This window comes from Rhodamnia argentea, chromosome 6 (assembly GCF_020921035.1).
Source record: "Rhodamnia argentea isolate NSW1041297 chromosome 6, ASM2092103v1, whole genome shotgun sequence".
Taxonomy (NCBI): domain Eukaryota; kingdom Viridiplantae; phylum Streptophyta; class Magnoliopsida; order Myrtales; family Myrtaceae; genus Rhodamnia; species Rhodamnia argentea.
The window spans coordinates 3,789,005-3,839,492 of NC_063155.1; the positions used below are offsets into that span (position 1 = coordinate 3,789,005).

General features: G+C 40.3%; 4 protein-coding genes and 2 long non-coding RNA genes across 9 annotated transcripts; 4 read left to right on the forward strand and 2 right to left on the reverse strand.

Moving 5' to 3' along the window:
• Window positions 1-7,893: 7,893 nt before the first annotated feature.
• LOC115729272 (dual specificity protein phosphatase 1-like) lies at window positions 7,894-11,674 on the reverse strand. Of its 3 annotated transcripts, none has more exons than XM_048281149.1 (6): window positions 11,604-11,674; window positions 10,826-11,012; window positions 10,544-10,679; window positions 10,058-10,178; window positions 8,845-8,990; window positions 7,894-8,188 (listed from the first exon to the last, which is right to left on the reverse strand). In XM_048281149.1, the coding sequence occupies exons 2-6, from the start codon at window positions 10,931-10,933 to the stop codon at window positions 8,181-8,183; spliced, it is 519 nt and encodes a 172-aa protein (XP_048137106.1). In that variant the 5' UTR covers window positions 10,934-11,012; window positions 11,604-11,674; the 3' UTR covers window positions 7,894-8,180. The 3 variants fall into 3 exon arrangements, with proteins under 3 accessions (XP_048137106.1, XP_030515623.1, XP_030515622.1); XM_030659763.2 differs by having other exon boundaries at window positions 10,826-11,032; window positions 11,604-11,671; XM_030659762.2 differs by having other exon boundaries at window positions 10,826-11,032; window positions 11,470-11,605.
• A 3,537-nt stretch (window positions 11,675-15,211) lies between these two features.
• On the forward strand, window positions 15,212-16,229 carry LOC115729266 (probable glucan endo-1,3-beta-glucosidase BG4). Its single transcript, XM_030680234.1, has 2 exons — window positions 15,212-15,526; window positions 15,627-16,229. The coding sequence occupies exons 1-2, from the start codon at window positions 15,212-15,214 to the stop codon at window positions 16,227-16,229; spliced, it is 918 nt and encodes a 305-aa protein (XP_030536094.1).
• Window positions 16,230-31,119: 14,890 nt separating this feature from the next.
• On the reverse strand, window positions 31,120-31,884 carry LOC115744903. The gene is made up of 3 exons (XR_004015872.2): window positions 31,780-31,884; window positions 31,625-31,678; window positions 31,120-31,192 (listed from the first exon to the last, which is right to left on the reverse strand). It is a non-coding gene; the product is annotated as an uncharacterized LOC115744903 (long non-coding RNA).
• Window positions 31,885-34,417: 2,533 nt separating this feature from the next.
• LOC115729268 (methylsterol monooxygenase 1-1-like) lies at window positions 34,418-39,110 on the forward strand. 2 transcript variants are annotated; one of them, XM_030659761.2, is made up of 5 exons: window positions 34,418-34,820; window positions 35,736-36,058; window positions 38,364-38,511; window positions 38,597-38,629; window positions 38,972-39,110. In XM_030659761.2, exons 1-5 carry the CDS (start codon window positions 34,491-34,493, stop codon window positions 39,038-39,040), a joined length of 903 nt encoding a protein of 300 aa, XP_030515621.2. In that variant the 5' UTR covers window positions 34,418-34,490; the 3' UTR covers window positions 39,041-39,110. The 2 variants fall into 2 exon arrangements, with proteins under 2 accessions (XP_030515621.2, XP_048136816.1); XM_048280859.1 differs by having other exon boundaries at window positions 38,597-38,635; window positions 38,996-39,090.
• Window positions 39,111-39,908: 798 nt separating this feature from the next.
• Window positions 39,909-40,825, forward strand: LOC115729269. The gene is made up of 3 exons (XR_004013930.2): window positions 39,909-40,217; window positions 40,601-40,629; window positions 40,756-40,825. It is a non-coding gene; the product is annotated as an uncharacterized LOC115729269 (long non-coding RNA).
• Window positions 40,826-43,516: 2,691 nt separating this feature from the next.
• LOC115729273 (probable aspartic proteinase GIP2) lies at window positions 43,517-45,153 on the forward strand. The gene is made up of 2 exons (XM_030659765.2): window positions 43,517-44,243; window positions 44,346-45,153. The coding sequence occupies exons 1-2, from the start codon at window positions 43,704-43,706 to the stop codon at window positions 45,045-45,047; spliced, it is 1,242 nt and encodes a 413-aa protein (XP_030515625.1). The 5' UTR covers window positions 43,517-43,703; the 3' UTR covers window positions 45,048-45,153.
• Window positions 45,154-50,488: the final 5,335 nt, after the last annotated feature.

Below are 50,488 nucleotides of genomic sequence, written 5' to 3' on the forward strand. Positions count from 1 at the left end.
AGCCTATACGGAAGAGTTTCTCCGACTTTCCGCCCGCAATAACCTAGCTGAATCGGACGCGCAACAAACTGCTAGGTACATAAACGGCTTGCGATTGAATATTCAAGATCGTGTTTCTTTGCATCGTGTATTTTCTGTTGAAGATGCCTAGGAGATGGCGCAAAAAATTGAGATGCAATTGGAGAGGACTAGCCCTAGTATTCGTGGAAGCAATTATTCTGGTCGTGGATCTTTCGGAAAAGGGAAACAGATCGATACTTCAGGTTCCTCAACTCAGCAAACCGGTGATACGAACCGAGCGCTGGGAGGTGTTGCTGGAATACCTAAGGAACCAATCGCGGCAAGTAACCGTGCTCCAAACGTCCAGAATCCTTATGCCAAGCCGCAACCGATCAGGTGCTATAAGTGTAACGAATTGGGCCATCGTTCGAGCGATTGTCCCCGTCGGAGAATGGCCAATATCGTTGAGCATGAAGAGGAGGAGTATGAGGAAGAATGGGTGGACGAAGAAGAAGTGGAAGATGAGGTGGGCGAGCAAGTGAATTGTGTTGTTCGTCGTTTATTACTTGCTCCACGGATAGAAGACACCCGGAGAAATCAGCTTTTCCGCGCTCGTTGTACCGTAAACGGTAAGGTATGCGATGTTATAATTGACAATGGGAGTTGCGAGAATATAGTGTGAAAGGCTTTAGTGGACCACTTACAGTTGAAGACGGAGCTACATTCCGCGCCTTATACAATCGGGTGGATTCGCAAAGGACCCGAGCTTAAGGTAACACATGTATGTCGTTTACCTATTTCTATTGGAAAGTCGTATCATGATACTATTATGTGCGATGTTGTGGAAATGGATGCATGTCATGTGTTATTAGGGCGACCATGGCGGTATGATGTGGATATTACACATCGAGCTAGGGAGAACACGTATTCTTTTGTATGGAATAAAATCAGAATCACGTTGAAGCCGAGGGGTGATACTCCCCAGGCCCCAAAGAAACAGGGTTACGGTTCTGGTTCTGGTGTTATGCAACGTGCGGGGGTTATGTTGAATATTCGTAAACGTGAAGGGATGTACATGCTGGTAGAGAAGGGTGACAAACGGACCATCGCTCGTATTCCGTAAGCCCTTAAGCCTTTGCTAAAGGCATTCTATGATGTAATGCCGGATGATTTACCCGACGGATTACCTCCTCCGAGGGATATCCAGCATGAGATTGACTTTCTACCAGGTGCCGGTCTCCCTAATCCGCCGCATTACCGGATGAATCCAAAGGAGAACCGGAATTTACAAGAGCAGGTGGGAGAGCTTCTCCGCAAAGGTTTCTTGCGCGAGAGCAAAAGTCCTTGTGCCGTACCCGCACTTCTCACGCCGAAGAAAGATGGCAGTATGCGTATGTGCGTTGATAGCCGTGCCATTAATCGGATAACTATCAAGTACTGATTTCCAATTCCCCGGCTTGATGATATGCTGGATAGACTTGCTGGATCACGGGTCTTTACGAATATCGACCTTTGAAGCGGTTACCACCAAGTTCGCATTCGTCCCGGCGACGAGTGGAAAACAGCCTTTAAGACGAGTGCAGGTTTGTATGAATGGCTTGTCATGCCGTTTGGACTCGCTAACGCGCCTAGTACTTTTATGCGTTTGATGACTCGGGTACTCAAACTTTTTATTGGCAAGTTCGTGGTTGTTTTCTTCGATGATATTCTCATTTATAGTCCGGACGAACGACATCACTTAGAGCACTTGAGGGATGTTCTGCTGACCTTGCGGAAAAATCAGTTATTTATTAATTTGAAGAAGTGCGGCTTCATGACCGAGCGACTTCTTTTCTTGGGTTTTATTGTTGGAGCGGATGGTCTCCATGTTGATGCAGAAAAGGTGGCGGTGATTCGTGATTGGCCAATTCCACGTAATGTTGGCGAGGCTCGAAGTTTCCATGGACTTGCGACGTTCTACCGACGTTTTATTAGAAATTTCAGTACAATCATGGCCCCGATCACCGATTGCTTAAAGAAAGGCAAATTCCATTGGGGTGATGAAGCTTCGGCCGGTTTTCAGCTTATCAAAGAAAAGCTCTCAACAGCCCCGGTATTGATGCTTCCAGATTTTGAGAAAGTGTTCGAGCTGGATTGCGATGCTTCGGGTGTGGGAATCTACGCTGTTCTTTCCCAAGAAGGTAAGCCTATTGCTTTTTTTAGTGAGAAGCTTAATGAAGTTCGTCGGCGTTGGTCTACATATGAGCAAGAATATTATGCTGTAGTGCGCGCTATAAAGCATTGGCAGCCCTATCTTTACCAGCAAGAGTTTGTTCTTAATACCGATCATCAAGCTCTTAAATACATTAAGAGTCAAAAGCATTTGAATAGGATGCATGCACGATGGGTTTCCTTTCGGGAGCAGTTTAATTTTGTACTTCGTCATAAGGAAGGCCGCTTAAATAAAGTGGCGGATGCACTCGGTCGACGTGCTGCGACACTCGTAACTATGCGCACCGATGTGGTTGGTTTTGATCAACTCTGTTCTCTTTATTCCGAGGATGATGATTTTAATGTTATATGGGAGAAGTGTTCTGAAGCAGGTTCCCATGGCGATATGATAATTCGGGACAGGTTCTTATTTTTCGGCAATAGATTATGTATTCCTCGAAGTTCTTTGCGAGAACAACTTATTCGAGAGCTTCATGGCAGTACTCTTAGCGGACATTTGGGCCGTGATAAGACCGTAGCCTTAGTGGAGGAACGGTACTATTGGCCACAACCGAAGCGTGACGTGGGGCGATTTGTTGCCAAGTGTTATATTTGCCGGACGGCTAAGGGCCATTCTCGTAACACCGGCCTCTATACCCCCTTGCCGATTCCTTCCGGTCCGTGGGTTGATATCTCAATGGATTTCGTGTTGGGACTTCCTCGCACCCAGCGAGGTGCGGATTCTGTATTCGTGGTGGTTGACCGGTTCTCCAAGATGGCGCACTTTATCCCTTGCAAAAAGACTTCGGATGCTTCACATGTGGCAAGTTTGTTTTTTCGTGAGATAGTCCGTCCGCATGGGGTTCCAAAGACCATCACTTCTGATCGTGACACGAAATTCCTAAGCCATTTTTGGCGTACTTTATGGCGTTTGTTTGGGACAAATTTACAATATAGCAGCTCTTTTCATCCCCAAACGGACGGTCAGACCGAAGTTGTGAACCGTATTATGGCGAATATCATTCGATGCCTCTGTAGTGATGTGCCCAAGCAGTGGGATAGGTATTTGGCTCCCGCCGAGTTCGCCTTCAACAACTGCGTTAACCGTTCCACTGGAAAATCTCCTTTTGAGATCATCTATGGGCGTACTCCACAAGATACTTTGGATTTAGTTCCTTTGCCCAAGATTCCAGGCTATAGTGTCGCGGCAGAGCATTTGGCGACCAAAATTCAGGAAGTCCAAGCGGATGTTACTCGCCAATTAGCTGCTTCAAATTCAAAGTATAAAGAAGATCTTGATAAACGGCGTCGTGTAAAGATTTTTGAAGTAGGCGATGAGGTCATGGTTTTTCTACGAAAAGAGCGTTTCCCTGTTGGTGCTTATAATAAATTGAAGCACAAGAAGGTTGGTCCTTGCCGAATATTGAAGAAGATCAACGACAATGCTTATGTGGTTGACTTCCCCGATGATCTCGCCATTTCTCCTACGTTTAATGTGGCTGACTTATTTGAGTATCATTCTCCCGATACTCCCCTCTATCCCGATCATAACTCGAGGGCGAGTTCTTCCGCAGAGGGAGGGAATGATGTAGAACAGTTGGCGTGCGATTATTTAGAATTACGTGATCGTCGGAATCGCCGGAAATAATCTCGGCATTTCGAAATTCGTTTGGATAAGTTTTCTAGCGGTTTTCTGTTTTAGGAAATTCCTAATTATCTTTAATTTTAAATATTCTGTTTGATTAGATTATATTCAGTTTATTTGATGTTATCTTTACTTATTCGGTTTCCAATAGGAGTCCTATCACTATATAGGACGTCTGTCTCTGTAATTGATGGCATCGGAGTATCATTGAATAAGAATTTCGAGTTTTGGAATCGTTTGTTCCAAGCTTTTGCTTTCTTGCTGCGTCACTTTTAGTCTTTCTTTAGTTGTATGGCTATGCTAATCGTTTAGTTATCAATATTGGTAGAATTTATTGATATATCTTAGTTTATAAGAACAGTAGTTTGGTTCGGTACTTACTGAATTGACATTGAAGCTTTTGAATCGCGAAAAAAGAATTTTCCGAAATCTCTTATTTTGATGTGAATGACAAGATTGTAATTGGTAATACCATGGTAACCTTTTGAAAAGATCGCTGGAGTTTTTAGCATAGTGTAAATTGCACATTCAGTTTTAATCATTTTACTTCCGCTCCAGCGAAAAAAGGGGATGGATGGCCTGATGGACCTATCTTATCTATTGTTGAAATGTTGGTTTAAGAAGCTCATGAAATATCAACTACTTATTTGGTAAGTTGGTCTTAGCAACCTGTCCAAGTACAATTTGGGAAGAACATGATCGGCGATACACATAAACCACTGACTAAAATTTCCTAAAATTAACATTAGATTGATGAATCAAATCGGTGACTTTCGGCTTGCAAACCAAGTATCGCAAATTATTGCATGCGAGTCATTAACTAATTCAAAATAATGAGATGAAGTTGTGATTCCTTGCAATAATAAAGAGAAGTCACTCTTTTGACTTTTAAGAAGTCTCACAAATACAACCTAAATTTTGGGGTTCGTAAGATTTCATAACAAATTTTTTGTATTAATTTTAAAGTTTGACAAGAAAGTAAAAATATAAACATTTTCTTTACCTGCGCTAATCCTAAACAAATAGCCCTAAGAATAAAGGGAGATTTCATATTCCGTCAGGCGATTGATCCATCCCTCTATAATCATTGCATCAATGTATATTACATCATAATCTCTAATATAATACGTTGTGCTTCATAAATTTTGAAAAGATTTTCAACAAAAGAACGAGATTTGTTCTCCTGTAATTCAATGATCATCGTGTTTCCGAGGATCACGAGAGCAATAAACAAGAAGCACACCAAGAAATTATCAGGCATGAAAAGGTAGGCCCGACTCATCGTACAAAGCAGCCGTCGGCATACAGAAGCAATTATTGCGAAATTGAAACGTTTCTGCTGAACATAATGATGACAATTTGGGAGCACAAAGCCTCAAAAAGTGGAATTCCCGTACCATTGAACGGCGGAAAGTCGTTCATTTCCTGGCTTCCCAGGCATACGGTGAAAGACAAAGCTAACCTTCTTTCCAAGAGAGTGAATCATTTCTTAAAAAATCAAAGTGAAAAATTGGGCAAGCCATTCATGTTTCCTTCTATGTTTTTTCAATCCAGGTTGATGGAGGTACCGATCTAGTTTCCGGTTCTACCGCGGAGTAAATGACCGAAAATGTTCGGGTTGAAATATGACTTTCAAATTAAGTCTCAAATAAGTGGATAGCACCAAATGAGAGTTCAGGCAAGGAAGCAAGCTATCGACAATCCGTTTTTCGAATTTTCAAAATTTTACAAAAATTAAATTATTTACTATTCAATTACATAAGGGGTTCGATCCCCTTAACCCTATCACCACTAACCCGAATCGATCAACTCTATGATAAACCGGCTCTTGACCACAAGGGTCATCAAAGAAAAGTCCAACAATGGTCCGACTTCTGATTTAAATGGTTGAACCAGGCGGTTCGATTTTGGTTCAAAAAATGTGGTTTTTGTCTTATATTTGTGTCAATAAATATGTTTCTAAGTGATTACCAAATATTTACATTAAAAACGGATGAAAATGTGCCACTTGTGTTAGCTTCATGTTAAGCCGTGTCTAATTTCATTTTCTCTCAATTAATTCATAGTGCTTTCTTTTAGTGTGCCGGGAATAGCCATCTCTAACACCAGTAATTAGGGATATGCACTAGGCATGATTTTACATCCATTTTTATTTTGAAAATAAGCCCTAAATCGCGACTCACAGCATCTCCTGAGCGCCTAGCCAGAATCCATGGTCCGCCCTGGTCAAGCATGGCGGGATGCTCGGCAAGCTTTTGGCCTGGCCTGGGCTGGCCTCTCAACTGCCCGACCCTTCGTGCCTTGGTTCTAGGCTCGCCTCGGACCTCAAATCGAGCATGTCCTCTTACCTATCAATTTTTTTCATCCTTGCTCGAGTCATTGGCTAAATCTCAACCGATACTCCACCCCAATTGCATGGAAAAACACGTAGAGCCGACAAATTTGAACGGAGATGAACAAGATTATGCGCGAAATAAGAATCACACTTTTGATTCTATGTCGAAAAGTCCACATGAAAAATCTAAACTATCGCAAATGTAGAAAAAAGATGACCTTATAAATATAATGCTCGTCATAATTCTGTATTTAAATCATGCGAGATCTACTATAACAAGTTTATGTCTGAATCGAACTGCTTGTCTTTTGCTTTTTTCAAATGTCTCTTTTGAAACCCAACTCTGGTTCTCACGAGAAATGCAAATCTGATGCGTTGTTGGTTTGGTTCTTTTCACAATTTGTCTCTTCTTCCTTTTTTTTTTTGTTTGGCTTCACGAGATGACGAAAGCTTGTACGTGATTTGCTGCGAAGGTTCTCTCTTTACTTCCCCCTTTATTTCTCGAAATGCTCAATGCCCTTTTTCCTATTTTGCCAACTCTAGAAGAAACTACGTTCGAAAAGAGAAACACCGACTGGACAGAGTCCATTGCCTAGTTGAGTGTTCGCACTCTAAAGTCAAAGATTCGACAACGCATTGAAAGTAGAGGGAAGATCTTTGCGGTGATCCGTAGTAGAATTAGCAATTATCCCAAGAAAGTGAAGTTATTGAAAACTTTCAAATAGACATGTCAAAATAAATCATAAACCTAGACCAAGTTGTTAAATAAGTTAATTATATTCAGTAAATGATTATAAACGAGTTTCCAATGATAAAACGAAAAATACTTTGTATCAAATAGATTCGCAACTCACTTAAACCCACCACAGCTATACAACTATCTTTTCATTCTCTATTGACCCTCGGTCGATCTTTTGCGCTCGTTCTTTCTATGCTCTTGCATCAATTTGGATATGTATTTTCTTAGCTTTAATTAAATATAAAAGTATTTTAGCAATATAATTCAAATCGAGTATGAATTGAATATGAGTTGAGTCGAGTATGACATCCTATATTTGCATTTCATGAAAATTAATAAAGACTGATTAAACGGATCAATTTAGATTTGACAATTTTCAATCCAACTCAAACCTTACCCGAACCATCCTCTTTGATGGGGCTACTTTCAAGGTAATGTATGAAGTACGAGCACAATGTTGCAGTATAGAAATGTTCAATTTTCGTCAAATGATAGGAAAATAGGCATAGGTTTCTCATGTCTATTACATGTCGGGTCACTTATCAATTTGCCAGTTATCAAAGGCAAACTGAAGAGACCATTACACGAAATCGATGCAATATATCAGATTTACAGATCAATTTGATTTTACAACAGTCTATTAAACCACACAAGATTGAAGATGTTTTAGGTTTAGACAATAAGTTACGGCTTATGCTATAACTTCTCACAGTGTAAGGATATGAGAAACCTGGAATTCTCCAGCTAAAACATCATTTAAGACCCACAGGAACTGCAAGCTCTTCCACTGGCAAATTTCTCAACGCACCAACACTATATTAAAGACGTGCATCGATTATCGATCGATCCTCCAAATTTACAGTCTCATTTCAGGCTAGAGACTATCAAGAATATAGCTTAACTATTTCGCGAATACCTTGTCCTTGGCAAATTGTCAAAATAGAAAAAAGTAACCTACAAGTTGGATCGTGCAGAAATCGACTATCAGAAGAAAGTTTCTTTTCAAGTGTTCACCTGCATTACACCTAAAAGCACAAAAAAGTTGATCTTTCTAGCCCCCTTTTCTTCGTTGTTGTCATAAACCTAGATTAACTCCTTTACCGATATCTTTAATATTCACACCAATGTGATTTGCATATCAAATTCTTTATTTACAAGATGGTTATTTACCATAAAGTTCGATACCAAAACGAATGCCAGGATAGGGTTGGCAAGACTGCGGAGAAATGTCTCTGTATTCATCCCATTCACTTCTAGCCTCTATCTGCTACTCATACACCTGGGAAACCAAATTGTTAATACAGTAAAACAATTGAATCGTGGCCTAATAATCAAGCTTAAAGACCGACTTGGGCAGATGACATGTTCAGGTATTCAAACATGACAAAGTACTTTGTTTTAAAGAAATGACAGTATACTAGTAAGGAACTTAGATGCCTCGAACAATTGGGCTATGTGACGTGTGATAGGAATATTTTTTATTCAAATAACAACCGACATATTTTGACAAAGCCTTCTTGAAATTTTCCTTTTTCTTAGACTAGCGTTCCTTCTGTCTGCTTTCTTTTCCACTCTTTTGCCTTCCAGAATGAGAAACTGCAACGTTCATTCTACAAGATTCATGGAAACAAAAGAGAAAGTATATCTTGACATAACGCAGCGAGATGGCAATAAAAAGTTCGCTATTTTGAATGACATGATTCCTTTTTCTCATGAATTTGCTTATTAGTTTCAAGTAATTGCCAAAATAACGTGGACAAATTATACTCTGACAATAATAATTGTTAATACCCGATACATGGATGGAGTAAGAACACATAACCAGGTTCTGCGTTACCCAAAAGCGAACTACCGTCTCCCCTTTTCTTTCATGTCGTATAGATGCTTATCAATGCATGTAAATAAATGCAACTAGTATTGACAATGATTAAGCACCTCGCAGAAATTTCTCATAGTCCTGCAGTTGTGCAATGAAACCAGAATTAGGAGATGCTTGTGGCCGTCTGCTCTTCACATGTTCCAAAGCTTGAGAAAGGCTCATGCCATGCTTTTTCATGAGATAAGCGACGACGATTGTAACACTGCAAAATACACATCTTTAGTCCGATAAATCACAAATCTAATTAACGGTTAACATTGTAAAAAGGCATCATAGCTTTAGCAGGCAGTTAAAGTCAAAAGCCCAGCTTATACCAGAATAGGAAGTTCCAAGATATCCAGTAAGATTAAATAGCAACTGCATTCCATGTTTATCTGTAGTCCTGAGTACCATATATGGCCCTTGACCTTTCGGACATAAATGCTGATACGTAAATGGTATCCAGTATGTTTATTCTTCTAATCCATTCAGGTATTTAATAGAAAGGATGAATATATGTGCGTGCGCGTGTGTAATATGATGAATTTGTATCCAAAAATTTGATATTGGGAGCCTTTAGATGTGGTTTGATGTTCAACTTCTGATTTATGTACGTAAAGTAGCCAATTAGGTTTATGAGAAAACCTAGAAGGGGATCAATGATTGCATTATTGAGTACCTATACAAGATAGAAATAGAAAAATTCAGAGTGGTAGTTCCTCATATGAAACTATTGGCTCAATGGATATAGTGACGCTGACAAGGTCAAATTGTTTAAAGAATCTGAGAAACCTTAAAACATGTCCTTGCAAAGAGAGGCAGACATGGCATTCACATTTCATTTGATGGTGGGAGATGATTTGAGGGCAAAACATCGAAAGTTCAAAAGATTTATCTCCTACATAGTTCAAATATGTGTCGGCACATAGTCATCTTCACATTGACCGGTTCCCACCATCAACTTTATCAAAAAAATCCTGGTAAAGCAGTTCCCACATCATGAAAAAACAAAAAGTTGACCTAAGGAGACGTAGTAATTCGAAACATTCCCACGGAAAAAGATATATCTCCCACGATCACAATAGCCATAGTGGGAGACAGCATCAACGTAATTGTAAGTCATTTTCACATGGACTCAATCCCGATTGTTCATACATACTGAAATATCTCTGACCAAGAAAAATACATACTGGAAATGATGTAGCAAAGAAGATTTGTCTGAGTACACATTAACTATGCCCCAAAAATATTAATGGAAGATATCATCCCAAACGTAAATAGGAGAATCACCTTCTAGATTTCCCAACGAAGCAATGAACCAGCACACCTCCACCCAATCTCTTGGCTTCATCAATAAATTCAATGCACTCATCAAAGTATTCTCTTATGTTTGTGTCTTCTCTATCCGTGACTACCTCGATAAAAAAAAAAAATTGCATCAAAATAACCAGGTCATATATTTTAGTTCCAATGGTCAATGACATAGATGATCTATCCAAATAAGTATAACTTTGTTTTATGAAGATTAAAACGGAATATTTGCATCTAAGGTATACTACGTCATGCCACTAACAAAAAGCGAAAGCATCGTGTCTTGGTTGCACTATCTTACAGCTCATAATTCGAGTCTAATAATTATTTGCCTTTTCAAACACATTGGATTGCACCAAGCAATTTGTGGAATTTCAAATTGAAAGAAACCAAAATGTAGTGGACAAATGTTGCATGCTTGTTGCAACTACTAAGGGAAAATAGCCAATACAAGAGAATCAGTACCTGTAAGGACTTTATACACGAAATCATCTGGATATGCAGGCCTCAACGTGCTAGCCACAGTTAATATGTGCGTCACATTAAGGTGTTTAAGGGCACCTTTGTTATTTGCAGCACCGACGGAACCCAAGAACAGACCCTAACATCAATCATATGAAACAACATCAGCAGCAGCATCCATCAAACAGAAGTAGCAAAGGAACACAAAACGAACACGACAACCAATGTAATGCATGGGTAATAGATCGAGGGAAAGTGCGAAAAAAACCGCCGTCAATAGCACACCTCTTCGATTTTGCACGGCACCTTGTCTTCATTAACACATCGAGTCAGGCTCATAACCCGCAGAAGTGCTTGGATCTGACCCCTGATGGATTCGTCAAACTGAGCCATTGCCAGAATAAAGTACTCCAACTTCTCTTTTCGTTCGTGACCTCCACAGGAACCGCACGTTGCTCTCACACTAGCAAATCTTTTGTCAAATATCAGTATCTAGATGAGCACAGCATGGAGCGCCAAATCAGCACAGACGAAGAAGAAAATCTACTGATTCAAAACGATGATGAAGAATCAACCCCCATGCCTAAGCAGCAACCATCGACCACACCACATGAACGTTACTGGCCAAGCGAAAAACAGAATTCAACGATCATTCACGCCCATTGATCAACGCATAAACCCGATCGAGACTAACATTGCATCTTACACGAACTCGAGCCAATTGATCGACAGAGAAATCAAGAAAGATGTCGTGACAAAGCATGCAGAAAACAAGAGTCAAGAAGACAGGGTTCGAGACATGAACAAGCTCATCGAACGCCACCCAACACGAACATGGGAGGAAACCCAAAACTTCTACAGATGAAAATCGAACACCCAAGAAAAAATCCGGGTCGGCGACATCTACAAGATAGAAATCAAACCATCACCTGGGTGGGTCCTCTTGCTTCAAGTGAAAACGCGAATCGATAAGCGAAGGCAAGCAACTGGAGAATAAGATGAGCGATTGAATGCGGTCTATATAGTCGAAGACGAAGAAAGAATCAGCATGAGAGGAGCTTACCCTTAAAGAAGGTAGGAGTGATCGCGGGTGATCTTGACGACGACGCCCTCTACTTCTGCAGTTGAATGCGATCGATTCGAGTGGAGATTGTTCGTTGGCGTGATGGGCCCAAAGTATAGGCCCGACAACACGCCATCGGATCTGTGACGGAAACGGGCCGGGTCGGTTCGGTCCAGTCCGCTGGTCCCGATTGTTGTGTCTTGAATTTGTATTGCATTTTTCCATCAGCATGAAAATACATCAAACCATTTTTTATTTTTCCTTTTTGGGAATTTCGAAAACATCAGAAAACGGTGAAGAATTTCTCAAATTTTGTAATTGTAATTTTGGACTTACGCTTTTACTTGAGAGAGTGAAGGATTTTGGGATGGAAAATTTAGATACCGTGTATGAACTCGGCTCGACTTAAGCCCGCCCACTTAAAATGTTCGGGCTGATTTTTTGTGAGAAGAAAATTAGACCGAAATGTCATAGGCACCGATTTTGGAATTTTACAAACCTTCATTATTTTTGTTCCGATGATGGATTCAATGACTTGAAAGATAAAAGAGATGATAAAACCGGGTACGGCCGTAATCGAGATGTTTGACAATGCCACTAATGAATTTTCTAGATTTGCTTATTAGTTATTGCTTTGGTGTGCTTTTGATGTCATTGGAATTGAAAAAACTGAAAGGCGTAATTTGAGCTTGTGTTGTTATTTTTCAACTCATAAGGCTTATTTGTAGTGTCTGAAAAGATTTTTGTTCCATCTGTATATCACTTAAATAAGTAGCCCATTTTTAGACACAATAGATGTGTTTCAGTAGTCGGCCAAAAAGAGCCAATTGATTTTGTGTAATGAAAAACTTGAACTTTACGAATTGGTCATTGCTCAAAGCTATAATCAAACCTAAAAAATTCTTTCTTGTAACCCTTTGGAGCTGGCATAGTTGCTCATGACAATGAAGGATTTCGCATTTCAGGAATTAAAGGTCGTATGCTCGAATTCCATCACTATTTTGGGTCGAGACCACCTGCATGAGTCAAAGATTTGTTGGTTCATGAGATTTATAAGGTGTTCCATTCGACGAACTTTCGGGTACTTAGATTTCCACGCTAGTGGCTCTGGATTACAAGGAAAGAAAAAATGTCTCATATGCTTAGAGGCATAAGATTTCGAAAAGACAGCAAAAATGACAGTCCTTCTTCGCAGGGTATGCGCTTGCGTTGCGAGAGAGAGAGAGAGAGACAAAGAGGCAACCTTCTTATACTTCATCTAATTGAATTATGACAAGGCATTTGGTGGTTATTCTTAATTTCATCTAATTTTGGGCTAATTTATGAAACTAAGCAAGCTCCAAATGACACCGAATGTCCGGGAAAAGTACACTAGAAGTGCCATAACTTTTGTATGGCGTTCACTTGAGTGCTATAACTTTTAAAACATTCACTTTAGTGCCATAACTTTTAAAAATCATTCACTTGAGTGTCATGTTGACGTGGTAGTCGGAAAAGCTGATGTGGCAGTTGGAAAAGTTATCGTAGACGTCGGAAAAGTTACTATAGTATGCCGGAAAAGTTATCGTAGATGTCGGAAAGGCGACGTGGCACGCCGAAAAAGTTATTGTAGCACTCAAGTGAACGATGTTGTTTCGACGTAGCACTCAAATGAAAGATTTTTGAAAGTTATGGCACTTAAGTGAACGTTTTGAAAGTTATGGCACTCAAGTGAACGCCGTACACAAGTTATGGCACTTATAGTGTACTTTTCCCCCGAATGTCCTAATCTATGTGGTTGGTGCACCAAATATAGAGCAGCATAACCAGACAAAAGGCAAAAAAAAAAAAAAAAAAAAAAACACGAATCACAAATCACCTCCCTCAATTTAATCCGTCTTTGGTCTGTTATCTATGCCTGTAAATGATGCCACAAACTATAATTCTTACCAATTGAAGGAGAAGAGATGGTATGGTTGGGAGCGCTCGGGAAGATGACTTTTGCATCTAGGCGAAGCCCTTTGGCTCAAAGTGTATTTGATCAGAGCTACGAGTCGAGTGAGAAAGTCACTTACGACTCTGCATAAACCAATCGAATCCGACATTTTTTCTCGAGGAAAATCATGGGACTAAAAGAATTATAATAGTCGACCGCCTTATCAATTAATTCTCATGCAAGAAATAGCATTTTCGTTTTAAGAATATATAAAATTTTATACTGGAAGATTACTAAAAAAAAAATAAATTCTAAACCTATTGCATTTGTATCGGTTTAGTCCTCTTGGCCGGTTGATACTAATGTGGATACTTTATTTAAGAATGTTTTAATATTTTTCGATTTTTTATTTTTTATTTTTTTAAATTTTCTTTTCTCTCTCTTTCTTTTTGGATTTTTTCTTCCCCCACTAGCTTACGAGGGTCGCTAGAGATCGCCGACCACCAGGCAAGGTGACCTTTCTTGCAATTGGTGAGGCCATGGCTTACTTCGCCCGCGGCCGCCCCTTGTGATGGTGTCGGCTCACGAGGCTCGCCCGTGGCCACGAGTGCCTCACCCAGTGGTCGGCGAGCTTTGACGACCCTCTCCGACCCTTGCAGATCCTCGCTGGCCACAATGGGTAGCAAAAATAGTAAAGAAGGAATGAAAAGAAAAAAGAAAAGGAAAAAAATAAAAAATAAAAAAGCGAAAGGTATTAAAATATTATGAAAAATTATTTGTCCACTCAGCTCCCTATGGCCAAGAGGACTGTATTGACACAAATACAAAAATTTTAAGATTGAATTGGCAACAACAAAAAAAAGGTATAGGATTTTTTTTCCATTAAAATGTTATAAAAAAATTATCTATTCACGTCGGCTCCAACTGGCCAAAAGGACCGTATTAATACAAATGCAAAAATTTTAAAATTGAATTGACCAAAAAAAAAAGTCTTGGATTGAATTAACACAATTACATTAGGTTTAGGACTTTTTTGGTAAATTTTTCTTTTTTTATCCAATGAAAAAAATCAGGACTTTAAGCATTGTTATGTACTTAATTCAAGCTATTGCCCATTATAAATATTAGCCATTGCCCACAATGCAAATGTGAAAAACATTCACATTGTATCATACAGTTGTAAGATCCTAAATTTACAAATTATAATATCTTCCTTGATCTTTTTGGATATGGATATTATTCTGTGCTGCAAGTATACGGAATCTTTTTTATTTTTATTTTTTGGTACGGCATCCATGGAAATTTGTTGTTTTGCCAGAATCTTTTCTTACCTCAAACGAAGTCTGAGATACAATTATGATTGTCCTCAAATTTCCATGTGACGATGGATAATAATGTCCATTTTGATTTCCTCCAATTGAATTTCCACATATAATGGTCTTAACAATTAGCATATATAGTCACCAAGATGTCCCTTTCTTCTCATACACAAGAACAAGGTCCTAAGATTCACGCTGAGCAATAGAAGCAAGGTGGATAGTAGGTAAGCTTCCAGCTTTACCTGCGAGTTTTCATGTCATTGTCGGGAAAACATTAACATCGGATTAATGTTGCTATGTGTTTTTCAGGGTTTTGGATTACTGATTGATGATAATTTCCATGTGTTTGGAGTAAGGTAACAAGAATCCCAAAGATGGCGTTGCTCAATATCATTCTCATGCTACTAACATTCGCATTCCTTCACCACGAAATCACAATCACGGAGGCGCGGCTCGATCTCGGCGTGTGCTATGGAATGATGGGAGACAACCTCCCTTCTCCGGAGGAGGTGGTCCGGCTCTACCGGAGCTACAACATCGGCAAGATGCGGCTCCTCGATACCAACCCCAATGCACTCGCCGCGCTGAGGGACAGCGGGATAGAGGTCACGGTGGGCACCAGAAACCAGGATTTAGAGAGCATAGCGTCGAGCGGCAGCAAAGATGTGGTTCGACACCAACGTGCAACCGTACGTGAGCGGTGTCAAAATCACGCATGTTACGGCGGGTAACGAAGTGGTCCCCGGAGATTTAGGTCGGTTCGTACTACCCGCGATGCGGAATCTACAGAGCGTTGTTAACGAATATGGATACAGCGGAATGTGGATCACCACTGTGGTTCCGAACACTACCTTAGTTAGCTTTAACCCGCCGTCGAGCGCCACATTCTCTGATGCTGCTTGTGCTGACATGGTCGGAATCATAAACTTTCTGTCGAGCAATGGCTCGCCATTGATGATCAAGGCCTATCCGTACTTCGCGTTCGACATCTATCCGGTCAACGTGAGTTTGGATTACGTTCTAGCCACCGCGACTGACCCGGTGGTCCAAGACGGCTCCTTGAGTTACTCTAACATGCTTGACGCGATCGTGGACGGCTTCTATTGGGCGATGGAGAAGGAAGGCGTCACCGGTGTGGATGTGGTGGTTTCCGAGACTGGCTGGCCTTCGCAAGGACATAGTTACTTCACCGATCCAGAGCTTGCGCAAACTTACAACAAGAACCTTGTGAAGAGGTTTCTGGCCAAAACCGGGATGCCGAAGAGGCCGGACCGCAGCTTGGGAGGCTTCATCTACTCGATGTTCGACGAGAATGAGAAACCCGCCAGGGTCGATAAATATTTCGGGCTATTCTATCCCAGCGGGAAGCCGGTTTACCGCGTGTTTGATTAACGCATCCCTTTTAACGTCCGGCGAAGTGGTAATCTAGTCGAGAAACACATGTGTTTCTCTATCAATCCTAAGTTCCAAAATGTGTCTCACTAGATAGCAATGCTGATTGATGTTGCTATCATACTGTCTGATACATATGCTGTTTTACAAGTGTTGCTGTCGGGTTGTCTATTAGATGCATTCATCGAACGATACTTTACGGGCATATTCGCTTATGCTATTTCAAAGTTAAAGATAAATTTTTGCTATCCCACCAAAATTTTAGTTATCGGAAAGGAAAGATCATAAAAATTTTATACGTGAATCTACGTGCCAACAATAGTATATTGTGAGTTAGTCGCAATAAATTAAAGTAAGTAAAAAAACAAAAAGAAATTGTTGTTGCCAATTTACCTATGGTTGTTAAATGCAGGAGATGTTTTTGAGTTTGTCTGTAAGGTATGTAATTCTCCTCAACCCTTCTTGTCTTGTAAATTAGAGGTGGCAAAATGGGTCTACAATGCCTAAATTAACCCATATAGAATGGTGTGAATCGGGTTACATTAAGTTTTAAAAAAAATCTGAAATGGGTTAGAAATGGATACTTTACAAATTAATGGATCTTAAATGGTTCTTAAATGTGTCATATAACTATCTTAAGTGAGTCATAATAAACAAATCAATTTTTTTATTTATTTTCTTTTTTCTTTTTATCTTTCTCGCAAAATCTAGCGAGGGTCGCTAGCCGCTCGATAAGGGTCCGACCTTTGCCGGCCCCGGTATGTGGTTGGGGAGGGTTGGGCAGCCCTTGCCTATGATCGTCAAAGGTCAGTCGGTGATCCTTGTCGGATTACGCAGAAAAAATTTTAAAATACGAAAATTTTCTGCAATGTTCTAGCAATATAAATTTTTTTAAAAAAATTATAAGAAGCAAGATTTCTAGATTTGATTAAATTTGAAATTGTTTTAGCAAATATGGGTTGAGTCGGGAAAATTGCATTACATTAAATGAGTCATAAACGGGGGTTATATGGGGTCGGATCATTTATGAACCTATCCAAATCCCGATCTAACTTACCCGTTTGATAGGTTTACTTGTAATAAAAATATATGCATAAGAAAAGAATCGGATATTCCTTTTCTTTTTGGTCATTGTAATTTTCTTTTTCTGCGCTTAGCTTATTTTATTTTCCTTTTTCCCTCTAGACTTTCTACGCATGTCTTTGCACATTTAAGTAAACATATCCGGTGAATAAATCTTACCGCCTACCTATTTAATTTACTGAAAACTAAATTCTGAAAATTCAGGTAGTGAATTCTATGTGTTGAAAATGAAAATATGATTGTTTTTTTGATAATTGCTGAATATTGGGTATTGTAATATTGGCTTCTTACCAAATGTGGAATGATGATATATTATTGGTAGCATGTAGGCTTTTAGCAATGTAATAGGCAAGATAAAAATTCATTTGAAGATGTCTATTCTATTGAGTAAATTAAATAACCCCCAACCATAATTAACAAATTACGTAATTTTTAGCCGAATTGAATCATTGAAGTCAATAGTGATTAGGGTTATCCCACGTGCTTAATTTTATTAAGTGTGAATGCACAAATTTGCCCTACAAATCGAGTGAGGTAGGTCCCAAACCGTCTAAATCATTTTAGAGCGAAAAAGAAGCATAACTTTCTTGGGCATCTACCAGAATGTTCCCACATGTATGAGGCATGATTTGCCTTCCCTTTTGATATTACCATCTTTCTATCGATGCTTCTCTTTTCTTGTTCGTTGAAGGCTTTCTATATATTTACATATACGTTTATGTGAGAAGTAGATAGATCTAATTGACAAACACTTGAACAAATTATTATGGTTCCATGAACCTACTTTCTTTTTGCCCTAAATGCATGTCTAGGAGTTTGGGAAAATTATCAAAAAAGTCCTCAATCTATTGCAATTGTACCAATTCAGTCATAATTTTTTTAGCCAAATGAGTCATAAACATTTTGCGATTATGATGATTTAGTTCATTGAGCCGGTTGGCGTCGACATGATAAATTTTTAATATTTTTTATTTTTCAAATATTTTTTTTTGTCTTTTTTAGCGTTTGGGTCGGTGACCTCAAAAGAAGAAAATATAAAAAATAAATAATATTTTTAAAAAATAATTAAAAATTTTGTAAATATTAAAATACTATTAAAAAATTCTCATGTCAACGCTGGCCGACCAAATTGACTAAATTAACATAATTGTAAAAGGTTTAGAACTCAATTGGCCAAAAAAAAAAATGTTTAGGATTGAATTGGCAAAATTGCAATAGGTTTATAACTTTTTTGATAATTTCCCCCAAGAAGTATTGACATATTTTTCAGAGGTTCTGAAATTTACAGTAATGGCTCATTTGATAAAACTTAAAAAAATTAACGCTAAAAATATAAGGAATGAATTTTAAGTGTGGACAGTTTTAAGCATAAAAAATCAAAATAAAAAGTTGTTTAAAATTACTTAAAATTGATCAGTGAATATTATTAATTTCCAATGCAATTGATATAAATTACTTTTGTACTTGATGAATTACGTATCACCTTATTGACCCCTCTAGTAGATGTGTGGTTTGGGGACGAACCAGGCGCAAACTAGTTGGCTTGTAACGACCCGGTCTGACAATAAAGGGGAGTGATCGCCGGGGCTAGAGGGTTTGGATAAGGAGCATTTCCTAACAGGCTTCTAGGATGGCAAAGGAGAAAAAAAATGAATCGAATTATGTACCGAACAAGGGGAAGTGCGATTATGAAATATACGTGTAAATATTATAATTTTCATGGAGGCAACTTTTGATGTAACTGCAATGTTGGCTTTGAAACTCCAAAATTAAGTGTGTTCAAGTGGGAGCACTGTCGGGATGGGGACCTTTTGGAAAAGGTGCCTACTTGTACGCCAAAAGATAAAATCGTGAGGCTCAATATGGGACGGAATAAAACAAACAATAACTCAGTGAGTTAAATCAAGTATATCACAATATGGTATCAAAGCGGGACCCCCTCAATAAGTGTATGGTTCGGGGATGAACCAAGCGAAAGATGGTGGGCTTGTAACGACCCGGTTTGTTTGTGCTTGAAGGTCCGGATAAGGAGTGGCTCTTGGCAAGTTTCTAGTATGGCAAATGGGGTAGAATAAACCGAATTGTGCACAGAATAGGGGAAAAACGAATCTCTCTCTCTCTCTCTCTCTCTCTCTCTCTCTCGTGTGTGTGTGTGTGTGTGTGTGTGTGTGTGTGTGTGAAAACTAAAATTAAGGAGGCGCCTTTTGACGTAACGGCAATTCTTACTTTTAGAACTCAAAAATTAAGCATACTCAGGTGGGAGCACTCCCATGATAGGTGAGCTCCTAAGAATGTGTCCATTTGTGCGTCAAATGATAAAATTGTGAGGCTTGGTATGGGATCGGGCTAGGATGTCACACCATACACCTAATTTTTTCTCCAAAAGTATGTTTTCTCACATTTTCAAGAAGATTAAAATCTATTTTCCTTGAAAAAGCATCTAGTTAATATTTCATCTTTTGCATCACTTAGGTAATTAGTTAAGTTTTCAAAAGTTGGGATTAGTTTTGTTGATATTTATACCTTTCTTTAACAAGTCTTCGTGTCTCCGCATCAAGCTTGAAGACGAAGACCCACACATGTTGTTTTGATTTCTGTGTTCGAGCTCATTCGTTTTCAAGTCCAAATGAAGCCTCGAAAGATTTGACCTCAAGACCTCCTATCCTAATACCATGCGAGATTTTGTAGGGCCATCGCCAATTGTTCTAAAAGCTTAAACTATTTGATGAAAACCTGATTTGATATTTAATTACTCTAATAGATGTAACCTATTTTCAATGTAATTCACTAAGAAAGGATTAAGCCTCGGCTCGAGATGTTGGAGCACCGTCTGAAACAAGCGAGTTTCACCTTGTATGGGTCTATCCACCGCGATCGACCTGGTGGTTTAGGATGGCTCCTTAAGTTACTCCAACACACTCGATGAGATTGTGGACGCCTTCTATTGGGTGATGGAGAAGGAAGGCGTGATCGATGTGGATGTGATGGTTTTCGAGAGCGGCTGGCCTTCATCCGGAAATGGTTACTTCACTACTGTAGAGCTTGCACAAACTTACAACAAGAACCTTGTGAAGAGGTTTCTGGCCAAAGCCAAGATGCCTAAGAGGCCGAACCGTAGCTTGGGAGGCTTCCTCTTCTCGATGTTCAACGAGAATTGGACACGTGCTGGCGTCAAGCGAAATTTCCGGCTATTCTTGTCAAAGATGTGATGTCCCAAGGTCGCCACGTACACTATCGAACAATAATAATTAATTAAAATAAAACACAGTCGGATCATCAAAACACGACACTTATTTATTACGGGCCGATCAAGGACGGGTTTGTTTTACATACAACTTGGGAGACACATCGGGAGGCATCAAAAAGTAACATGTCGCCCTACCCGATATACAAAAAAAAAAAAAGAAAAGATAGCGACCAAAACAACTGTACCCAACAAAACTCTCACCTCACAAACCCATCGACCTGTCCATCTCAAACCTCGGCCTGCGCCATACAAACATCACCCAACTAGTCCACCCTAGTTACCGGGGCTTCCTTGGGTGAGCCATCTTCGGCCACATAGTCAAATGGTATGGGGCCCACAAACCCCAAGCCGTTCTCAAGGCGGCCGTATATGGCGACGAACTTGTGGGGGACTTCCCCCACATCCAGGCCCCCATAGACCCATAGCGTGACTCTAACTTTGACAAAGTTCAGCCCAGGCAGCCCTGGGACGGTGAACGAGGTTAGGCTCTAGTCCATCCAAAGCGATATCCCGTACGAAATAGATGGTAGACTAGCCATGGTTACCTAAAAAAATAAACAACGACGGGGTGAGATAAACTCAGTAAGTCGAATCCCTAACACACCGACTAATTCAATTAGTATGAGAGTTAGGCAACAGTATAATTGGTACAAAGCAAGATTTATACTACACTATCATTGGTACTATACCCAGGTAAAACACCAACAGCAATACATGAATTCGGTTATCAATGAATGCAATCGTGACCCCATATGTATATGCATCATGCCCAACATTACCGATCGTGTTCAACCATTAGAAATGGAAAAATATCGATTAATGTCTCATACCATCTCAGAAACCGGTCCATATCACACAGTAAGACCACTCGGATCACACAACAGAATTTTCCCATATACTTCATGAGGTATTAACTCGAGCATGAAGCTCTTAATTCACGAGTCTTACTCGGCCCAAGATTATAATATGATGACACATTTTTTACAATAATGCATGAGTTATGCCACACGTCACACTAATAGATTTGGTCAAGTAGAACGTCGTGAACTGTATGCGAGTCGCAAAGTCTATACCATAACTAAACCATCGCAGGACTATCCACTATTATTACTACTCCACTAGGAAAACATAGGGCCCTAAACCTTCATTACTTTGTTGCCCTTCCTCCATTTTGGTTCATACGGCCCAACATGATTTTCGGATACTAATTCGATTCACTTCACCATTCTTCGTTTCCTCATTAACCTCTCTCGGCCCCTCTTAGTCCACAGCCACTGCCGCGTTCCTACACACTCACCTCAGCCTTGCACTCACACGAACTCGTAGAACCAAAAAGTACAATCCCTTTGCACTACGTAGCTGGCACCACCCCTAAACTCTTGGCCCCTCTTCCCCCTTTCAAATTACAACTTGTCTCAATCTCAAAATGTGAAACCCAAAGCTACCGACCTCAACACAGAGGTTCGAAAATCTGCAGCGTAAGAGAACAAACTCGGCACCACCTCCTTTGTTTCACAATTCCACATACCCACACACACACCTCCACGACTTTTCCATGGGACACCCAAAATGTTACGTCCGTGACCCACACAAGATATGCACAAGCTCGGGCTTCGCTATCGACCACCAGCTACATTGAATCGAGACGGTCAAGCACCTACCCATGCACCACTCACCGCCTTGTCCCGCATTCAAAGAACTAGGTAGCGGGTTAGAGAGAACGACTCACCTCACGCTGGTGGAGTGTCCAAGTTCTCGTTGGTCGGTTATCGCTGGACTAAAGCGTCACGATGCACAAAACCAGCTAAGAGGAAGTCGAAATGTCGTGGTGGTGTCCGTTGGGCGAAGGAGATGAAGTGCAGTAGAGAAAAGATCCAAAATGGGTATGGTTTCATTTTTTTGCTGCCTAAAATTATGGGCTAGAAATCATCCCCAAAACAAGCCCATTCCGTTTAAAGAGATTGTGGGGGCTTCGGGCCTCCTTAACCGAGGCCCACGGCTAGGAAAAGAAGACTGGTGGGTTGGTGGATTGGGACTTGCGGCCCACAATTTCTCGTTGGAAAAAAAGACTGCCGCCCAATTAGGGCCGGGCTGGTGCCGAGCAACCCATGAAGCGGGCCGGGTCCACGGAGGGTTGGAAATAAGTCATGCGGCTCGAGGATTTGCACAATTGCTGCTGCCTCGTGTTCCAATCGAGCTGATATTCCAAATGGCCTCTCACGCGGCCGAGCTTAAAAAAGCCAAGATTCTCATAACGGGCACCGCCCAAAATTTCAACTGGATTAAAACTTAACGTTGGGCCGGATTCCAAAATCGGTCTCTTGGTCACCGCCCACTTCTCGGGCACGTTAATCCTTTTGGCAATTAAACCAAGAACATCCGCTACTTCCATCGGCATAAATCAGCTTTCCAATCTATTTCGTCCAATTTCTATTTATTTAGAACTATTTATGGGAGCGTTACAATTCTATACCAAAGGGTTATCGGTTTATTGTTTCTATTATTAATGCATCCATTCTAAGGTCCGATGAAGTTGTAACCTAGTTGAGAAACACATGTATATTCCTATCAACCGAGTTCCAAAATGTGTTTCACTAGATAGCAATGTTGATTGACATTGATATCAACCTGTCCGATACGTATGCTGTTTTATTAGTGTTGATGCAGCGTTGTTTATTTAAAAACCAAAATAAATTAAAATTAGATTTAAAAGTTTAATAAAAACTAAAATTTTTAAAATACAAATTTTATTTAAATTATATTTAAAAAATATGCTTAAAAATTTAACATAAAAAAGATAAAAAAAATTGTAATAAGGGGTACGGAGTGAGGAAGAACCAGGCGGCAATTTTTTTTTTTAATTTTTCATCTTTTTAAATTTTTTAAAAACGTTTTTTAAAAATTTAACATCTTTTAAAGTTTTTTTTTAAAAAATTTTAATCCCCCTTTTTGATTTTTTAATTTTTTTAAATTTTAATATTTTTTTGTTTTTTAATTTTTTAATTCCCCTCTTTTTAATTTTTTTTAGCTTTATTTGTTAAATTTTTAAGCTTATTTTTATTTAATATTAAAAAAATTTGTATTTTAAAAATGCAATTTTTAGCAAATTTTTAAATCTAATTTATTTTTTATTTTTTTTATTAAAGTTGAGAAGTCCACGTGGACTTATTTTTTTAAAATAATGCCACTTTATATTAAAAAATCAATTATAAATGTCATATACTAATTTTGGCCGGAATATCTCGACGGAGGTACTAAAGTGATTGTTTTTTCTCCGATTTGACAATTAAGTGATCCGGCAGAAACTTTTGACATTAAAGTGAACGCCGTACATAACTTTGAGCATTTCTCGTGTTCTACTTCCGAATTTTAAGTGTTGACAATTTTAAGTACTGAATATTGAAATAAAAAGTTGTTTAAAATTACATAAAATTGAGCACTGAATATTATTGATTTCCCATCACAAAGGCAATTGAAATCAGGTTTTAACAATATGATTGGTAATATTCCATTTGATATCAGTTACTTTTATACTTAATGAATTAAATAATACCTTGGGATCTTCATTTAGTTGACAGTGAATCTCTCTGCATGCTGCCCTCCCTTTTATCGTTCCCCCGGGGTTAGCGCCGCCGCCTGTATTTTCCGAGGGAGAGAGCTCCCTCCCTCCCCCAAACCTCTTAATGAGAGTGTGCTTTTAGCTGCGGAATTTGCTTTCTGGGTTTCTTTTACTGTCTTTTGAGAGTTTGAAAGCATTTTATGTAACTCTCTCGACTATTAATGAATAGAAATTTTCTTTCGACCAAAAGAAAAAAATTTTAAGTAATACCTCGCATACTTACTATTCACACCTAATTTGTCACCAAGAAGTAGTTTTTCTTGCATTTTCAAGAAGATTATAATCTGTTTTTCTTGAAAAATATCTCGTTAACATTTCATCGTTTGGGTCACTCGGGCAATTAGTTAAGTTTTTGAAAATCGGAAATGTATTTCTTGATATTCATACCTTCTTCAACAAGTCTTCGTGTCTCCGTATCAAGCTTGAAGATGAAGACCGGCACACGTCGTTCGAAACCGATCCGATTGAGACAAGGCAAAAAGCATAAAACCGTCGTAATTTGCTGATCCGATCGTCTCGATTTTAATTGCTGTGTTCCAGCTCGTCCGTCTTCAAGTCCGTGATATTTGATACATTTGTAGATCCTCTAGGGTTTGAGTTAAGGCCTCGTGAAGTTGGGCGTGGGCCTATTGGGCTTGACGATTGACTTAATCGCTTTTTTGAATTAATTTGGTTCGACCTAAGCTGTTTTTGAGGTAGTTCACTAAGAAGAGATTGACTCTTGGCTCGGGAGGTCGGACCGTCGGAGCACCGTTCGAAAGGAGCCGGTTTCACCCCTGTACCAATTTCGTTTTTCCATACCGGACCAAGGTGAACAGTTCCTGTTCGAGGCTCATCCCGTGCTTTCGAGTCCTTTCCTATTTTTCGATTCATATATAACCATCAAGGACATCGGATATAACAATCCTTTATCTCCATGGCTCGTGTTATCGTTGATCGGAGCGGAATGTGTGGGACGTCGATTTTGTTCGAAAATTCAACTTGTCGTTTAAGTCCTTGCTCGATCGGCTCGGGTAGTGTATTTTCAACTTTTAGGTTGGACTTTCCGAGACAGTATCAAAGAACAATGCAATCCCTTTCGCGTATGTGCATGCACCACCTATCGTTAAATTTCACGTGCTTGCTTCTCATTCGATTTGCAAGTGACAAGAGTGTTAAAATATTTTTCCATGTCGCTCGACAATGGGTCCCTCTATCTATGCGTTTCACTTCTTCGGTATGGACTTTCTCACCATCGTCGGTTTCTACAATGCCGTGTTGTATCTACAACGTCTAGTTCACTTGCATGCCCTCCGCCGTCGCATCAAAAAGATTTTTTATGTTATCGAGGTCGGATCAAAAAGTTCCTATATTCAAAATTTGTTGTTTTTTTTTTTTCACTTTTTCTATTTCTGACCCTCACAAAGAGAAGAAATTCCGTGAGATGTACCACTACTTTTCGGCGGAGAAGAAGCTGGTTATTGGATATATATCCAATGACTTCCTTTCACTTTTTTGATTTGCAAATACCAAGAGTGTTAATAAATCTACCATAGATGTACCGGTTTGGATTTTTTCGTGATAAAAAAAATAATTCAAAATAAATTTATCATAAATATATTAATTTAAAATTTTTCGTGATATTAAACCTTAGCATAAAAGGCCGATGGCCAATGATTCAAGGAAACGAAAAGTTAGGATAAAAAATATTCTATCCCGAGTTTTATACGGACGACCAAACGCAGCCTCGGGGTTTACGGGGTGATTAATCACCACTAATCACCTATCCGAGTGGAGAGAAGGTTGTATGCCAAATTCCCCTAAGGAGTACTTCAACATTAAGCATTCTCAAGCTAGAAATGTCATAGAAAGATGTTTCGGTCTACTAAAGTTACAGTGGGCTATTCTTAGGAGTCCATCTTTTTATCCAATTAGAACGCAAGGTCGAATTATTATAGCTTGTTGCCTCATACACAACTTGATAAGAAGAGAAATGACTATCGATCCAATTGAGGCACAATTAGATGAAGTTGCTAACACCATTGAAGATGTGGAAACAATTAATTTTCTTGAGCCATCGGATCATTGGACAACATGGAGGCAAAATTTGGCAATACAAATGTTTAATGAGTGGAATGCAAGTCGAGGACATGGAGGAGTCGCCTGATTTGACATTATTCCTTGTCTCATTCATTTCTAATTACTGTAAGGCTTGTCTTGTAAGATGTTTTTGTTTCCATTGCTACTAGACACGTATAATATGGTGCTGATTTGTCATTATGGAGAAAATATTCCTTATGTAATGTTTGAATTATGGCTATATCATTTTAAATTTTTATTACTATGCTGTCTTTATCATTAAATTTTCTCTACCGTGATATCCTCTATCATTAAATTTTGTAAAATTGCAATGAGATGTTTAGAAATGGAAGATAGCTATTTTAGTCAAACTCAAGGAAGGGGAACAAAGAGAGACCGACGTGTATGGACAATAGATGAAGAAAATGCGCTTCTAAATGGTCTTGAAGAACTAGTTGTGCAAGGAATGAAAGCCGATAACGGCTTCAAGAGTGGTTACATGATTATGTTAGATAAGTGGTTTGAAGAAAAGCTTCCTAGTTCTGGCATTAAGGATAATCCTCATATTGAGTCGAAAATGAGAAACTTGAAAAAGTTGTATAATCAGATTTATGACTTGAAGGATCAAAGTGGCTTTGGATGGGATCACGAAAAACATTATGTTGATATTCATTCGGAAGATAGTTGGCAAAAATATTGCAAGGTTAGTGTTACTTCTTCTCATTTTTCTTCTTTACAACTTGTTTCTTTTAAAAAAAAAAACAATACATTTTCTTTGTAGGCCTATCCAGGAGTTGCTTCTTTGAGAGGAAAGTCCTTCCCTCAATATGATTGACTAGCAACTGTATTTGGAAAAGATCGTGCCAAGGGAAGAAGCTCATGCGGCTGTAGATAATGAAGAAGGTGAGAATCCTTATGACGTGGCTACTATTGGTGCAAGTCAAAACTTACCGCCACTATCATCTTCTCAAATGCAAAATGTTGCTGATTCTTCAAGAAGAAAAAGGGCTAAAGCAAGTGACAAGTGGGCTGCTGGGTTAGTTGAAATTGCAAGCACTTTTGGCTCTTTTATGGAAAAAGCTAATCGGAGGATGGAGATGATTGCTAGCTGCATCGGACATGCTAAAGATTTGGATGACGACAAGAGAAAAATCAATGAAGAGCTTCTTAAGATGTCTCTAGATACTATGGATAGAATAAAATTGTGCAGAAAAATTATCAAGGATCCCGAGAATATTCATCTTATTTTTTTTGGATTTCAAGGAGATGATAGGAAGGCATTTGTGGACATGCTTCTCCAAGAGATGATAGAAGAGTAATGTCGTGTGTAGTCTCTTTTTGCTGTTTTTAGACAATGAACAACATCGAACAATGTTGATTTTACTATTTATTGGAATGCTTTAGTTTTTTGGAATATGTCGTTTCTTGTGAAGTTTGGAGCTTTATTCATAGTTGTTGTTGTAGTCTCATCGAACCCTTGCTTATAAATACATTGCTTAGTTCTTTTTCTTTATGCTCGTTCGCCACTTCCTTTCTAAGCAATATATTCAACGGTGAAAGTCAATATAAATTGGATAGGGTCAGCTCGCTAAGATAACGCCAAGAAAAACTTGTTCATTATTCTAAAGGATCGTGTGCTGTTACACATGAAAAGGTTTCCTCCGAGTGGGTGCTTTATTTTCCATAGATTGCAACCTCTACTTGATTGTGTATGGAAAAGGCTTCAAGTTCATGGGGCAAACATGAAGATAATGATGACAACTTTCTTGTTTCATTTGTTTCTATTTTCATTTTTATTTTTGCAAAGAGGTTTGAAAATCTAATAAAATGTGTATATTTTCAAGTTTTTTTGTGTATGAGAATGTTATTTTTACAGTAATAAGATCGGAATATTTCATGAGCATCACGTAGGGGCATATATGTCCTTTATATTGATATACAGTTTCTACCAAATACAGAATAGGATAGGATATGAGAATATCCGACTTTAAATCCACGGTTTACCAAACAGTGGATAGGATATGGTCAAATTCGTGGATTTCTTATCCTAACCTATCCAATCCTATCTTGACCGGAAATCTCGACGACCAAACGCAGCCTTAGGGTTATTGTTGCCGCCTGTATTTTCCGAGGGAGAGAGCTCCAACCCCCCCCCCCCCAACCTCTTCCTCTCATTTGTTTCTACTCCGTCGCCTTCGCTCGGCTTGATCGGCGACCCGAGGAGAAAGATGGAGTCCCTCGTGGGGCAGCAACTCTCTCAAGTCGATTTTGTATCGGAAATCTCTATCTTGACCGGCGCCGATTCAAGGGATGAAGCAGAATGGAGAGTCCCTTAGTTTCTTGCTTCTGGGAAGCAGGGCAGGCCGACGATGGCGCCCCTCTTTCATCTCGGTGGGGTTGGACTTGGAAGCTAGTCCTAGTTCGCACTCCTCTATTCGGGAGCTCGTCGGCCTCCGGGAGCGGATCATCAAGCCGAAGCGCTCGATCGTCATCGAATTTTTTTTTTCTGCTAGGTTGTTTTTCCTTTCTCTCCCACTATATTTTGGGAGTTTATGAGGATAAATAATTTTCTGCAGCTGATTAAGCCGCTCTTCTATCCTGATTTAGATTTAGGTCTAGATCTAGGGATTTTACTCTCATGATCTACATTTAGATATAGATATGGGAGTTCCCTATAGATATCTAATCTGTGTTCTTTCAAGACACCGTTGTTGGTGTTATTGCTCGGCATTGGTGATGGGGACGTTGAACCTGGACACGCACCACAAGCCGTTGCATTTGGTATGGGAGCTCTCGGTGTGTGCCCATCATGGACTTTGGTGATCGGCCGCCGCAAGATTATGGTATCAGATCTATTCTTGGAGGATGAGAGTGTGCTTTTAGTTGTGGAATTTGTTTTCTGGGTTTCTTTTACTGTCTTTTGGGAGTTTGAAAGCATTCTATATAACTCTCTCGACTATTAATGAATAGAATCTTTCTTTCAACAAAAAAAAAAAAAAATTAAGTAATACCTTGCATACTTACTATTCACACCTAATTTTTCACCGGGAAGTAGTTTTTCTCGCATTTTCAAGAAGATTATAATATGTTTTTCTTGAAAAATATCTCGTTAACATTTCATCGTTTGGGTCACTCAGGCAATTAGTTAAGTTTTTGAAAATCGGAATTGTATTTCTTGATATTCATACCTTCTTTAACAATTCTTCGTGTCTCCGTATCAAGCTTGAAGATGAAGACCGGCACACGTCGTTCGAAACCGATCCGATTGAGACAAGGCAAAAAGCATAAAACCGTCGTAATTTGCTGATCTGATCGTCTCGATTTTAATTGCTGTGTTCCAGCTCGTCCGTCTTCAAGTTCGTGATATCTGATACATTTGTAGATCCTCTAGGGTTTGAGTTAAGGCCTCGTGAAGTTGGGCGTGGGCCTATTGGGCTTGACGATTGACTTAATCGCTTTTTTGAATTAGTTTGGTTCGACCTAAGCTGTTTTTGAGGTAGTTCACTAAGAAGAGATTGACTCTTGGCTCGGGAGGTCGGACCGTCGGAGCACCGTTCGAAAGGAGCCGATTTCACCCCTGTACCAATTTCGTTTTTCCATACCGGACCAAGGTGAACAGTTCCTGTTCGAGGCTCATCCCGTGCTTTCGAGTCCTTTCCTATTTTTCGAATTCATATATAACCATCAAAGATGTTGGATATAACAATCCTTTATCTCCATGGCTCGTATTATCGTGGATCGGAGCAGAATGTGTGGGACGTCGATTTTGTTCGAAAATTCAACTTGTCGTCCAAGTCCTCACTCGATCGGCTTGAGTCGCGTATTTTTAATTTTTAGGTTGGATTTTCCGAGACAGTATCAAAGAACAATGCAATCCCTTTCGCGTATGTGCATCCACTACCTATTAGTCAAATTTCACGTACTGCTCCTTATTCGATTTGCAAGTGACAAGAGTGTTGAAATATTTTTCCATGTCGCTCGACAGTGGGTCCCTCCATCTATGCGTTTCACTTCTTCGGTACGGACTTTCTCACCATCGTTGGTTTCCACAATACCGTGTTGTATCTACAGCGTCTAGTTCACTTGCATGCCCCCCGCCGTCGCATCAAAAAGATTTTTTATGTTATCGAGGTCGGATCAACAAGTTCCTATATTCAAAATTTGTTGTTTTTTTTTTTTTTCACTTTTTCTATTTCTGACCCTCACAAAGAGAAGAAATTCCGTGAGATGTACCACTACTTTTCGGCGGAGAAGAAGCTGGTTATTGGATATATATCCAATGACTTCCTTTCACTTTTTCGATTTTGCAAGTGCCAAGAGTGTTAATAAATCTACCATAGATGTACCAGTTTGGATTTTTTCGTGATAAAAAAAATAATTCAAAATAAATTTATCATAAATATATTAATTTAAAATTTTTCGTGATATTAAACCTTAGCATAAAAGGCTGATGGCCAATGATCCAAGGAAACGAAAAGATAGGATAAAATATATTCTATCCCGAGTTTTATACGGACGACCAAACACAGTCTTAGGGTTTATGGGGTGATTAATCACCACTAATTTATCAGGATGGATTGTTTCATTGGATAAAGAATTAAGGCATTGCACTGATACTGCCTACCTCAAGCTTGCAATTGAGGTCACCTAGCCCCTCACTAGTCAAACCCGGAAATCGCCATCCACATTAGGGAATTGTGAAAGAGCTGACGCAGCTAACGATGATGAAGGAGACGGCACTTAAGGTTGCCTGTCAAATGTTTGCTAACTTCTAAAGTTTCGATATCACATCCAGAGAATTAACATTGACCACTGCCAACCATTTGCCTCGTGCTCAAATCTCCTAGCAAGCAATACAACAGATCAATAAAAGAAAGGTAGGGGATGTACCTCATCCTTCTCTATTGTTGCATCAGCAATGGTACGCACATCTTCATGCACATCAAAGTGAAAAAGCTGTTTAAGATGACAAAAAAGGGGTTATTTGAAAGTTGAATTAAGCAAAACCTCCTCATAGATCATTTTAGTAGCAGACTTCACTAGAAAAAGGAAACCGGTGACATGCAACAAAAGCTCAATGCCAAAATGATCGCAAAGAAGAATTTCTTAGATCAATATAGATAAAATCATTCCCATTTGATGCTTATAAACAACGTGAAACAAAGACAGTTTAACCAAAAGAAATTACCCAGGAGCCAACTCGGTAATAAGAACAAAGGACCCCAGCATCATTTAAAATTACTGCCATGCAACTAAGTGCACGCGACGATCCTACACACCCAATAAATCATATCTCTACTACTTTTCTAAGACCTAATGTAAAAACTCATTTTCAAGCGATGCGATATGAACAACTCAAAAATAAATGTGAAAGAAGTAAGGAGTTACCGGTCCACTTTTGCCCCTCGCCCTATTCACTATCAGCTCATAGAAACCGTGTTGCTGAAATTCAACAAGAAAAACAGATTATAAATCCTCATAGCGGAAGGAAGAAGCCAAAAGCAAATAGATGTGGCCACCCCAAGATTCCAAAATAATCTCACATGTGGAATGATTAGATCTTCTTTCATGTAAAGCAAATTTTCCACTGAAGTCGTCTGAATTTCTCTAAATTCAGGGGCGAGTTGCTACTGAACTATTGGAAGCGCGCAGCAGAAGTCCGATACCTTTACCCGGAGAGATCGCCAAGAGAGAGCCTAAGTCCGAGCCCGTTAACATATCTAGTTGGACCCACCTTCGCTGAAAAGTTTAAGCTAATGAGTTATGGGCCAACTTGGATATATTAACTGCTCCACACCACATTAATTCTCCAATGTAGGACTTTTCTAACATAACTCATACGTGCATTCTAACATGAACAACACGAAGAAACTCCCCAATTTCATCACCCTTTCTAACCTGAACACGATAGAAGTTAACTCTTAGCAAATGAAAAATACCGAAGAACCGAAAAATACCAAAAGAAACAGACACACGAACACATATACAATAAAAAGACTTAAAAAAGGATCTAGCAGCTCAAGTGTTAGCCAGCACACCAACTCCAACAAACACACGACACGTTTCCAGTGTCTCATACACACAGGCAGAGAGAGAGAGAGAGAGAGAGAGAGAGAGAGGTGACACCTGTCGGGAAGGAAGCTAGTTTCAACCGTGGGGTCTTTGCCAAATTTACCGTGACCCAACCTCTTTGTTTCTTGTGTTTCTGCAGGAAAGAAGTTTTTCTCATAAGGTGATAAGAGGAAACATCAAGCTCCTTATTCTAACTCTTCTAATAAAAAATATCACACCCCACCAGAATTGCGCACGCACCCCGCCACGATTCATCACTAGAAAATCATGTGACACTGCAAGCAATCCCCTAATCAAAAGTTTGGAAAAGGTTAGAAAAAATCCTTACCAATGTCCCCATCATCTTCTTCACTTCCATTCTCAATATCATCTGTGAAGGACAATCGAGAACTTCCCTTAATTTTCCTCTTTTTACGTTTTTGCAACTGAAGTTCCTCCTCCCTGAAGCATACAAGCAGGAAACCCAAAGTAACTAACCTAGATCATAACCAAACACATAAACTATAATAAATAGCGAAAATTGACATGCGAAGAAATTCAACAATCCTAAATTCCTAACATCTGCACTTACTCTTGCTGTAGCTTCTGAAGTTTGTCCTTCTCTTCCTCTTCCAATTTGTTGCGAATATTCACCCTCTGAAGCACACAGTGCAAATATTATCACCCAACCCCCAACTACTTAGATTGGAACCCCAACCCCTAACTACTTAGACTGGGACTGGGTTAAGCAGATGGCCTCCCAACTAGCATCTATTAGTGTCGGGAATTGGTTGAGCTCATGAAAGAATTTCAGGAAGAATCTCGCATTATCATCAATAGTGACCATAAGTTCCTCTCTAGTAGTAATAGCTTCGCTAAAAGATGGGTCCCGAACGTCGTCACCGGGCATAGATAATATCAACCTCAACAAATTGTGTCTCTCGTCGAAGGACAGTGACACCTACAACCGTGAGAGTCTTTACATCGCTTGTCCTGAAAGTAGTGTCCAAGCCCAGCGGCATCCGTGGCGCATCATGTCACGTACGTTCCGCGTTCATGTTATGGCCAAGTTTTTGCCTTTTTGAGTATTGGAATTTTGCTCTGACCCCCGAAAAAAAAAGTATTGAAATTTAGCCCTATTGTCCCCAACTGCAAAGTGCAATTACATCTGCACCCGCAAGACCGAACCCCGACAGCAATTTTAACCCCAAAAAGATATAGGCATCTTCAGAAACTCGCTCCACCGACCAAAAATCACTGGCAATTGCGAGAATTTTGATGGTGATGTAACCTAAGCCGAGCAACCCCGCCATCGACCTTGATGCTAAAATCAAGTGCGAGTGGCCGCATAAACGCATTGTTCTCTTCGACAAAAAAAAAAAACGCATTGTTCTCGCCGCACGCAATGAAAAGCCTGTTCATGCTGATCCACGCCTTTGCCCTTATGCTTCTCATGCCATTCGAGGGTCGGGGGCGGGTCGCTTTCGTCTCTGCGACCCCTAAAAGAGAAGTCCAAGGACGAGAAGGGTGAGAACACTGACGGAAGTCCCGGGAAAATGGGGCCGGTGGTGAGGGTACCAGCGACCGAGCTATCGTGGATGAGGGCGGCGACACCATCGGTGCAGCAGGAGATGGCGGTGTGCGGGAAGATGGTAAAGAAGCGGGGGTGCAGGATGGTGATGAAACTGTTGTTAAGGAGTTATTCAATTTTCACCGCCGCCAGGAGTTACGTAACTTTCAATTTTTGGTTTGCCGTGTGTTTCGTTGAAATTTTTATTTCGAAATTTTCCTGCTTAGCTTTGAGTCGTCGTCCAGGTTGAGCCCCTCCCCTCCCCCATGACCATAAGCTTCACCAGCGAAGAGGTTGAAGAAAAATGAAAGTGAGAGGAGAGAGACAGAAAGTTAACGGCAGCGGTGATAGAAGTAACGGAATAGTGTGATATCCACTTTTGATTCCAACTTGCTTTTCAGTTCTGTCTTTTTAGCATTTTCGGTTCAGGTGTCACGATTGGAATGTCTAAGGAGCACATTTAAGTGGCACTCCCGGAGTACCTAATATTCTCCCAATCGCCATCTCATCAATTCACTCCCCCATGCGGCCCCCCGGCCCTCCCTTCTCTTTTTCCCTCCATTTATATCGACCACCTCCCCCTCGTCCCTCGTTATCTCGTTCTCTCGGCCGCGCATCCCCCCCGGCGAAGCAATGCTGCCCTATCGAACGATAGCCGACGCCGAGGCGGCGCTCGGCCGGAGCCTCACCTCCGCCGAGGCCCTCTGGTTCGACTACTCCGCCGCCAAGTCCGATTACTTCCTCTACTGCCACAACATCCTCTTCCTCTTCCTCATCCTCTCCCTCGTCCCCCTCCCCACCGTGCTCCTGCAGCTCGCCCGCCCTGCCCGCTTCGACAGCTTCAAGATCCAGCCCGAGGTCCGCCTTTCCTCCTCCGAGATTTTCAAGTGCTACAAGGACGTCATAAAGACGTTCTTCCTCGTATTCGGCCCGTTGCAGCTCACCTCGTACCCGGCTGTCAAGGTGACCATGCGCCCTCTGGAGGCTTTTTCTATGAATTAGATTGGTGTGGATTGAGGGTCATCCACATGACATTGTAGAAACCTGGATTTCGATCGTTACTCTTGAAGAAATCGTTGCATTTTGGCCGCATAGGCTATTGTCATTTGTCCTGATTTTCGACTTTGCAACTTTATTTTTATGCTATTGATTAGTTTGACATGCAAAATTTACGCCGCCTGCGTATTATGCTGACATTTGTGGATAGATGGTTAACCTCCGCGACGTTTTTGCTCATTGTTGGAATATATAAATATTAAACCACACCTTCTTCTATAAACTTAAGCTTTTAGAGCAGTTAGTTGTGGTCCCATAAAATCTTTCATGGTATCGGAGCGGGAGGTCCCGAGTTCAAATCTTTCTAAGCCCCTGTTTGCCTCCCCAATGAATATTTTCACGCTTAGTACTAGGCAAAAAGACTAGACTAAGTGTGAGGGGGAGTGTTGGAATATATAAATATTAAACCACACATTCTTCTAGGCAAAAAGACCGGACTAAGCGTGAGGGGAAGTGTTGGAATATATAAATATTAAACCACACCTTCTTCTCTAAGCTTAAGTTTTTAGAGCGATTGGTTGTGGTCCCATAAAATCTTTCACTCCTTTTCCTCCTTGCAATTGCATTTGGCTAGGCATTTCCATGATGTGTTCCCCACGTCTGATTTTATTGTATTTTCAAGATTTCTAGCCATTTTTGTTTTGCTCTGACTTTCTATGTTGTAACCAGTACCGGTAGATACTCCTAGGTCCAAGTTTGTTTAATCACGGATCGATACCTCTTCCTTACCTCAATCTCTACGCTGACGTACGCAGAGATTGAGATGTTATTGTTGTCTATACATTACAAAGCATGTTTTTTCTCTCTTTTGTGTATGTATAGATGGTTGGGATCAGGACAGGATTGCCATTGCCATCATTCTGGGAGATTCTGGCGCAGCTCTTGATCTATTTATTGATTGAGGATTACGCCACCTACTGGTTGCACAGATGGTTGCACTGCAAATGGGGGTATGAGAAGATCCACAGGGTTCACCATGAGTACACAGCTCCAATTGGTTTTGCGGCGTTACACGTGCACTGGGCTGAGATTCTAATCCTGGGAATTCCTTCTTTTCTTGGGCCTGCATTTGTCCCTGGGCACATGATCACATTGTGGTTGTGGTTTGCTTTACGACAGATTCAGGTCATTGACACTCACGTCGGGTAAACATCCTTTACTAGGCCATTTCACTATAATCACTGTGCTTTCAGGGGTTGTCCTTTTTATCTTTTGCTGGTCAGTTCTCTTTATAACATGAATTAAGATATGGACAAGTGCGACGAAATGATGGCACCTTAGAAGTCCTTGGGTCGCTTTCTTAAGGGTTCTCGAGATTGTTTAAAACACAGCGGAATATATTTACAAACCAAAACCCTAGACAGGATCCATGCATATTTTGAAATCAATAGGGGTTCAAGATGTACCTTTTGCGGATCAAAAATAAATTGACAATCGATTATTTCTGGATTAGTGCCCCAAGTCTTGCGCCTTTATCGGTATCCACATACACGACCCGGAATCTCCAACGATCCAAGTGCTAGCTTACGGATCTTGGAGTTCTTCTTGCTTGATTGTCTTTGATCTTTGAAACTCTCTAAAAAATCTAAGAACAAAGAACGATTTTCTATATTTTTCTCCTTCGAAATAAGACTCTCTTAATTCTCTAAGGCGTCTCTAGGGTTTTTCTACGTCTATATATGGCCTTAATATTTACACGTAACAAAAGAAGTGGGCTCGGGCGATTCGAGCCCGCCAAACCGTTTATCTCCAATCGTGCGTTTAATCGTTATCTCATAACATGCACGATCGCATAGATATTTAGAATATGAGAATAAATTAAAATCTACTTCTTAAGTAGATCAAGGCGCAGAGAAAATATGAACTCGGTTCGCTATTGTGTGCGACCCTGTATGTTCACTAAACATTAGCAGTGTGCTCAAAACCCTTTTTGGCTCGGAAGTCATAAGTGGTCTCTAGCAACACATTATAACTATTTAAGTATAGTGAATGTTGTTTTTTGACACAACCTAATCCACAACTAATATTAGAGTATCAACCTTGATTAGTTCCTAAGGCACACCGCTAATACTTTCTTCATTTTGAAAGAATTCCCTATAAAGTGGTTTGATTTGAGGAATCTTCCCATGTAGGCGGCCTTTAATTGTTGGAAAATAGTATCAACACGTCTCTTTTGGTAGGCCATGCAATTCATGTTGCAGTACTCTAACCCTGTTCTTATCAGTAGTAACTTTGGACCGATACCACAATAAAGTGTTTTCCATTAAATGGGAACAAAAGTAAAAAATTCTCAACTCATAGCAGTTTACTAGTTATTCGTGTTCGTGGTGGTGTCAATTTCGAGTTTCTCTAAATAAATTTATTTAGGCTCTAATCATGGTCTTTCTGTTGTGTCAACAATTGCCACCATGAAATTCTACTTGGAATGCTAAGTTCCTCTTGCCTCTTAAGAGTTTCTTCTTTTCTTTTTTTTTTTTTTAAATTAGTTGATTTAGTTTTTCTGTTCTTCTTTAGATGTAACCTAGTAAATTATGTAATAATTTGGTTTCTTTGCTTTCAATGAGTTTGGAATATTTTTAATATCGTATTGATCATGCTTTTTTAGTACAGCTTCTCTGTGACATTGGATAGTTTATTGGAAAAGCTTTAAAGTAGTTGTATACAACTATAAGTTGCATGTAAGGACGAAGAAACAGTAACTTCGAGAAAAGAAATGGATGTACTTTAGATAGAATTCCACCCTAAAGAAAAGCTAGCGACAAAGAACATGATCATCTGTCCATTTGCCAAAGTTTGGTCCATTCGAAAACTATATCTGGTGTACTTTGATGAGTATGGAAAAAGAGATTGAGTACATTCAAATTCAGGATTAGCATCAGTTGACACATTCTCTGACAGCATACCTTATGGCCATTCTTCGATGACTTATATTCTTATACATCTCGAGCAATATAAGCTATATGCATGAGACAATTTTCCAAATCAGAGTTCGTTTCTGCTCAATGCTTTCCTCGTGAATATTCTGAAAATGAGTCCATATTTCGTAAAAGTCGTGGGCCTCGTAGATTTTTTTTTATCCTTAAAGAAAAAGAAGTAATACAAAGGTAGAAGGTAGTAGCTTTCCTTGAAATCTGGCAAGGTCTTATATGTTGGACTTGAATGGTGCATGAAAACAACTGATTAGCTTGTCTTTTCTCTTTTAGCCATAAAGAGGCTTTGCTATCTGATTGCTACCTTTTTCTCGCCTAATCATGCACGGGTTCCAAGTGGCTACTCATCTGCATGTTGCCATTTGATTGAGATACTGTCTCAGCAAATGGTAGCTTTTGGTAAATGCTTTCACTTGTCTGATTATTGACCTTTGGTGGGCCATCTGTGATGTTGTTTGAGTAGAGCTTTATAGAAATTATGTAGTCGATGAAGATCTTCCTGACATTTCCTTTTGCACAGTTATGACTTGCCCTGGAGTCCTGCAAAGTACATTCCATTTTATGGTGGCGCAGACCATCATGATTACCATCACTATGTGGGCGGTTTAAGTCGCAGCAACTTTGCTTCAGTGTTTACCTATTGCGACTTCATCTATGGAACTGATAAGGTTAAGCATTCTTAGTTGGGTAATACATGTTGTGTTGTCTGTTAAACAATTAATTTGCTGATTTCAATTCGGAAATGTTCACCAGGGCTATCGGTATCAGAAGAAACTCCGCGGGAAGGTAAACGCTTTTGTTGCTTCTTCTTCAATAGCTTCATCATCATCAATAATGTCATCCTCGTGAAGTGCACATAAGTACATTAGGACATTAGGGGTAAATATCACCTTGGATTTTTGGCAATAAGCAAGTGACTCAATACTTTGAAGCCTTCGGATTGTTAGCTACCAAGATTGTATCATATGACACTCAAGGTCAAGTTATTTTTAGTTCTATGTAAATTTCTTTTCCACCCTTTTGGCATCTCTTAACTTCCACTGGAATTGCTTTATTCAACCTAGCAAATGGGTCTTTAGTATTTCCTGTATCACATTTTCTATACTTATCTTTTCTTGTCTGGATCGGATGAAAGAGGATCGGATTAAGGAGGAATGGAGAAGTGGCGATCCTACTCGAGATCTTAAAGATGACTAGCTTAGAGGAATCACGGTATTCAGTCTTGGTGGTGGTCCCCGATCGTGTTGACCGCTCATCATTTTCCCTAGACCGCTGCAGTTGAGTCAACATCTCATGCGAATCCAGTTAAGTAGAACCAAATCATGGGTTGGGGTGGTGATTAGCTTGGTCGGTGTCTTAAAGTGTGTTATTTTCAGGCAGCTTGAGAGTCTACATCGCTTGTCCCGAAAGTTGTGTCCAAGCCCAGCGCCTTCTGTGGCGCATTCGTGTCACGTTCCGCGTTCATATTATGGCCAATTTTTTTTCCTTTTTCGGGCTCTTCGAGTGTTGGAATTTAGCCCTGTTGTCCCCGTCAACGTGACGGTCCTGTAATGGCACTGCAAAGCGCAATTACGAAGTCTTATGGTTTTCATGGGTGTTTAATGAGGGCCGGTTTTGAGAAATTGGCCATGAAAAGATGAAGTTTGCGAGTTCCACCTTCCAACCGTAAATAAATTATTCTGATAATCGAAACGTCATGCTAGACCTTTACTGAGCTTATTATCTAATACGTATTCTTTTAGCATTTTGACGAGGCTTAGGAGATCAGGGGAAGAAATTACGAGAAGAAAGTGAACAAAATTTTAACTTTCCTTTATCCCCGTAATTTAAATAGTTCCCTCATTTTCCTTCCCTTTTCTCCTACTAGAAAAATGACATAGATAGATTAAAAAAAATTTGATTTAATTTGCAGTGTTATTCTAAAAATTTTGATCCGTCCAGCATATCATTAAATTAAATATCCAATTTAATTCCCAAACTTTTAATTTTTCAATCTAATTGCTCAATATTTTACAATTTTTTTTTATAAATACAATATTTTACGCCACTGGTTAAAATCTCTTCCTCTTCTCCCCCATCAAGTTCAACCAGTAGGAGCACCCGAAGGAGAGAGAGACGATTCTCAGATCTCAACCACCACAAGAGAAAGCTCAAAGCTTAACCTCGAACCCTTCACTCCGGCCATGGCGGTGGTTTCCACTTCCCTCACCTCCCAATTCTCCGGCCCTCCGCCGCTCCTCGAAGCTCGACCGCTCCCTCCCTCCCCGCCGCCCAGTCCTTCACCCGGCACGTCAATGCTCGAGTCTGCTTCTCTTCTTGTTCTCCTCATCAGAAGCCGTGCAGAGGCGTCGTTTCCATGGCCGGTAACGGCAAGGTACGTCCCAGTTACTACGCGCATCGCGTTCTTTTCCGTTCGGTCTCGAGTTCGCATTGTGTTTTTTTTTATTTGATTGTTGGTAATTCTGTTATGTGCGACGGCGCTTGATTTTGGTACGAGTCGTTGGGTAGGGTTTTTTTTTTCTGTGATGGATGCTCACTGGAAATTTCTGTTCAATGAGATCTACGAAATTCCGTTCCGTGCATAACTTCAGTTTCTGTGGCTGGACAATTAGGCCGCGCAGAGTTTTCTAAAACGAGAATGGACGGTTTTGTTTTCAGACATGCAGTCGACTGATCCTTATTGATTTTGTTTGGATAACATTCCGACATTCACTGATTAGTCGACGTCTAACGTATCATTTTCTGTTGTTATTGCAGTTTTTCGTTGGTGGAAAGACTGGAAGTGTGTTAAGTACTCTTTTATCCCGTTGGCTTAAAATTGATGGTAAACTGAGGGTTGACGCCTTTTGAAATACTAAACTGAATGGCGTTGCATAAACCTGTTATCTCTAGCTTTTTAGTCTTATACGTAGAATGGAACTAAAGACTCCATCAGTAAGCTTGTTTCTGACTTGAACAGCTTGAGATTGGAGCCTGATGTCGGCGAGTCCCAGTTTCCTTCGACCTGATTTCTATCCTCGTATCTTCTTTCCTTCACAAATTGTTAGGTTTGGTGTATACATCTTGAGAAAGTTTTGAACTTTTCGTCGAGTTTTAGGTGGAGTGATGCAGTAATAATTAGGCACTTAGAAAAGTTATACGAAGTTGAAAGCGAATAGCAGAATACCAGGTCGAACGTATTCTCTTTTCACCTTCTTGAGTTAATTTCGTCCTCTCTCTGGTAGATTTGCTCAGAACATTACAGTTGTCTATCTATTAGTGCTTTTTATAAAATGCTACGGTTCTAGCTTTGCCATGAAGATGTGAGTCATTAACACTGAATTTTCTGGAGTCATGTTGCTTCCCATGGCTTAAATGTCTTTTGTACTTCCAACAATTAAGGGAGCTATATACTAACAGAGTTATCTAAGTTGGATAGATTTGAAAAATTGGAGTTCAAGACAATTTGCCTCAGTAATTATTTCAACCTACACAGCAAAAATTTGACTATCTCTCCTATGGAGTTGATAAATGATGTTAAGTGTGCACCCTTTTTGAGATTGACGATCCCTAGTAGAAAGTTAAATGCATAAGGTTGGACTTTCTGAGACAGTATCAAAGAACAATGCAATTCTTTTTGCGTATGTGCCTGCACCACTCATCAGTCAAATTTCACATGCCGCTCCTTATTCGATTTGCAAGTGACAAGGAGTGTTGAAATATTTTTCCATGTCGCTCAACAGTGGGTCCCTCCATATATGCGTTTCACTTCTTCGGTATGGATTTTCTCACCATCGCCGGTTTCTACAATGCCGTGTTGTATCTACAACGTCTAGTTCACTTGCATGCCCTCCGCCGTCGCATCAAAAAAGATTTTTTTTTATGTTATCGAGGTTGGATCAACAAGTTCCTATATTCAAAATTTGTCGTTGCTTTTTTTTCTTTTTTGACTTTTTCTATTTCTGGCCCTCAAAAAGAGAAGAAACTGCAAAACAATCCACACCGTCCATTCCAACGTGGAATCTAGTCAGCACGAAGTCGTCGATAAAATCCCCTAGTCCTCCTTATCCACTCATCCATTCCCTCCACTTATCGAAGAAGAAGCTGTGGAGCGTTCGTTAAATCTCGAATGTATTAATAGAAGGTGAGAATTTATTTCAAATTTATAGAATACGAGGACGTCAATTTACTTGGGAGTACTTGTTTCGAAAAGATTTCGAATAGATCATCTAATCAAAGTTCGTGAATAGCGACTCGAGTTAGTATTTTTCATCATGTCCACGCTATCCATCATCTACTCACGAAGAAGTTTCGAGTTACCGACGACAACAAATTCATCCCTTCTTAATTCTCGTTACCTAATCAATTTCATAATTGCCATTACAATATTGTCAAATTGTGTCGAGTTTCTTGAATATAGGTGAAGAAATAAAACCAAGTTACACGGCCGCATATTGAAATACATGGCGCAAAAAAAAGAAGGGTCAAATCTGACAGGAACGAGCACATCAGATGGCCAACATCTTTTTAACAATGTGAAAAGTGAGTTCTCCTTCATTGCACGTGCCTTAATTTGCTGACTTTAAGAATTCAGGGGTATATCTGGAAAAACAAAAAGGCAATTCGTGAGTCACGGCTAAGTTAACCATAGTTAGTTAACAGCGAAGAAGAAGTGTTCATTTCATGAAAACCTTCAATTTTTACTTTTATCGCAATTCTACTATAGTCAGCCTTCCGTCCATAGTCATTTTAGTTAATTTTACGTGGCTCGACTTTTCTCGCCGAACTTATAAATGAATTTTCGAAATTTAGAAACAGTATGTTTTAGGAACGTCGGGATTTTGATCGTTCGTTCAAATATCTCTATGTCTAGCCGTTTTTTGGGTTGTTGAGTACCGAAGAGAATACGAAATGTGCCATTTTGAGTGACTTTATATCTCCCGACAATATGTACGGGAACCAAATAATAGAAGAAAAGTTCGGGATTTTTTTAATATCAATTTTGTTGAGGTGTAATTCATTAACGACGTAGTGACAAAAAAAATATATTAGCGACATGGAAATACCATGTAAGATTAACTAATAGTGATGATGGATCGAAAGTTCACGATGATAGAAGCGGGACAAAAGTAAAAGGGACAAAATAAAATTTTGGATATAACTGGAACATATGGTAAAATTTAGATAAAAGTAAAAGTTAGATTTTTTTTTTGGATAAAATTTTTTTGGATATAATTATCACAAATATTAAAGTTGAAGGTATTTTTTGGATATCGGCTCCCCGAACGTTAATACACGAGGTGAAAATTTGTTTCGACAGTGCATTTATTATTTTGGTATTGAGACGAAAAGCGACGCATGCTTTTCATACCTCTTCATAAAGGACAAAAACGGTGCCGTTTTCTCATTATCTGGAAATAGAAATAATTATCTAAGAAAAAAATATGTGTTTTAAAGTATATATCCAAATAAGATATAGAAATTTCTAATAGATTAGATGAAATCTCAATTTGCACCGTCAAATTATCGTGCGCGCCCTCCACCGTCGGATCATAGATCTAAACCACCCCCGAGAGGGACCAATAAGCAATCATTTTCGCTCGGGACTTTGCTTTTTTTGCCCCTTTTTTATTTTCTGGCCCTCGAGAATATGAGAAATTTCAGAACAGTCCCTTCCATGCCAACGAGGAATCGGGTCAGCAAGACAAACGTCTTCGATAAATCCGCTGCTCCTTATCCACTCCGCCCCATTTCCTGTGCTTATCGAAAGCCGCGGCGAATCTCCGCAACCTCCAACCACCTTCACTGTCTTCTTCTTCTTCTTCTTCTTCTTCAACTACTGATAGGAGGCCCATCGACTTTCTCTCCCTTCTGAGCTTTCATGGCCTCTCTGTCTCAATACCTTCTGCTCCTCTGCTCCTTCACGTGCTTGATCCACTCCTCCCGCTCCCGCACGCTCGTCCTTCCCTTGGCCAAAGACGCTTCCACGCTCCAATACGTGGCCACCGTCTACCACGGCCCTTCTCTCGACCCCGTTGAGCTCGCCGTGGACCTCGGCGGCCCATCTCTCTGGCTTGACTGCTCCGCCTCCTCGTCCGCCTCCGTCCGCCGAGTCCCCTGCCGTTCCATCGCGTGCTTGGCCGCCACGTCCGACGTTTCCGGGCTTCGTCGCGCGTGCGCGGGCGGGGCCTGCTCCGATTGCGATGTTCAGTCGGAGAGCGGCGCTGCGGGCGAGGCCGCGTGCGGGGTGCTCGCGGAAGGAGCCGTGGCCGTCGATGCTGTGGACGGGTCAGGGGAGAGATCGGTCGCGGCCGTCGACCGGTTCCTGATCTCCTGCGCGCGCGCGGCGCCGGGATTTGGAGCGGGCGGAGTCAGAGGGACGTTGGGGTTGGGACGGAGTCGAATTTCGCTGCCGTCGCAGGTAATTCTTTGCGTTGAGCTGTTTCATCTTTTTGTGTCGACAATTTGTTATTTCTTGGGCAAGGATTCTGATATTAATAAGATGACAAACTCTTTTGTCCAGATGGCGACGGCGTTCGGCATCCGCCGGAGATTCTTCGCGTGCCTATCGGCGTCGGAGGGCGTCATCGTTGCCGGCGACGGGCCATTCTTCTCCCACCTCAACGCCGACATCTCCAAATCCCTGACCTACACGCCCCTCGCGACCGCCAAATCGACGCGATCCTCAGACTACCTCATCAACCTCACCTCCATCAAGATCAACGGCAAGCGGCTCTCCCTCAACTCCTCGTCGCCGCGCTCGGTCAAGCTCAGCACCGCGATCCCGTACGCCGCCATGGTGAGCCCGATCTACTCTGTCTTCGCCGAGGCCTTCGCGGGAGCGGCCTCGGCCATGGGGATGGCCAGGGTCCCACCGGTGGGCCCGTTCCGGGTGTGCTTCGACCCGAGAAGCGTCAGCGCGACGGGGGTGGGGCCTGACGCGCCGGCAATCGATCTGGTGCTGCAGAGCGAGATGGTGAGGTGGAGGATTGGCGGGTCGAGCTCGATGGTGAGGATGAGCGACGAGGCGACGTGCTTGGGGGTGGTGGACGGCGGCAACGGGTTGGAGAGCTCGGTGGTGCTGGGAGGGCACCAGCTGGAGGACGTGCTGCTGGAGTTCGATTTCGGGGGTTCGAGGTTGGGGTTCGGCCCGCCGTCGGCAGGGCAATTGGGTTGTTCCGACTTGAGGCCGGGTTTCAATTCCATGGCGTTTCCGTCGCTATAGATGCAATTCCTCTTCTCATTCTGCTGCTTCGGTCGATGTAGTGTTCCATTGAGGACGAATTGGAAGATGTACAGAGTTCTGATAGAAATGAACACGATTGGAAGGAGCCAGGGGACTCGGAGCTGAATTAGAAATAGCACTAGAACTAGCTTGGTTCTTACAGTCGAGCCACATTTTTGTAACTTTCCGGATAAACTTTCCAAATTAAGATCAATACGAGGTCTTAATCTGGTCAGTAAGGCTATCAAATAGTCATTGACTCATTCGTGTAAGACGTGGCTTCTTGAAACGATGCCACGTCAAAGGAATCGGCTAAAGTCGTTTCTCTCTCTTTATTATCCAACATCTAAAAGAAGGTAGACACGAGCTTTTACTAGGTGAGCGAGTCGTGTCACAAATCGTGCTTAAAGTTTATCGAGCAAGCAAATCACATCGGCGAAATCTCGAGATATGGTAATTTATTTAGTGGAGATCTCAGGTCAAATCCAAACTTGAAAAGATGACACATTTTGTTTGTATTGAAAAAAACTCAGACAAGGGATTGGAAAATGTTTTTATATTCGAGGTTTCCTGAAAATTCATTAAACTACTATCTTTGACTTCAACCGATTTATGATCCAAAAACTTCACGCGGTGGATTCATTCATGGGGGGTTTTTTTTTATTTACCTAAATGTATGAACTTTCTCTTCATGAAAAATTATTTTCATGTTGGATTCTTTTAATACGGCGAAACTTTTCCACATCAGTATGGCTATGTGACAATATAAAATATGAAATACAACATTTAGATGCTTCTATGATAATCGTGAAAGCTTCGATTGCAATGGAAAGACCATGGAAATTTTGGGTGTTTCCATAAATTACTAACTACATCTAATATAAGAACTATTCATCATACAAAACCTGATCCGAATCTTTTGTTAACCAGTGCATAGTAAGCTCAATGCAAGTGTCCTTGTCGATAACACGACTAAATGTGCTTGTATGAATTGATCCAATGGGAATTTGAATGCAAAAGATAGGTATTACATCATGTTGGGATCTTTTGTACACAACACATGTACAACAACCTGAGCGGGGCATGCAAGTTACAAAAGGAGGACAAGAAGTGCATGTTAAAATCGTAAGCATTTGAGAAATCTTATCTTTTTTTTTTATTTCTGAGATACTTGTATGCTGCATGATGCGTAAGAACTTGAGACCACTTCTAATATTATTCATCTGTTAATAAGATTAAATTAACGCAAATCGATACACAACTCTAAGATGAAATTAATACGAATGAAAGAGACACGAAGCGAGCTAACGCCTCACAGAAAATTCATCCGGACGACGATAAATTAAAGCCTTCTCTTCCATGAGATGAGCATTGGCAAGCAAAAACCAATGCATAAACTCTCTATAATAGTTAATTGAGTTAGCGGAGGGACTTGATTGCTCAAACTTGAAAAAGATTTAGGATTCGATTACATTTTTGGTAAGTTTTAGGACTCGATTGAACTTTCATGGCAAGTGTTAAGACTTCTAATTCACTTATCCCAATGGAATATGAAGAATCCCTTGATTTTTACTCCTTTTCTTTTTCTGAATGTTAAATAGACATTAAAACTAATTGTGGTCAGTTCTTTATCATATGGCAAATTGGCAATGTTTGCTTATCCGGCTTTCCACTAACCGAGTAACATAAAGGAAGGACTGACATATGTACGATCGCGCCGCTGCAGGATTTTAGATTCATAAGGAAGCTTCTACTCACTAAATTCCATAAAAAATAATTGAAAAGGAAAGGAAGGTGAAGGTGCATGGAGAAAAGATGAGGTTTTCCCAATATCCGAAGGTGTTTTTTTTTCATTGGTGAAAAATATTTTTCCTTGACTACGCGCTGGAATATCTAGAGCCCATCCACATAGCTTAGTAGATCCTTGTAGATTAGAATATGTTCAAATTGAGATTTTTCATAAAAGATAATTGTCCGCATCAATTTTGATTGAGACGAGAATAGCAGATGGCAAGGTTGATTGCACGAGCGTAATTGAAACAATAGTAGAGATCGGAGCAGTAGAGAAGAGGGAAGAAGAGGTGAAAGTGGACGGAATATTGTTGAGAGGTGATGGGAAATTGGGATTAATAGAGAGAGAGAGAGAGAGAGAGAGAGAGAGAGAGAGAGAGAGAGAGAGAGAGAGAGAGAGAGAGAGAGAGAGAGAATATGATGACCAAAGAGATGTAGAGGAAGAAAAATTTGGAGATGCACTGTATATTGTTGAGATACTGATTGGAACAAAGGAAATGTTGATTTGGGTTAAAGATGTTGGAGAATATAATACGTTTTCTTGCTCTGATACCATGTTGATATTTAAAGTCAGAGAGCATCAGCCAATTATGAAGCGGTTAGCTCAAGAGGTGATTTCGTGAATCAACCAACTGTACAAATCCGCAGCCCTTACAGAAATATCCCATTATACATATAAAGTACACATTAATATAGCCCGCACAACAATCTTCTTCTCCAACCCAAACCCCAGGCATTAACAACCCATTGACAACAATGAAGACCCACTTCGATCGATCGATCGAGAGCGAGATCAAACGAACTTGCAATCCCAACTACTGCGCTCACCTCCCACCAACGACGGCGATCTTTTTCAGGACCTCCAACACTACCGAGTTTTAGAGAAACAGATAGTCTTTGGCTTTTACGAAGGTGGGTCTCGATTTCTTTGGTTGGAGCTTTTAAGTGCTCACAAGTAGTTGAATCGGATGATTCTTCATTTAATTTTCATTGTTCAGGTGCATTTCTCAATTAGTCGATCACACACATCTTTTAGTTGAATGCCTTCGTTTCACTCCTTTGAAATTGCACACTGCTTGTACTTTTGCGGGCTTTGCATATCATGATGGAATTGCAACTGCGGAGAGAAGAGCAGCGAATTAGGAACTCTTCGACAACGGACAACATCGTAGATTCCTTGAGCAATGCCTACCGGGACCTCTTTGCTGCTGCGTTGAGTGTTCTCGAGGCCAGGGAAGCGTCCGGGGCCTAGGAAATAGCTGCTGCCGACGCTGCCATGGAGAGCTTCTATCAGCATTGGGAGTTGTTCCGGGTGGAACGCGATCAACTGGAGGGGCTCGTGGAGCCAGTTAAGTAGAAAATCAGATCGGATTGCCTGGCGGACGAGGCGGACCAGCTCCATGGCGGGGAAGCCTCGGCAGGCTGCCATGGTCGAGCCGGAGCCATCACCACATTGCTGGGTTACAACCGCCGCCCTCGTTGATTTCTGCCAAGTGTCATTGTGAGTCATCGCACCGAGTCCCTTAGGCCACGTCACGTTTAATTTCGTGTTTACAATGCACAAAATATACACGTCACATTTCATTAAAAAAAAAAAATCATGCATGCCACTTTATACTTTATAGGGATTTGTTACATTTTGGATTTGCATGTTAGGGCATATTTAACAGAACAACATGTTGATTACTTAGTGTTCCAGATTTAGGGAAATTTTATCTCGAATATTTCCATATTTAGAAATATTCTTACATTGCCTATATTATCACTAGATCAATGAGCCCAAAATATTGTCCACTTAAAAATGTCGCTCATCGTTTTAGTTTTCCCATATTTTGCCAAATTTTCAAAACGAATTCAATTTTATGCACTTAAGAATTCAAAGGTGTTGATGAGCCCAAAAAGAAAAGAAAAGAAAAGAAAAGAATTCAAGGGTGTTGATTCGTGACACGGTACCATAGTTACATATTTGAACCGACACGGCTTGACACTTAATTAACATTTTTATTATAAAATATCTACATCAAAATATTTTGATAGAGATAAGAAACAGTGCAACTAATAAGCGCAAATATAACGACAAAAAATTTAGAGACAACAATTTAAATAACGAGATGCCAATGAAAAGTGAAATGACAAGGAAATTATAAGAATCAAACGTATTTGTGTATACATATAAAAAGAAAAGATAAGTAAGGTGATTCATATACCATCTAAATCGCGAAATATGAGGTCACAACATCGTCTTTCTCTGTCAAGCATTCACCTACCAGGTTTCTTCTCATTCCATGGCTAACAAGTCTGGTACTTTCCGGAGTCGATGATCCTGCAAGGACCGTTGGACGAGATCCTCCAAGTACACGTACTGCCATGATAACTGTCTCTTTTGTACTTATATATATCAAACCACTCAAAGCGATCCGGCCATGCAAAACTACAAAAGTACAACGTCCCCCCGAAGATTCTGGGTCTGAATGAGAATCTCCAACTGCTCGTTATATGATGGATTCCGAGATCATTGTTCTTGGATTTGCAATGAACTGTAAGAGGAGTTCCGGCCGGCAAATTGTTGAAAATCTCAACAAATGTCTTTTTCTCGATATTGAATGCCCTTGTTGTTACAAATTGTTAAATATGTCTTAAATTTTATGTACTCGATCCGGTTCATCACCCGACCCGACATATATTTTTTTTTTGTGGCCCAAAAGTAGAGAAAAAATTGAGATTTAGTTTGTGACGCGGAAAGTTGGGCCGATAGGCCCAACTTAGAGCAAGCGAACAAATCTTTATAGCGATACGAATAGATCTTTATGAGGGTTTGGGGACAACGCTCCCGAGATTTTTTTTTTTTTGTTCTATTTATACCGCGGCTACGGTTTTTTTCTTTTAGATTGAGGATTTTCCTCACATGAAAGACTTGTGAGCCGTGTGTTTTTATTCAGTCGATAAGACCGACTTTTGTAATCTGTACTCTCTTTAATTATAGTGGAATCTTGTTTTGCCTCACCCATGGACGTAGATCTCCTTGATCGAATCACGTAAATCCTTGTATTCTGTATTTGATTTTCGCATATGTTACAACACAAATAAAGAACAAACAAAGATGAGTACAACTGAGGACCTCATCATTGCCGAATTCTTTGCTCCGAAATCAACATCATTAAGGTATTTGAGGATGGAGAATGGAGCAAATATCGGATCTCGCCACAGCCATGTGGAAAAGGAGAAGGTGACCGTACCGTGATTTTTCTAACCCCACATGTTTAGATGCTTAACCTGGAAAATAAAAGACATCCGCTAATATTCTTGGTTGATGTCTAGGCGGACTGTTTGGCCGACAATGGAAGAGGAGTTGTTTGTGTTGGGGCAAAAGTCCTAGTAACGTGTGATCACGGAGACATTATTAACAGGGTAAAAATTTCTGCTCCATAAAAATTTAGGTAAGTTTATAATTAGGTTACTTGGACCTTTGACTTTAATTACCCAATAACTAAATTAAAAAAGTTAAGTCAAGTTCCACAATAACAGTAAGTGCAGAACAGGAAAGATTTGTTTTGCACGGAGGTTTTGAGTTTTGAGTCCACGTGCATGGGAGAGTCATCGAATTCATGTTTTCTTTCCTAAATAAGAATCCAGAGTCGACGTCAAATATT

Coding starts and splice junctions, on each gene's coding strand:
- LOC115729272 (XM_048281149.1), bottom strand. CDS start 10,933: ATGGCTCAGTTTGACGAATCCATCAGGGGTCAGATCCAAGCACTTCTG. Junction 10,680..10,825: donor TGCCGTGCAAAATCGAAGAG/GTGTGCTATTGA, acceptor GATTGATGTTAG/GGTCTGTTCTTGGGTTCCGT. Junction 10,179..10,543: donor CGTGTATAAAGTCCTTACAG/GTACTGATTCTC, acceptor TTATCGAGGTAG/TCACGGATAGAGAAGACACA.
- LOC115729266 (XM_030680234.1), top strand. CDS start 15,212: ATGGCGTTGCTCAATATCATTCTCATGCTACTAACATTCGCATTCCTT. Junction 15,527..15,626: donor TTCGACACCAACGTGCAACC/GTACGTGAGCGG, acceptor CGGAATCTACAG/AGCGTTGTTAACGAATATGG.
- LOC115729268 (XM_030659761.2), top strand. CDS start 34,491: ATGCTGCCCTATCGAACGATAGCCGACGCCGAGGCGGCGCTCGGCCGG. Junction 34,821..35,735: donor CCTCGTACCCGGCTGTCAAG/GTGACCATGCGC, acceptor GTGTATGTATAG/ATGGTTGGGATCAGGACAGG. Junction 36,059..38,363: donor GTCATTGACACTCACGTCGG/GTAAACATCCTT, acceptor CCTTTTGCACAG/TTATGACTTGCCCTGGAGTC.
- LOC115729273 (XM_030659765.2), top strand. CDS start 43,704: ATGGCCTCTCTGTCTCAATACCTTCTGCTCCTCTGCTCCTTCACGTGC. Junction 44,244..44,345: donor GAATTTCGCTGCCGTCGCAG/GTAATTCTTTGC, acceptor TCTTTTGTCCAG/ATGGCGACGGCGTTCGGCAT.